This window comes from Cebidichthys violaceus, unplaced genomic scaffold (assembly GCF_023349555.1).
Source record: "Cebidichthys violaceus isolate CVI_PGR_0920_01 unplaced genomic scaffold, fCebVio1.0.p SCAF_1, whole genome shotgun sequence".
Lineage (NCBI taxonomy): Eukaryota > Metazoa > Chordata > Actinopteri > Perciformes > Stichaeidae > Cebidichthys > Cebidichthys violaceus.
In genome coordinates, this window is record NW_027176262.1 from 22,370,316 (window position 1) to 22,442,144 (window position 71,829).

The 71,829-nt window shown below is 42.7% G+C and overlaps 2 protein-coding genes across 9 annotated transcripts; both read right to left on the reverse strand.

Annotated features, from left to right (window-relative positions):
• Nucleotides 1-563: 563 nt before the first annotated feature.
• Nucleotides 564-33,076, reverse strand: synrg (synergin, gamma). 8 transcript variants are annotated; one of them, XM_068715494.1, is made up of 23 exons: nt 33,040-33,076; nt 29,150-29,190; nt 28,170-28,327; nt 27,887-28,014; nt 27,330-27,435; nt 27,128-27,239; nt 26,108-26,539; nt 25,009-25,287; nt 23,947-24,024; nt 23,572-23,768; nt 21,175-21,420; nt 20,948-21,087; nt 19,432-19,556; nt 19,008-19,070; nt 15,509-16,480; nt 9,608-10,171; nt 8,293-8,456; nt 8,094-8,147; nt 7,473-7,569; nt 6,979-7,127; nt 6,088-6,198; nt 5,923-5,961; nt 564-1,555 (listed from the first exon to the last, which is right to left on the reverse strand). In XM_068715494.1, exons 1-23 carry the CDS (start codon nt 33,072-33,074, stop codon nt 1,424-1,426), a joined length of 4,422 nt encoding a protein of 1,473 aa, XP_068571595.1. In that variant the 5' UTR covers nt 33,075-33,076; the 3' UTR covers nt 564-1,423. The 8 variants fall into 8 exon arrangements, with proteins under 8 accessions (XP_068571595.1, XP_068571586.1, XP_068571619.1 ...); XM_068715485.1 differs by having other exon boundaries at nt 23,947-24,027; XM_068715518.1 differs by lacking the exon at nt 25,009-25,287.
• A 7,156-nt stretch (nt 33,077-40,232) lies between these two features.
• On the reverse strand, nt 40,233-56,597 carry hnf1ba (HNF1 homeobox Ba). The gene is made up of 10 exons (XM_068715565.1): nt 55,952-56,597; nt 53,942-54,141; nt 53,348-53,615; nt 53,028-53,257; nt 47,520-47,674; nt 46,185-46,311; nt 45,915-46,097; nt 45,202-45,320; nt 44,773-44,817; nt 40,233-42,438 (listed from the first exon to the last, which is right to left on the reverse strand). The coding sequence occupies exons 1-10, from the start codon at nt 56,335-56,337 to the stop codon at nt 42,418-42,420; spliced, it is 1,734 nt and encodes a 577-aa protein (XP_068571666.1). The 5' UTR covers nt 56,338-56,597; the 3' UTR covers nt 40,233-42,417.
• Between the last annotated feature and the right edge of the window lie 15,232 nt (nt 56,598-71,829).

A 71,829-nucleotide genomic window follows, 5' to 3' on the forward strand; every position in this document is an offset into this window, starting at 1 on the left:
ATTCATAGTATAGCATGTCGAAAAAAGTCAGTGTGAAAATGTAATAGTATAAAAAATCATACATTATTCCATAAAAAGTCTTATTATAGTATGTCACAAAAATGTCATAGTATTGTACAAAATAATGTCACAAAACATATAAAGTCTAATTCTCGAAATATGGTTCTTCAAGACTTTTTAAAGGGTCTTAGTTGCCAGATTAAATAATCAACTTTTATTTTTATATACTTTTGAATAGCACTTGATTGGAGGATGAGTAATAATCAATGAATTTGGTCAAATAAACACCAGAAACTCATTCAGCCGTGCACGCTCACGTCAGAGCAGACAGTTTAATCCATTCCTTACACTTTTGCTCCAGTTCTAGAGACATATTATTATTATACACATAAAGAAAAACACCATCCCCCTCCTCTTAATATTCAGAGTATCGCTCTTATTAGTGGATTGAATCACTACTGTTAAAGTGATTAAAATCAAACGTAATGTTCATACGAGGGTACAGTTTAAAGAGCCTTTTAAAAAAAAATCTGAAAAAAAACAATAATCTATGACACTTTAAATCAACTGTATGCATATTTATTTACATCACATTCATATTACAGTTAGTCATAATTACACCAATGACGCTGTAATATACAAAAAGTGCCGCTGCAATTCCAGTTCAGAATCAGTCAACTTTTTCCAGACGTTCAGTTCTAGTTGCACACAACAAAAAGACACAAAAACAACACCGTTAACATGATTCCCCTATAAAATATACATCTTAAATACCCCGGAGGTGCTGAAATCTCCTCAAAAACATTCAAAGAGGTCAATTCAACACAATTCAGGAAAACATATATACACCTCCAGCCTCCGTTTAAACGTTAAAGACGTCCTAATAAAACCAGAAGAGCCACAGAGCTTCATCAGTCAGACCTGACCCACAAATGTAATTCAAGTACGATAACAGGCTTCTGCTTACACAGCTCCGAGTCAGCAGGAAGAAAGGAAGTCATGAATAAAACCCCTCTCAAACAGGAGCAACAAGTGACATTAAAAAAACTCCAGATTATGTATATTGCACACCTAATAATTTAAATAAACGAGTCGTCACTGACAAGTGATTATGAATGAATGGACTTTTTTTTTCCCCAGCAGTGAAAACCATATAATAAACACATTGTTCATAACCGATTTAAATATGACCTATACAGCTGACCTGTGTTCAGGTCATTTATGTGGAAGAATAAAAGGGTAACAACAACAACATAGATGGTAAATATTTATACAAAAAGCTTTTAACAAAACCACCAGATCTGAGTGACAGCCGAGTTGTGACAAAAGAGATAAAATACATAAATCCAGAGACTTTATTAAACGTCCTTCTCTCAGTCCGAGGTGGCCGTCTGACGTTGATCAGCTTGTGTCCCCGCGGCGCTCAGAGCAGGTCGGGCAGTATGAGGCCGGGGGGTTTGGGCTCCACGCAGTTAATCCAGAAATTGGCACAGCTGGCGTGGTACTGGTGGCCCCCGTACAGCAGCTTGAAGTTGTCCGTCTCCGAGTTGAACGCCTGTCGAGGTGAAAGGGCGGGTGTCACACTCCTGAATCACAGAGACAATTAAACCGATCTGCGCACACGGGAGGAATAGATGTGGAAGATGTAGACAAGGAGTGAGACAATTTATTACGCCGCTACGCTGCGCTTCTACGTTATCGCCACTCGTTGAGCCTGCTACTGAACCGAGAACCGAGAACCTGTAAGCAACGTTCCATTTGTCTCAAATGTCTGGAAATATTCCATGCATGGTCAACGTACATCTTCAACATGTCTAGGACGTTGGTAGGAGGTTTAAACCGCACCCATTGTTTCATTGAGGGTGAGGTTGCAGGTCTTTCCGTCCTGGTCCATGTTGTGCACCAGCAGATATGAAGTAATGCATTAAATTAGCGACACACAAATACACGTTTTCGGCCGAACCTGTTGCTTCATAATACGATTTGCTTTAGTGACTGAAAGCGTATTATTCAAACTGATCTAAATACACTGTAGCTGGCGGTCTGATCCCCAATTGAGTTCTGTGTCTGTGCAATCAGGAGAAGCTAATGTGTGTGTGTGTGTGTGCGTGTGCGTGATGTGCGATTTAACAGTTTGCATCCGTGGCGAAACACTGGGAGCTGAAGCCGGGGAGAGAGGGATGAGTCATGTGCAGTGAATCACAGCCTCCCACGCAGAAGGAAGAGTGGAAGACGCACGCAGAAAGCAACGACTGCATACGAATACGGCGCCACGGCTCGCCATCCAGTCAAACACATGCTAAATGAAAGGCTGACCCACCGCGATGCCACCTCCGTTCACCGCGGAGCCTTCCCCTCTCAAAGCTGCAGTTTTACACGCTCAGACTTCACCTGTACGGGAAGCGAGTGTGGGCCGATTTAGTATCCTTTAACCGGACAGAGGGGGACTATTAGGCCTTTAGACAGGCAGCCACTTGTAACTCTGCTCTGAACATAAACGAGAGTATTCGTGCTTTAAAGCTGGAGCTGGTCAGATAAAAACTACAACTCTTGTAGTTCAGCTGACCTTTGCATGTAAAGGTTAAGGATTCAGACTGAGCCACTACCAGGTTAGATATTATTTTAAAAAACAACCCTCAGTCTACAGTCAGGCTTTCTATAACTTCTACTCTACAATAGTAACAAAATAAATGAGGCATAATTACCCTTAACCTCCAGTCAGTGTCTTTAATCAATGCCTGTAAGCACAAGAGCAGTCAGCATGTTCATGCAAAGCCCAGAGCAAAGTGTGCACAGAGAGAGCAAACATTCAGATCAGCTGTATCACCAGAGAAGAGCTCCCGTTTCCCCGTTTGGTTGTGAGTGAAAACATGAAAGAATCAACGTTTTTATCCCTCAGGGCTCCTACACGTTTTCTCAAAATCTCAAAATTCAAGAGATTTGGCCTCGATTGATCTCTATTATTGATACATTAATCGGCTCACAGCAGCAGATCAGATCGGTCTATCTCAGACTGCACTGATTCACTTGTAGAGCCGCGTACGACACTGCTGTATGTGCAAGACTTCAGTCTGGTTTTCTGTTGAAAAGATGCTCATCAAATGACATTTTTCTGCTTCTGAGCTTCTTAACTATAAATCAATTTGACTTTTTCCATTAAATCCTTGTGTTTCGGGAACCGCTGCACATCTATTGCTTGCTTGGTTGCCGTTTCTCTATTTCCCCCGAACATAAATTCCACTTTTACAGCATCTTGTTTCCGTTTAGAAATGGTGCATTTCTTCAGATTACAACGAAAGAAATCACGTTTGGTAGTTCAAATCATAAACTAGCAAGTCATTCCAGCTGGGTTTAAATAGCTGACGTTACTGTCGGAGGTCAGGCTCGGTATTACCTAAGGAATTTATTTAACTGTGTAGGAACCTTGCTAACCCGAGGCGCAATTCAGCAAGCCGTGACAGAGATGGGCCACCCAACAACAAAAAAACAACAGATTTACGAATTCAAATTTTGAGGATGGGAACATTTGCAGAAAAAGCTGACAAAGCGTGGATCCAAACTTCTGTTAGTACTGCTGTCATACCTCCTCGAGTAAAAAGCTACGCCGAGTAATCAATCCAGATCCTCTGGGCACTTCACAAACCTGCGTTAATAGAAATAGCCAGATATGCTAAATTATTCAGCTTAAAATCCTTTCCAGTGCTGCGCCCTGTAATTGCTCAAATTAACATTTATCATTTAGGAGATGCGCTGGAGCATCATTAGCTGAAAAGATTCACTTATGATGAAACATAACTGCTGCAGCCTGTGAGTGACAAACTGAGATGGGATGAAGCTGCTGCCAGTTGCCCATCCCCGACACTCCAACAGCGCCAAGGTGAGACTGAAACCCTTACTGAATTAAAAAAAAAAAAAAAAAGATTTTTGGGTCAATTTGTATCAACAAATGGGATTCAAATTTCCCAGAAGCTTTTGAAAGATTCAAATCCACGTCAAGAATTAAGCGGGAGCAATCAAGCTCTTCTGCCGTCACATTACTTTGACGCAACATCAACATCTCCTCCCTTCAGCACCTTGGCTGAAAAACAAATCAGCAGCTCGTCACTAAAGGACAATGCAACAATCAGTGGCGTCTGCTGTAGCCAGAGCTGTGCTTCCACTTCATTAGACTCTAAGGGGATGCTATTCTTCACTCGGCTTTTATTCGTACTTACCAGCGTGGCTCTGCCAAAAAAAACAAAAATGCAATTAAAAGATGGGTTATTAATCTCATGCTAGTGGCACAGAGACAAAATAAAACCGCATCAATTTCAGCCTGCTAATATGCACATGAGAGTGAGAGGTGTGTGAGACAGAGTGTGTGTGTGTGTGTGTGTGTGTGCGCGCACGGTCTAATTGTCAGTTGTACTCTCTGCTTATGACTAATGTGTAAGCCACATCTGCTTGCATCCTAGATGCCTCTCCGTCAGCCATATCTGGCCCATCCATCTGTTTCAGCAGAGGGAACGCAAGAAACAATCTGCGGCGCCATCCTGCCCTCGAAAAAAACCTGCAGGGTCCAAGAACACCATCAACGGCCCGCGTCGATGAAAAGCAAAGCCACCGTAGGCAAGGCGGTAAGACGCACACGCGGACCTTTTTGCACACGGCGCCCCATTCAGAGATCCAACACTTATCAGAAACGCCGACGGTCGTTAGCTGCGGGTGGCGAGATGAGCGGTCGCCTCGTGTTCGGAGGCGACAGAGTAGAAAATGAAACCCGTCCCAAGACAAAGTGACCAGATTTGTGACCTCGAAGAGCCGATCCCAGAGTGCAAAGAGCCACCCCTGAGGTGTCAAAGTGACGACTCTCCTCTCTCACTTACTTGAAGAGCGTACATTGTCATCACATTATATTATTATTTTGAGTCATCCTTCAGTACAAAAGCTGGACCGCCCTTCTTCGAACGGCGATCGTCCAATCACAGCTTAGCGAGGAGACGCGTCCGGCCTGTCGAGCATTGGATTTCTGCACATGGGTCTCCAGGAAGAGACGCCCAGCAGTAAAATAATCTTTTTTTTTTTCAAAAACACAAGAGCAAAAGTGTAACGAAAGCAGTAAACAGTGCGTTCTTCTCCCTGCTTACAGTGAAGTTAGTAACCTAGAGTTCATTCAAAAGTCAAGGCTCTTATAAATAACGGACTGCATCATTGTGTGGGGTTACAGGTTACATTAAAACGACGCTTTCAGTGATGAGGCTAATGTTAGCTCTTGACTGCTATTTATTACACTCAAGCAACTCCAGTTATCTGAGATGGTGTCACAGATTCGTTCGTCTTCACGCTGAAAGCCTTTTCTCTTCTGTGACGTTAAAAGTACACAGTACAAACAAGCTAAGCTAAGAGTAGAACTAAATCTCTGCACTGGACATATATATATAAATATATATATATGTATATATGTATATATATATATATATATATATATATATATATATATATATATATGTATATGTATATATATATATATGTATATATATATATATATATATATGTATATATATATATATATATATATATGTATATATATATATATATATATATATATATATATATATATATATATATATGTATATATTTAAAAAAAAATGTTTTTACATGGATCATCAGCTGGAGACAACAGTGAGTCTACATTACAAACTGCATCATGTGAGAAACAGAAAGCTCGACAGGCAACTGATTTTGAAAAGGTTGATTTTGGCTGAGATCTAGTCTGTTACTAGACTGTTTGCTTGGAGGAGAGGAGCAGTGGAGAGAAGTGAATCCTGTCACTCTGGCCCCCCCCCCCCCCGTAAGAGGAGAATAGCCCCCCCCCCCCCCCCGCCAAGGCCCCCAGTGGGAAAGAGTGGAATGAGATTTAGTTGACAGTCGAATGTCTCCTACTCGTTTAAACAGACGTCCAATAGAGCGTTCTTCTTTGTTCTGTAAAACGTTTCAAAGTCAAACAAATGTCAGTTGTTGAGCACAACAATATTTTTGTAAAACAAGTATCCACTAATGGTTATTGTGTGTGTGTGTGTGTGTGTGTGTGTGTGTGTGCGCACAAACCTTGCTGCGTGAGTCGACGTTGAGCAGACACACCCCGCAGGCCAACTCCTTGGCATTCTTAATGCCGTGCCTCAAAATACAGGAGGAGAAATCGAGGGAGCTTTCATCAGGCTACACACACACACACACACACACACACACACACACACACACACAAAACAAAAAAAACCAAAACACACACAAACTAATTTTACTTCGTGCCGCAGGGCAAAATGTAGTCATTTCTATTCTTATAATAACAGCGAGAACAAGTCTGCTCACAGTAAACATCTCCGAGCATCATCGCCTTCCTCTAAAGACTCAAACAAAACCAGCATAAACCTCTTCTGTCATGAAATAACAGCAAAGCCCCCCCCCCACCCCCCCCACGGTTCAATTAAACATCCGTTCCATTTTGTTTTTCTCTCTCCCTCCTCGAGATACTACGTTTTATCTTCTGCAGTGTGAAAAACAATATTGCAACTCTGCTGGCTCTGTGATTGAGGACGGTCCTCCTCCTCCTCCTCCTCCTCCTCCTCCTCCTCCTCCTCCTCCTCCTCCTCCTCTGTGTTTCTGCTTTACAGACGGCAGCAGACAGCTGTCTGAATAAACACATTCATACCGTCCTCGTCATCTCGTTCGAACACCGGCCTGCCAAAAGGCTCAAGCTACGTTCATTGAATTAATTTCTTTTTTTTTTTTTTGCTAATGGAACAAAAATATTGGATACGTTACCATTTCATTAAGTGTTCCCAGTGCTCTATGATCACGTGTACCTGCACTTGAAGAGTTTAAATATGTCTGGCTGATAATTAAAAAGGCACTAAAAGCCTCTTCAGCATCTGTGCTTTGGGTGCGTTACTGTGGAACTGTCCTGCGCTCTGGAATATTTCTACGTTTCGCGCATCTTACAGCAAGCTTGGCCAGCGACATGAAGCCCATGAGGTTGTTCCACACGCGGCTGATGTCCTTCAGCAGCTGCTGCAGCTTCTCGGAGCACACGGCTGTCGCTTTGACGCCCAGCTCCACGCGCCTGGTGACGCGATACACTTCCACCACGCCTGTCGGAGAGAATACACAAGCGCACGTGTCACGAAAAACCTGTTTTGTTGCTCTTTTTTTTTTGTGTTGTTTTTCCGTTTTCGGGGAGGCACACTGTGTTCAGTCCCTCGCAACTCATTAAAAAAAAGCAGAGAAGCACAGTGAGGGAACAGGACGTCGTCGGAGATAAGCCATCACACCAGACCTCCTTTTAATCTCATCCTCTCCGTCCTTCAGAGGCTGCAAGGCCACACACAAGGTTCTTTAACAGCCTCTTGTTCACACTATACGTGTGTGTGTGTGTGTGTGTGTGTGTGTGTGTGTGTGTGTGTGTGTGTGTGTGTGTGTGACTTGCGAGTCCTCACCCAGCAGGTACTCCATGCCCTGAGCAGACTGGATGACCTCGGTGCAGACAGAGGAGCTGCTGATGCTGTTCAGGATGTTGTTGGCTTTGGTGATGACCTTAATGTGGGAGGACAGAAGCCAGCATTATCATACTGATTACATATATACATTTTAATCACTTTAATTATATGGCTTCAACACGTTTTGTAGCGACTAGTTTTGGACCGATAAACACCATCGCGATGAGGAGTTTATTGTTACAGATGGTAAAGCCCACTGAGGCAAATATGTAATTTGTGATGAATAAAATCAAATTTAAATTAATAAATATTCTCGCGTGCGGTAGTTTATTTTCTAAGTTGTGTTTCCCTCTGACACACAGTCGCATATTACGGTGTGCAGAGACATTTTACAAGGACTCATTAAAACTGGTTTGAATTCAAATCATAAAAGGTGTGTTTGTAGGGGGAGAGGAAATTATTTGTCCCAAAACTTAGGTGATAAGAAAAATGTCCTCAGGTTGAAAAACGTTTCAGCAACTCATGGTTATCTTAATTATTGCTCATATTTGTTTAGTCACTCTCACAATGAAAAAATGGCCACGGGACAAAGCCAGACGTAGGACGCAAACAAATACAAACCTCCAAAGCACTCTCCAGACACCTCTGCCACTCGTAGGCGTAACGCTCGCTCTCCTGCAGCAACGGAGCACAACATTATCTCAAGTGAACACAAAGGCAAAAAGAGAGGAACGTGTGTGTGTTCTGTAGCCTTTCACAGGCCAGAGTATTGTGCTGAAATCTGGTGGCTGGTAACGGTTAACGCCGGGGACCTCCTCACCTCCACCTCCCCAGTCAGGTCCTTGTACTTGTCCCTGATAACGGGCAGGGCGGGCTTCTCGCTCAGGGTGTTGGATCGGTCCCTGAAGGGCTGCTCCGGAGCCGGAGACGGGGGAGAACGCCCAATCTCCTTGTCGCCCAAACTGTGACTGCGTTTGTGGGAGCCTGAGACAAAGCGAGAACCGCAAACTTTGTTTTGTTGTTCTTTTTTTTTTTTTCTCCACACAGCACAGCAACCTATGGAGATGACTCATTTTGAGGTACGTTGCGTTTGCAATCGTTGTTGCAGCTAGTTCCTCCTGGACAAGGACAGCATGAGTAAATACTTAATTTACGACAAACAATAATTACGTACAAAACAGAGGCACAAATATGCAGCTATGAATTATTCATAGGGACTCACAGGCAAATCCTGGCAGCATACCACAACAAACATAGGCTATTCCAGTGGGGCTGGCGCGTGTGTGTGTGTGTGTGTGTGTGTGTGTGTGTGTGTGTGTGTGTGTGTGTCCAGACACAGGTAATCTATTCTCCTCCCTCCCCCCCTCCAACTTCTCCACCACCCACAGAGACATGCGTCATCCTCCCCACAACCCAGAAGCTCCCCCAAGATCAGATTCCCGTTCCACTGGGCGCAGAGAAAGGGTCTCTTTCTCACACAAATTAAATCCAGCACCGGGGAGATAAATCTATCGGGCAAATGGGCTTTTATCACGGTGCAGGAAAAGCTGATGAATTATTCCTGGAACATGACACCCGCAAACAGCGGCTAAAAAAAAGAAAAAAAAAGAAAAAGAAAAAGAAAAAAATGAACAGCCTCTCAGTGGATACGGTTAATTTGTGCTCATGGATTTGTTGGCCTCTGCTAATCCATCTCAGCAGTCACTGCCACGAGAGCAGAGCCGTCATCTCAACACTGCCATCTAATGTCGGACAGCCGTACTGCAGATGTGATGGGCTGAACGTGTGGTGCTGGGGCTGGGAGACGAGGGTTGAGAAGAGTGTCGTTGCGCCATTTTACGGGCTTAAGGGTTTGGAGTTGGCCAACAGAGACACAGTCGTAATTAAAAACATGTAGCGTTTGGTCAAAATGTAAAAGTGAACATCACTGTATAGAACTGAAACTAATTAACTATAACAGAACCACATAAACAATTGTTTTAAATGTGCGTCTTTCTGATTTAAGGCTGCAAGTGATGACTGTTTTCGTTAACTAACAATGAACAAATGTTCATTATGTACAGCGTAAATGAATGATGAAGGTACTTTCTACGTCTGTCACACACAGCAGGTTCAAAATGATGATGGTGACTTACCTTGAACAGACAAGTCAAATGTCGCCAGTTCGTTCTTGATCATCTCCTCGCTGGACTTGACGTTGGTCTGAGCGCTGGCTTTGAGGAAGTCAGACTTGCCAAACTTAGGCTTGTCCGCCTGGAATGCTCCAAACTCATCAGAGGCCTCACTTTGGTTGCCCTCGGAGCCGCCCTCCGCGGTGGCGGCCGGCGAGTCGGACTTCTCGGAGACGGTGCTCGCGAAGTCCCCGAAGTCGTCCTCGTCCTCGTCGCCGCCGCCGCCGCCGTCCCGGTCCCCGGGGCCAAACTCGGCGAAGGCTTCGAACTTGTCATCTGCGGATGAGCCGTCCTCGGTGGGAAAGGAGGTCGGGACCTTCGCTACGGAGCCGCTCGTGACGTTTTCTGCGCTGCCAAAGGTCAGCTCCTTTTTCTGTGCCGCCGCTAAAGACGGACGGGGAGCTCCCTCAAAGCCCTGCGGCTTTCTGACCTCACCGGGCAGACACTCCTCGCGGTCTGACCAGTCGTAGCTGGACAGGGTGCTGAGGGCCGATGTCCCGAAGGGGTCAAATTTCATGTCGTCTCCTTCTGCAATGACAACACAGACATACCGGTGGTTCCTAGGAATAGCATAGACGCTGTCATGATAGGAGGGAGATTAATGAGCCTGGATGAGGGACTGAGATTTCTGTTGGATTATCGCCGTCTCTTATGGAAGGTTCAAAGCGTTACGTTTCCTCACTTACCTCTAGTGGTGTCGAGCCCTAAGACCGTTTCTGTTGTATTTAGCCAGGTTGTGATACATCAGTCTGACATTTCTGCCTTCACCCCAATGACATGTTTTTTTTTGGTGGTGCTCACAAGATTGAAAATTACACTAAAAAAAAACCCAACATCATCGTGGGTTAAATCGGATAATCCACACCTCACTGTGTTTTCATTTGAGCAACTTTCAATCAAAGAAATAATCCCTATGAAAACAGTCCTCTGTGCATTATTCATAATAATTCATTTACTTCTGTTGAATCTTTGAAATGTCATTGTTCAATCCTGTAAGCAGCACTAATTCATGTCCATTCACCTCCACTGTTCTGGGACAATCTCAAAGATATCTCAAAACATGTGCAGATAAAAGCTAAACTGCACCACCACCACCACCACTACTACAGGTTGTCTTGTTATTTGGGAGAAGTGACCCTCTGACTCTACTGGCATGTTGTGTAGCATCACCTGTGACTGCATAGTCAACAGTGTCGAGAATGAGATGTGTTGTAAAAAGGGAACACTCCCCATATTCTGCCCTTAAAAGATGTGGGGGGGAAAAAAAACAACAAATTGTGCAATACACAGGCAATCACGTACGCCGTACCTCTGCATATTTACAATGCTTTTCATCGTGATGCTTGTGCCTGACTAGCTGTGGCTGTAACAGTAACACATCGTCTCGTCCACATTTTTTAAAATTCTGTTTCATAAATTACCTCGAACAAAATGTTTTGATGTTTGAGCTGAATTATGTTCAAAAGAATAAAGTTACTGCTGTCATTTTACTTAAAAACAATGAATACTAACACTGCCTCTTTTATATATATATATATATATATATATATATATATATATATATATATATATATATATATATATATATATATATATATATATATATATATATATATATATATATATATATATATATATATTATATATATGTATAAGGACAATTCTCCTTACACTGGCTACCACTGCCAGCTCTCCTGACATGAATCACAGCTGATCTCTTTACACTGCACTAAATGGAACCTGAAGGATTCGGTCTCAAGGCTCGAACGACATCAATAAAAGATCTTTCCTGTCACTACATCTGCTCTGTTTCATTGTGTTGTTCTTCAACAACAACGGACACACCGTGCACACATTTGTCACAACACTTGAGGATTCACGTCTCTCTCTCTCTCTCTCTGACACACACACACACACACACACACACACACACACACACACACACACACACACACACACACACATTGACCTTGTTGAACGCTTCCTGTTTTGCATGACAGAACCCCTCAGACACAAAAAAAGCAATTTGTGAAATTGACAAGGACCTAGTGCTGTAAGCCTCGTGTCATTAGATCACTTTGCGGCTTCTCGAGGAGTGAAAGGAGAAAATAAGACGGTACGCATTTCAGCAATACCAACAGTAATATTTATTACGACAACATGAGTAGAGAGAAAGAGAGAAAGAAAGAGAGAGAGAAAGAGAGAGAGGTCACAAAGTACTGTGAAAGCGGTCTATCATTACAAGAGGTTTGTCAAACTAACACTTGTAAAATATTAGATTTCAGTCATTTAGAATACAAGAGGCATGCAGAGTCAGGAGAGAAAAAAAAAAGGTAGAAAACAAACAGAGAAGGTAAAACAAAGAGAATCCGAGGATATTAGAAGCAGGAACCAGAGTGAGAAGGCACATTCACAGACTAGAATCAGTAATTCTGGGGGGGCAGGGGGGTGACAAACTGTGTTTTACCATTAGGGTGTAAAGCAACAGGTGTTTCGGAAAAGATACGAGTACAGAACACTTGCGAAGCCAAGTTGAAAAGATAATCCAAAGAACAAGCTCGAGGCAGGAAGCATTAACCCTTTGAGGACCTGAGGGGGGGGGGGGGGGGGGGGGGGGGGGGGGGGTTGTTTGGAAAGGCTGTGAACAAACTGCATTTTAAAAAAGGAGCAGTGAGGACTTAAAAGCCACAATTTAAGAGGCTGCCATTTATACATTTACAATTATGAAATAAGATTTTAGTCCTGGTGTTTATTCTAATGACTTCAGAGGAGGTCATCACAATGTCTGCATTGACCTCCTCATCTGCATGTAAAGTGATCTTGTTCAAGCACTCAAAGGGTTACAGAAAACAAAGAGGGTCATTCTTACACCTGACATCCCAGAGGGGGTTTCCATTACATCCAATCACAGATGCAGAGACAGATTTAAAGAGACAGTATCCTTTTTCTCTCGCTACAGTGATTGGTTGTTGAAGCAGGCTAATGTGCACGAACTCGTACGATCCCCCGAAGTAATAGCACATCAGTACTTGAGATAACAATGTTAAGTTTGGAATGTTGACCTAAAATATTTGAATCTTACTAAATACTGTAGGCTACATTTAATTTACATAGTTTGCAAATCACACCAAGATCAAGGAGTCTTTCATAATAAGAGCTCATAGTGCCGTAGTAAAAATACACTATTAAATCTGTATGTGTACATTTGTTTCCTTCGATTAAAAACAACTTGCAATACTGTTACGCATGAAATGATATCTTGTATTATGTTCTTGTCAATTTCACAAATTGAAAATACAGGCATACTGCAGCAAAAAGCAAGGCAGGAAGGGTAATACTAACGGCATCGTGTTCTCAGAGAGCCAGACCAGAGAGCCACACATGATAATTCATGCTGCAATATCACACGGTAACAAAACAAAACAAAACAAAGAAACAAATAAAATGAGATTCCTGAAAAAGGAACCCTCACAAGAGAAATACTGTCTCTTTAAGATCACGTACATGTCCAGAAGCCCAGCGCAAAGCACGGTGAGGCGCTCGCACCGCTCGGCCTGCTACACTTTAAACAACGGATTAGTCCCAAAGCTCGGATAAATAAGGATGAAAGCCTGGGAAAGTGTAAAAGCTTCGTAGGAATGTATCCACTATAAACTGGGCCCTGTTATCAGGAGGAGCCTCACTGTTCCTTGGACTCTTTGTCTGAAAGCATCGTCTAACTCTGTCAGTACGGAGCGGCCCGTTTCATTTCAACCACTGTACAGGAAGTCAAATAAGGCAATGGGGACGTTTGTAGTTATGGGTTCTTCTGATCGGGAAGATCGGAATCATCGATTCGTTGGGTGACATGATATGAGATACATGTTGTTTAAGTGATGATTAACTGATAAAAGTTTAGAATGCAAAAAGTTGAATGCGTGAGTAAAAAAAAAAAAAGACAAAAAGTGTCAATGTTGTTGGGTGAATACTTTGTCTACTCTCTCTCTCTCTCTCTCTCTCTCTCTCTCTCTCTCTCTCTCTCTCTCAACCCCCAGAAAAGGGTTCAATAAAAAGGTGAAAACATATAAAACCATGTTTACATGCCGTCCTGGGATTACATTAAAAATGTAATGTTTCTGTGAAACATGAGCCGTGGCATGGAAGGTGATCTGCTCGATGAATAAATGATGAGCATTGGAGAGGGAAGGAGAGGGAACGCTGACGTGAACCTTACCCGATTAGAACCGAAACTGGGTTGATTTCCTTTTAATCAAACTGCATGTACGTATGTCTGTCTGTCTGTCTGTCTGTCTGTCCGTCCGTGGTTCTCGGAGACGCTGCACTAGTTTTATGTAAACTTTGATCCCCTTTCACAGACGTGAGGTAAGGGGAGAAAAAGCAGAAGCGATATTCTTGAATCATCTCATAATTACGAGGGCAATTTCATCCAAAAATAATACTGCATGGTAGGTCTGAAATACTGCAGAGTAATACAATAGCTGATGTACTTCTAAAGACGCAAAAAACAACATGCACTCGCACTCAAATAACTGGCCCAAAAAAATTGTTTGCCATCCAGCGATGATGCACTTAACATCTCAGCTGCTTCTGTGGCACAGTGCTGTATATATATATATATATATATATATATATATATATATATATATATATATATATATATATATAAAAATATATAAATATCTTGTTTCCTGTTTCTTATTTAAAAGGAGCTGTATTTAACATTCTGAACATTAGCATAGCATCAAACAGCTGTTTGCTATGTAAAGACATAGTGGAGGAATGTCTACCCGAGCAGAGAATGAAGTCGCTCTCTCTCTCTGCATGCGTTGTTATCCGAGCTTCTCTGGGCTCTGTTGACACACCGGGACGGCTGGACGTGCTTTCAATGCATGTTAGTGCGCGTGAGCGTGTCCCACTGGTTAACTCGTGGCCACTGCTCTGCACGGCGTTCACAGCCGATTGCGCCGTCCCGACCAACTGCAGCGTCACCCACCCTCCGGTTCCCCCTCAGGTAAACACCGTCAGCTCGGTCAGCACTTTTGCCGTAGTTTGCACTGTTAGTGCGGTTAGTACTGTAAGCTATGGAGCCACGGACCCGCTGCGTACAGGTGGAGAGCCGTTGGAAGGCCACCGAAATGCTCCCAATCTCGGATCTTGCACATTTAAAGGAAACATTCTATGGATTTTAAGGAATCTATGTTCAATAAACAAGACGACTGTCACCGTAACAATCTCCTGTACTCGTCTGTATTCAAGTCACCCACTGCGTTAGCGTTGCACGACACACGACACACGTCAACAGCGCACTCGTAAAGTTCGTCCTGCGGAGACTAAAGGTACACTGAAGGGAAGCTGCAGCGTGGACACAACGCATCGGGAGATTATCCGCGTCACACAGACAAGCAGCCGGGGACCTCGTCTCTGAACTATGACTGCAAACACATCAGAACCAGGCATCCACCTTTTGTAAATAAATAAGAAATGTGGGCCAGGAACTTTCTGTCACTACAACAATAATATATGCATGGAGGGACTGGAGGGAGGAGAAAGGAATATGGAAATAAAAAGAAAGGGGGAACTAAGGATTCAAGTACATAAATAAATAAATAATAAATAAATAAATAAGATGAATGATGAAATGTAGAATGAAAGATACGATGCGTCTAATCTGATATGTTACTCATGTAGTGTTACGTCTGTCTTCAGTATTTGAGCATATTCAATTAGGACGTCGTTACTTGCCCTTTGACCCCTGTTTGGCGCTCACACGTGGGCACTGAGGAGAAGAGGCCACTGCTGGCCTTGGAATTAAAACTGTGTGTGACTGGATGGGGCCTCACCAGAGCAATCGCACTAGTTCCTCACCTGTAGCGGGGGGCTGGTGGGCCGAGAGGCCGGGCAAATCCAGAGAGCTGTCCGACATCACATGTTTCAGGTCTCCGCCCATGTCCGAGAGCTTCATGTCCAGCTGCACTGAGAGTGCGTCTTCGGAGTCGTCCTTTCCGACGCTGCTCCCCCCGATGGACGGGAGGTCGAGGGACTTGACGGAGGCGGAGTCCTCTTTGGCCTGTTTGAAAGCGGCCACCTTGTCCACCAGCGTCTTTTCCGAAGCCCCAAGCGCTGTGCAGAACTTTGAGGACTGAAAGTCGGCGAAGTCGTCGGTGTCGCTCTTGAGCGAAGAGAAGGAGCCGCCGCCGCTCTCCTTGGCGTCGTCGTAGGCCAGGCCTCCCTCCAGAGACAGCTGTTTGAATACGTCGTACTTGTCTGAGCCCTGCTGGGGTCGCTGCTGAGTGGAGGTCTCCCCTTGGACACCCACGCTGCTGCTCTCGCCTTTAGGCTCCCCGCCTGAGCTGCCAAACGCCATGAAATCTGCAAAGTCGTCCTGAGGCGCTGCCACAGCTCCCCCCGCTGCGGAAGCCTGAGCAGCGTCAGAGGATGAGCCAAAGAGGGTGAAATCCCCAAAATCATCTGCACCTCCCCCTGGAGGTTTGGCTCCACCTGGTAAGAGCACTAGAGGGGGGGGCACAGACACCGAGGGGAACGTGCTGGGTTTTGTCTCAGTGGGGGCAGGAGCAGAGGGAGCTATAGAAGAGAAAAGGTCCAGGTCGGCCATGTTGAGAGGATTTTTGGGCTGAGAAAGAGACACTGCCGGCTGTTGCTGCTGCTGCTGCTGTGGTAGATGCTGAAGAGACTGAGAGGTTGGGAAAGCAGAGGGGAATGAAGGTTGAAAGATCTTGGCCTGGTCTGAAGGGTCTAATGGAGAGACGCTGTCTGCGGTTTTAAAGTCTGTGAAGCCATCATCAGCGCTGACGGACTTGAAATCTGCAAATCCTTCCCCTGCGAATTAAAAGACAACAATTTAAGATCATTAAAAAAAATATTTATCGTGGCAGAGAGACAAAATGGAACGCTTACAGCCGCGGCCGCCGCGATTCTGTTGTATTATAATCCTACAAGAAAAAGGAAGCGGGAAGTTATTAGTTACGGCTCCGAGGCTTTGTGAACGTTGGCGGCAAACGGCACACATCACTGCACACGAAAGCTACGTCATCCAGACACATCCGCACTACCATGCAATGGAGCTGTTCACCCTGCAGAAGTAACGTCCATCTTAACAAGTAATATCGTCTCCTTACGTCTGATAATCCCTCAAGTGCAAATGAAAAGTAGGGACGCACCGAAAGAACCTTTTCAGTCCCGATACCGACATCGTTATCTGGGCTTTGGGCGTCGGCCGATACCAGTGTTTTATTCAGTGTGGGACGACGTCCGACGAGGTGTTCATCATCAGGAATTAATGGACTACCAGAGGAGGCCAGAAACGTCCGACGCACCGTGAAAAGTCCATTCATTCCTGACAATGGACACCTTGAATGGGATAATCTTGTTTACGCAACGGGTCAAAAGGCCATGAGTTTGTATTTTCATACGTTTTTGCAACCATTGCAAATTCAAGACTTTTTTTTCCACAAAGACATTCACTTCATTTCCCCGGTAACCCCGAGGGATGGCCAATACCCGGAACAATCATGACCATCCCATAAGGTTCTGATGCAATGGAAACGTTGTTCACAGCTCCAGTGAATAGAGCAGACGGGAGATGTTTCTAGTCCGCTCAGCTCATAGAGCCCTTTGGATCAACGAGACATGAGAGAGGCCGTGTGTTCTGCCGGCCGCGGCCTGAAGAAGCGAGTTGAATAGCGAATGGGATGCAGAGTGAAGCTCACTTACACGTGGCAGTAAATTTAAAGGGGCAGCGTAACCATCTTCTAGCAGCTTGTCCGTTACAGTCGCCACGGATTTTGGTTGGGAAAACGCACGACTGTATAAATGAATGGTGCTAATAATTTTTCTCTTCGCCAAATGACCATAGCATAAGCAGTAAAATTCCCGTCACGGTGTCCATAATCAGGAATTAATGGACTTCGCAGAGACGACTGCCGCCTGCGCAGGCTTTACCTCTTACTGAACAGATACCCTGCAGTCTATCACAATCCAGTAATCACTCAAACCGCGGTACAATAAGCCGTATGCTTCTTTAGAAGTGATCATTTCACGGCCACTTCATGTTCTTTCCTGTTTGAGGCAATAACAGGCTTGACTTAAACATGGCTTTCCTAACGTCTTCATAATTAACAGGAACTACAATGTGAGTGTAAATCTCTTACGGCAACAAATCAAAAGTTACACAGGAATTCAAATTGCAGTATATAATGTGTATAGTATATAAACATAGATTGTCACCGAGATACAATCCAGCTATGTGAGTCAGTACCGGCCCGATATCGGTGCGTCCCTAATTAAAGTTGCACTTTGGCTAGTTTTGGGTATTCTAGCAAGTTCTGTAACTTTTGAGACGGAGATGTCAAAATGGTTTGGAGAAGATAGATTTGACTTTAAAATCTAGGAAACCACCATTAGTACTGGTTTGGTAGATGAATATCCTGGGCGGCAAATACAACAACAACATGTATTAATTACATATTGTTTTGTTTTTATACTTTATAATAAAGTGAACAGAATGCTTGATGAGATATGTGAGCAAGTGTTCAATACAAATAAAGATATTCTACTTGCTCATGTTGAATAAGAACATTTTATTCCTATTAGATTTTAGGCAGTTGCAACTGCCTTAAGTAGGTTGTTTTACTATTTGGTTGACAAAACATAAAAAATGTAATTGAAACTAAAAACTGCTTGTTAAGATGGGCATTGTCTGCAATGACAAAGCTCCATATATGCTATAAAAAGAGCAGCAGCAGAAACAGAACAGAACCTTTTTGTCTCAAATCTTTTGAAACAAGCCGCTGGTATAAAAAAAAACCTCAAAGAGGAAAAAGTCAGAATGCATTCTTGAGTTTCAGGGCTTGTTAATCCACTGCTGTATAATATATGCGTGGATGGAAACAGAGAATCTGTTCACACCGCTGGTGTGCGGTGGAAGAGACATAACTAATGGGCTCATTAAGGAGATGGAGCCTGACAATGTCAAGGAAAGGTCACCGCAAAAGCATGACTTACTGGAGTTGTAAGAGCTGTCCCCATCGGAAACTGTTCTAATGAAACGGGGATGGGGAAACACTGGAATCAACACTAAAGACTTGCAAAACGAGACATAGTGTAAAGAATGGCATTAAAATACGGCATTGTAGCGCCCCAACAACTGTACCCAAGTCATGATACAATGTTTAATTAGGAAGGGTTTCACGCTAGGGACCATATCTGAGCCCAACAGGTCCTCAAAAAAAAAAAGGATTTATTGTCAGGAGTACCAGGAAATGTATTTTTGAAATAACAGATGGATTTGCTAATGTGTGTGTTTTAGAAACAGACGGAGGCTTGAATGTGTGTCTGAGTTTCTTACCGACTGGTTTCTTGTCAGCAGGTTGCTCAAGCTGTCTGAATACACTGTATTTGTCCCCGATATCTGGATCAGAACAAATAAAGAAGAACGGGTAAAGTATGAACAGAAAAAAATACCACACATTTAACAGGTAGGCAGGTGTTGACTTAATGCAGTTTAATCTGGCAGCCGGTACTCTGAAGTGTGTTTAAGGACTTCTTAAGATTCTAAGAAGTTCAAACGATTTCCAGGAAACTGAAGGTGCCCTGATTGGAAATAATCAGGGCTCATCTTCAACCCATGTGAGAGACGAGACATTCTCTGTGTTGAAGATCATATTTCTTTCCCTCCCTAATCTACTCCATCTCAGATTCCCCCGACTGGAGCGTTTCACGGAGAGAGCAGCCGGCGACTGGTAACACACCGTGTGAACTAGAGAAGGTACCTGAGGCGGCGGGCGTAGGCTCCGCCGGCTGCTCCACGGACAGCTGCTTGAAAACGGCGTACTTATCGGAGGCCGTGACGGAGGCGGACGAAGAACCCGACACTGGAGTCAGCATGGCAGACGCACTGCAGGGACACGATGGTTACAGTCAGACATCGGGATGAGCGAGGGTCGACAGAGCAGTTTAATCCCCATAAGCTGATTAAACATTTACCGTCGGCTGTAAAGTGTGGTGAGAGAGTGTGTGTTTTTTTTTTTTTTAAAAAGTGTTCTTATTCTATGTGGAACTAACCATTATGGTGGTGATGATGATGAACACTGAGGGCAGTTTTATCTGTAACTGAGGTTTATCCATGCAAACACTGACTCATGCAAAAAGACTAAATCACACATAACAAGAGCGCTACCTTCACTACTGGGAGTGTCTGCTAGTTTTAATTGGAGTCTGTCTAATTACCACTGCAGTCTGTCAGTGTTTGCCATTATGCTGTTTGGATTTTAAGAAATATATGTTTGACTAATTAAACATCTGTGGGTTTTTTATTTTTTTTTAACTTGGGCACAGCTTACTGGGCCTCTCTGCAGTTCTGTTGCTGCCAGCTGACATGCATGCACAATTGCATGATGGACCCAAGCGCTCATGTTAATTAACGTGCATTCCATAATGAAATTAAACATTAACGTATTTGTCTGCATGATGACTATTTGTGTTATGTTCTGATGCCTCTGTGACATACAGGAAAAAAAACAACAACGCTGTACATGTATTAAAAACCTTGCTTTGCATCGAGAGTGTAGCTGATTGGATGACATCACTGGACATCATTAAGCTCACTTTCCAGCAGATATTTAGTTTCCTCAAAGCCCTTTTTCTCGGCAACACATGTGACAGCAAGCTATGCCTGCCAGTTGAGACCGGCAAACCAACACGAGCTTCTCAGCTTCTCATTAATTAGACAACAATATCAGGCTGTGGGGAATTCTTCTTACGTTGCAGAAACAGTCAGAAGTGTATGTTTTTAGGGGAGGAATTATAAAAACGCCTATGCTACTGAGATGTGAGATACTTAAAGCTCTGCTATCTCTTTGTCTTTTAACGGATAATTGCTTTTCAGCTTCCTCTCGCCGTGAAAAGACGGTCTCTCAAAATGAGCTCGGAAAGTAATATAAAGAAATGAGCCGATCTGCTGTGTCCATTGAAATTAATTCATTAAGAGATGACCCAAACTCATTGCTATTCTAGGGAGGTTATTACAAGATAATAAAGACACAGTGCCTGACTGTATGGTTTCCAGGATAAACGATTGAAGACACAAATATTATGCAGAACAGCTCAGCTATAAATAACCAACGAGGGCTGAATATTAGACCCTCATCACTACAGACACTGAAGTAGTGAGATGTAAGAAATGACGAGGAACACTGAAGAAATAGATTCATTGTAATGTAAACTCAGCATTAGGATCATACAACTTTGACCAAGACATTGCTAATTAAGTGAGCTAGAAGGAAATACCTTTTTTGGTGCTGCGATGCGAGGGTTGGGGGGAAACCCCCACCTGAATCCCCCTGGAACTCAGAGAAGGACTGGTCTCCGGCTCCCGCCTTTGGAGCCTCCTGGAAATCCTGGAAGTCATCGTCGTCGGCTTTGGGCCCCTGAGCCGACAACGCGTCAGTGAGTATGACGTGAATTATGATCGACTGATGGATAATGCAGAACTTAAAAAGGCACGGTCTTGTTACCTGTGCCGGAGGGAAACTGGCGATGAAGTTAGCGTTGGTGGGTGCTTGAGCCTGCGTTGCGGTAGTCATGCCCATCACCGGTGGTGCTGATGTGGCCATGGCCATGGAAACCGGGGGCTTGGTCATCATGGGCTGCTGGTGCTGGGGCATGACGGAGGCCATGGCCATAGCCAGGGCCGGCAGGTTGGGCACGGGTGGAGAAGGGAACTGGCTGAGAATTTCCACATTCATTGCTGGGAGGCCACTCTGAAAACAAAGGACACGGATCTTCAAGGAACTGACTAGGGAAGCTACTGCGAAAACAAATGGATGTTCTGACAAAAAAACACAATGTAAGCACATTTAAGAAGCCCTACTGGAGATATAAAGCATGCACCACAATCGCATTTTCTCAGGCATACCGGAAAACACCACATCTGATGACCCAGAGGCCTTAATGCTCCCTCAGATACTGGAAACAAAACAATACAGACTCAGTAACCGCTTCAAGTCAAGCTCCGGACTAATCTAACTGGAATACTATGAACATAAAGAACTGTACTTTGTGTTCGCTCACACACATAAAGAGTAAAAGTCATGGATCGCCTCATCAAATTGGAGGCGGGCTTAAGCCTTTTACAGGACACTGACCTACACAACAATAAACAAAAGACGCGTGTCCATTCTCCAAACTCTTACTCAAATGCCAAACTGTAAAGCAGAAGGACCAGCTGGATTCTCTACCGAATTCCTTAAATGGCAGAACCTGAACCCGCTTTTCCTGATTATTGTCTCAGGAATAAAAAGGTCAATTCCACCCTCAGAGGAACACACTGCAATAAAGGTTTTATCAGAACCTGAGAAGGACCGACTCTTACCTCTAGTTACAGCCCCACATCATTGTTCAATACCGACAGAAAAAGTGGTTTTCAAGGCATTCCAGTTAGAAACAATAGTTCCTTCTTTAATCTACAGCGAAGAAACCGTCTTAATCGAGTTAACAACTTAACCGTCTGAACCCCGAAACCCGCCGGTGGGATGGAAAAGCTCGTTTTCTTTAAACAATCGCCAAAAACTACACCGTTTATCACAGCCAGGAGCTGCAGAAACTGTCATAGTCGTCAGATTTTCAGCTTTCCAACGGACCTCGAAAGCAACAAATAATCCGTTTACTAAACCGTTCATTCGGCTGAGACAAACAGTCACGAGAAGAAGTCTGAGAAACTTGGACTGAACTGCAGGCTGCTGAACACAGAGCATTGAGGAGAGGACAGGAGAGGCTGTCAAACATTTGAATAGCCTCCATTTTCTTATATTTAGATTCCAATTTGCCAATTTTTGACTTCATTGAGGCAGCAGAGAGAGAAATGTGACAGAAGCGAAACATTGCTTGAGGTTCAGAAGAAATTGAAACGTCTCACAATGTAACTAAACAAAGAATTACATTTTCTACAGCTATCTAGCTTTGGGGAGTTGTGGATTCAATGGATAAAAACACCCATGGCCACTGTATCGCTAAGCTTGTGCCATTTGACAAAACCATAAAAGAAAAGAAAATGAACTCTAGAAACCACAAAATCAACCTCATAAACAACTTCTTACAACTTTCAGACTCCACCATGAAGTGGACCAAGTCAACCATACTTCCTGTCTACCAAAAACCTCTGAACACAGAGACAAACCGGAAAACCCTCAAACAATAATCAACAATTGGTCAAATCTGTGGCAGTGGAAGAAATAACTTTCAATTTCGCCCGTTATCGAATGGCACTAAGCAAGCAACACCTCCACGCTCGCACCTGCTCATACATACACATAACTTATACGTTGATCAATTAAAATCATGAGAGGAATTACGCCACAGTGGCTAGTGTGACCTTATTTCATTTGATGCCATAATGTATTCAGTGAAAAAAAAAAACCCAGATGTTTGCACTTAAATTATTCAAGAAAGTAAAGTTCCTTTTGAACAGATGTCACAACTCAAACTCTTTCCCCTCACAGCAGAATGCACCTTATTGTGCTCGTGTTTTTAAAGCTCCTGATGATTTACATCACCAATGTTGTCATTGCTTGCATGGAAGCGGTGGCATCGTGAGCTCCCCGCAGAGTGGCGGTGACAGGCCCGGGCTAAGGATGATGACAAGCCGCCGGCTGACGGGGACTGACGGCCACACACACACACACACACACACACACACACACACACACACACACACACACACACACACACACACACACACACACACACACACATATACAGCTTCAAATGCCCCACAAGCCCTGGGCTGATTCACGGCGCTGCCTCCGTCTACCCATTTCCAGCTCAGCCCGTCTGATAACAGTGTGGACTTGACGGCGAGCCTCTACGGGAGCCATGGTCTGAGAGGATCGCTTGTCGTGGACTCCATTGTTTACCTGCGCCACGCCAATTAGTGCAAGTACAGTGTAGAGCTCCTCCTTGGTCAGCATGCCAGGTGTTGTGCGGTTGGCCGACGCCCAGATTTGCCCCAGTGCTTCCCTGGGAAGTCCTGATGACATCAGTATTGGGTAGAGATTGGCTGTGTCGATCCCTGCCGGAGTCATGGTGAATTCAAGAACCTTCTTGAACATTTCTAAAAGGAGAGACAAACAGAAAGGACAACATTCACGCATGCTAGAAATGGAGTTAAATTCTCTCAAATCTCAATCATAATGGAGATTTATAGAGTTTAATTTCTTTGTACAAAATACAGCATCAAAGATGAATGTCTAAAAACATTATACCGGACATACTCATGTGTAAATGTTTACCTGGGATGAGGCTGTCATTGTAAAGCCAGGCTGGCAGCATGGGCTGAATGTGCTCTTGTTGTGGGTACACGCCTACACCTGCTGTCACACAACACACACACAACACACACACACACACACACACACACACACACACACAGTTAATTGTTGTGTACATGTGATGTCTGGAAGACTCAGCATTTCGTCACGCTCTCCTGCACTGAGTCTCGCCCCGTCAGACATGAGCCAGTTGTGGCTTCAAGACGAGCGGACAGAGGAGCTAAAAATCTAATTTAACTGCTGCCAGTTAATTTTCAGTCCCTTACACGACATCTTATTGATGAGTCTACAAGGCGTCTGTTTACTCAGGCAGCCGCTTTGCACATAATACTCCCATCAGCGAGCAATGAAATGAATCTCATTACAAATCTCACAGGTCTCCGAGATTAGCAAGATTTCCCTGGATGACACGGAAGACACGGACACAGACGAACCAATAACAAAACAAAAAAAAGGAGCACAAAAGTAGCATGCACAATCAGCCTCGGATTATGTTTGGACATCCCTGTTAACCCACAGCAGTCAGCATGCGCCAGAGGTGGTTCTCTGAGAAGGTGTTACGTAGCGAAGGGGAACAAACAGCAGCTTTATTGGGTCACCTCAGGGCCCACGACAGACACGGTCCATTTCCACAACGTGTGCAGAGAGCGGCGACGTGAGAAGCCCCTCTCAACAGGATTTGGTCGGAGGTGACCGAGGTATGAAGCGGGCAGATATAAGAGCAGAGACGTGGCGTAGGAGAAGTTGTAAAGACAGCGGGGAGGACGCCTCAAAGACTCCATTTGATCAAAGAGGCGAAGGAAATCAACAGCAGAATTGTATGTCAGAGTACAGAGGCTACACTACTATGACGACCAGCCCAGAATCTGGTGTAAACCAGTTATGACCCCCAAAAAGGTACAGAATTGTTTGTTAGAAAGAGTAGAAATATTTTCCCAGGAAAGAAAGAGAAGTGCTGCCTTGATTGTGTGCAGCAAAGCAAGGGAGAGAAGAGGAAGACGAGTAAACAGGCACGTCTCTCACCGCTGTCACTACCGGTTTGAGGAGGCGAGTCAGCGGCTGATGGGGGGCCGCTGGGCGCCGACCCCGGGACCTCAGGTAGCTTTTCTGCGACGAAGACCGAACTCAAGTCCTCAGGGGCCGCGGCCCAATTCCTCGCTTTAGTGCTAGAGTGAAACTGGGTTGAAACTTTAGTTCCGGGACCCATTTTAGCCAAACTCTGCTTGGATTTAAAGCTAACCTGTGCCGTCCTACCAGCAGAAAAATCACATGAGGAGAATAGCTTCTCTTCCAGGGACGGGCCTAGAGGGGTGAATGAGGAACAGAGTTCTTGATAACACACACACACACACACACACACACTGACTATACAAAGCAGCTGAAGTTGTATTCAACTAATTACTTAAGTAATATACAGTGAATCAATGCTGTGCATTTCGTTTTTAACCATGTCAAATATATTATCCAACCTGCAATTGATTCTACATCATCGGAAAAAGAAATAAAATCCTAAAATATATTGAAAAAGGCCTGAGGACATTGAAACTGTTTATTCCAGATGCTAAACAACTAGGTCACAACTGTCTGAGGACTGGTGTTGCATCTCTCCGTCCTGTCATTCATAGTCTGGAGACAGAGAGCTGTCACGCAGCAGCTGCTCATCCGAGAGATTAGACGGCGGATGACACACGAGTGTGACAGTCCTCTATCAAACCACAAACAGATTGGGTATCAATGGATGGATTCTGCTACTATATGGTTAAAACCTACTGAGAAAAACTCTCACTTTCTAAAAGGATGAAGCGAGGTGAGTTTCTTATTGATGCTGCGTCCCTGTTTGCCTGTAGTTTGCCTATAGTTTGCCGTGTCTGGTAGCTTTTCGGAGGTTTAGGTAATGAGGTCAGGGCTAGCTGCTGGGCCATCTGCATGCTCTCACACTGTAACACAGGCCGAGGCCAACGGAAAAAAATACGTGCCAGTAAAAATATTCAGCATCTGCAATAAAAGCAGCACTACAATTAAAAAAAATAAAAAATCATCCAGGTTCATTCAAAATGTATATGGCTGAGTATCTACTATGAGGATGGGCAGGGAGGTGTCAACAAAGCAAAAAGACAGTTACCTTGAAATGTAGATTGGGAGCTGTTGTTGACAGCAGAGTGTTGGGTGACAGTGGAAATGGACACAGAGGCAGGAAGGGACTGAGGGAGGGAAGAGGAAGAGGAGGACAGTCCTGCCTTCAAGGAAGGGGAGGAAGGTTGGACTTGGGCCTGAGAGGAGAGGTGGAAGTCGGAGGGAGGGAGCACATTTAGAGGACCCTGGACAAAGTCACTAAACTCGTCATCGTCCGGGGGGGAGCCTGTCACGGGGGCAGTGGACGGAGGCTGGACGAGGGCCCGAGAGGAGAGGCCGGATGCGGAGGAAGTGGAGGAGGACGGAGGGAAGGAGGCGGGGGCGTCTACGGGCCCGTGAAAGTCACTAAACTCATCATTGTCTTCGGACAAAGCTGGGGGGAGGGAGCGAGTGGGGACAGAAGGATGTGGTGGCGATGAGTCTGCAAAAATGAAGAAATAATGATGATGGCACCACACATGACACACACACACACACACACACACACACACACACACACACACACACTGCAATGGAGAATGAAGTGAGATAAAGACTGTATTGTGCACGACCAGAAATTGTAGTAATGCGAATTCAACCAAAATCTTGACGTACAGCATTTAATTAATATTCAGATTGAATAAAATGCTTTTTGGATTGGGAACGTCGGCTGTAATATTGCTTCAGGCTATGTTTGATGCATAACTACAATTTCCTGAAATGCACAGGAATAAGTTATAGTGAGGGAAATCTATAGTCAAAAAAAATGTTTTAATAGACTGACAGCTGTGCAGATGTGAGAGACTAGAACAAATAATGTGATAAAAGAAATGTGATCAACAATCTGCTTTTCTGGCAAAAAGGTTGACTCGTCTGCCTCCAGCTGAGCAGTCGTCATGCTGACCTGCCTCTAATCCAGCTTTCATTCTCAGACGCAGGTATTTCAACTCAGAGCAGATCTGCTGACGGAGAGGAACAACGGGAACAGAATTATCAGAGCGTACAGATGACATCACCGGGGTGAAGGTACCTGGCTTCTTGGTCTGCGATGACGGATTCGGGTACATCTTGGCGTCTCTGCTGAAGCCATCCAGGTTGCCTTTGATCGCCTCCAAGGCATCGTCGCGGCTCTTCTCAGCCGTCTGAGTGCGCAGCAATAGAGGATCAAGAGCTCAGGAGGTTACAAAGATCAGCAGTCGACATGCCATAAGAATGGCGAAATGAACGCTCACCTTGGGCTTGACGCTGCTGAGCAGCCTCAGCTTCTGTTTCTGCTCCTCAAACTGTCTTCTTTTCCGGTCCTCTTCCAGCATCTTCTGCTGCTGCTCCAGGCGTTTTCTAAAAGCCACGAAGAGGAGACATTATATGGAGAGCCAAAGAAATAACGATTAAAAAAAACAAAAAACAGAAGACCTATGGTGTCCGCCTGTATGTGGACAGGGAGCGCTTGTCTGCATCATCGACATATTTAAAAAGTCGATTGAATTACTGCCTCTTGGTTGTATGCTTTTGCCAATCAGTCAAGTCGCATTTTACACCCATGTCTGTCCAAAAGGTCATATCTTTATAATTTGATCCTATTTAACTTTTGTGCCAAATTGCCATAATTAGCCTCTGAATTCTTGAGTCTATCATTTAAAATATGCCAGTTAGGCCTTAGGTGTGTGGGAACAAAACCGTGATGGCGGCCTCTCACACTCCATCTATTTAAACAATGTAGTGCGTTAGTTACTCAGCTGTCTATGCAGATGTGAACAAACACAATGATGCTATTGTAAAGGCGTCTTACTGGTGCTCCTCGGCCATTTGTTTCTGCATGTCCGCGGTGTACTGGGGTCCAGCAGGTCTCATGCTCATAAACTGTGGCTGACCCAAGAACTGCATCCCAGGGGTCTGCATACCGATAGACATCCCACCCTGTGAGATGCAAAAAAATAAAATAAATAAATAACACAGACAGCAGCTGAGACATGCCATAATCAGTTAAATCTACACAGCAGGGTTTCAGTATGTATTCGTAAATGGAAGCAAACAAACACAATAGACAAACGCAGACTCAAGAGCAAGCTCACCTGCATAGGCATCGCCCCTGCGGGCATCTGTCCCCCAAAGTTCATTCCCATCATGCCCTGCATGTTCGGTTGCATGACCGGAACCATAGGGAAGCCCTGCTGTTGCTGCTGCTGCTGCTGCTGCTGCTGCTGTTGCTGCTGCTGCATGGGTACCATGCCTGCAGAAACACACACAAACACTGTTATAATACACTGTAGACACGGCTAAGAACAATGTGTTTAATTACTATTTGAAGCATGAGTACGCCCAATTTAAAAGTACACTGAAGACAACTTAATACAATCCAAAAAAAGAAACCTCTAGAGACTGGACATGATTCGGTATTGCGAATCAATTTCCTAGACAGCTGGGAAAAGACACAGGCTCAGCAACAAACAAATCTATTTTTCTGGTGACTACAGTGACAGCTCGGAGAAAAGTGTCTGTGTTTGTTTTTCGCGGATGCTGTGTGAGCTGACAGCCGGCTCCTACCCCAGCCTCCAGATGATTCACTATTCTACGGCTCCACCGGTCTGAATAAGTGGCTTGCTTAGGTGGCTACACACAATGCACTTAGTCTAAAATGACATTGCTAATGGGAGCATGTAACGGCCCCTGAGAGTGGTGCGTGGATGGTTTATCGGGAGTGTTACTGCAAAGTCAAGAGCCTAAATATGACAATGCACGCGCAGCTAAATGATCGTACATATGAGGCCCACAATGCACTGCTCGGGGCACAGGGAACAAAAAAGGTATGAGCTCCGACGGGCTGAATCCTTGCCGCTGCTTAATTCTGCCGAAGCACTTATGGTGATCTTAAGTGGCAAAGACCAATTGTTAATAGGACAGACTAATAAGAAGTATAATGACTAATGAAATCCATCACAATACAAACAAAGAGCCTTCAGCTTTTGGTGATGAAACTGGTCATTCATATTCATATTTTCAAAAAGTCAGCCTGAAAGAACAGGCTGGTGGTACTGACTGCAGAATGACTCACCTTGTGGCGGTCCCAGGCCCCCTCCAACAGGATACATGAAACTAAAGTGAGAAAATAAAGAGAATTGCAGGTAATGAGATTCAAACTGACGCACGAGTAAAGAAGCAGACAACACCTTTAGGTGAGCTCCAAACACTCATCATGTCGACAATGCAAAGTAGGAATCAAAAATCACAGACCTTCTATCCTGTGATTGTAATCTGTGCTGTAGAACAATACATTCAAAGCTAGGATAAAGGCTGCCATACACATATATCATATCATATCATAGGTATGATGCAATACGTATAACACAGTAGTAGGAGGTAAAAGACTAAAGCCAAAGAAACTGTATTTGACTAAATATGGTGATTGCTTTGAGTCAACATAATTCAAATGATTTAATTGGATGTGGTTCCATTGGGCAAATGTCTGGGATCGTAGTACATCTGATTGATTTGCTGTTGGCATTCATTGATCAGCAATGAGCATTTATTCACATAGACCAGGGTGAATTTTCAGACACTGATCCTTTTAAAAATGTAACATTAATGCCTAAAAAAAAAAAGGCTGAATAATTGATGCAGTTTCATTTCCACAGGCGACTTGGACTCACTGCGTCTGTGCTGAGAATCAGGCCTTTAAGAAAACAAGCAATCGTTCCTACAAGTCGGCCAAGTCTCTACTCACCAGAGCCAACACACACACACACACACACACACACACACACACACACACACACACACACACACACACACACACACACACACACACACACACACACACACACACACACAGGCCGTCGGCTATTTGTCAAATAACGTATTACAACCCAGTGCTTCAGGCCGGAGCTGATGATGCAGAGACAAACAGAAGAAAGAGCCGGCCGGGCCTCTGTGTCCCGGACTGACTCTAAGCTGAATTTGATCATCACTAATCCGACTGGTTGACATTATCATACGGATAACTTTAGTACCAACACAACTGTGCGAACAAAAGAGAGGCAGGGAACTCATCATCAGGCAGTGCAAGCATTCACCAAAGCAATTACCAAGTCCCTGTGGCAAATGAGGAACAACTTAGAACCAGAGTTCTAAAATGTACTTTTGTAAGCTATGAAAGTGAAGTGTTGAAGTCTGTACACTGGGGCTATAACTAACGATTACATTCGTTATCAATTATCCTTTTTGATTATTTTTTTTAACTAATCAATTTAGTCTACAAACTGCCACAAAAAGGTGAAAAATGGTGCTGTAATGCGTCTGCATTACTTGTTTTTTTTCTGACCAACAATACAAAAATCCATAGATAATAAATGTGCAGTTATATTAAACAGAGAAGAGCAACAAATTTGGGCATTTTTGCAACTAAATCACGAACAAAAAGATGAAAGAAAAGTGAATTTTGGACTTACATTCATCAGGTGGATACAAACACTATTCAAAAGTGAGGCTTCATGTCTCTTGCATGTGTAAACAGGCCACTGCATGCTAAGAAGTCAACTTTATAACGTGATAATATGGCAACGGGGATCGTGCTTACAGCTCGTTACTGCTGCCCCCATGTGGCCCAAAAAAAACAACAATGTAGGTTTAAATAAAAGGGGCGACTAGAGCAATGCCTTCACAGAATGAGCCTTTGATATGATTTGATGTTATAAATCAACAGGCCTGATGGTGCTCGACTTGGGAGGTTTCAGAGTCGCATCTGCTGCCTGTAAGATTTGCAGCTTAAAAGCATTTACAGGAGCGCCGCAGCACTGCTGCCCACACCATCCTGCAGCAAACGGCAGGTCACGGCCGGGCAGATTAGCACAGAAGGAGATAAGCAGCGATAGCAGCTGTGGAACGCCAGCGCCTTGTAAAAGGCCCGTAATCATCCGACAGCTATCGTCAGACGGTTTTTTTGAAAGCTGGGAAACAGAAGGCAGGGTGAGGAGATTCAGTCAATGTCATCATTACTGAGGAAGCTCAAAGGAAAAAATGATTCAAGCTTCTTCTGCAGCTTCTCTCATAGAGGAATATAGAGTAGGTTTGACGAGAACTCGCTGAAAATGGAAATACAGACTTAGAGCGTCATGTAGCCAGTTCTCCAAAACTGACGATTGGGCAGAGAAGATTTCTCGTTTGACATTTAAGAGGTCCAAACGTGTGACAATCACACGGCCTGTTGAGGAAATACGCATGGAACCAAATATCAGCTGTCACAATAGAAGCTGATATCAAGCATTTCTGTCACTGTCTCCTTACAGACACCTCTACTGCATCTTTGACTTAAATTTACTCCAAACACCTTCAACGCTGAGCTGCCAAGCCTCCGTTTTCAAGCTGCACCACTGCTCCACCTCCTGGCTTTTCCACTCTGGCACTTTAATTTATTATTGCTGTATTATCATGTCTGTCTGACACACACACACACACACACACACACACACACACACACACACACACACACACACACACACACACACACACACGATCCACAACTTAAAAATCCATAAAATCCACTTTCTCTGGTACAGTATACATCCTTTACGTTTATGAATGTAAATATGATACGGTGACTTTTCTGAGACAAATAAGTTGACAAACTTTGTTCATGGACCACAAAGCCTGACAGGAATGTCTGTTTCTTTAGTAATCCAGCAAATGAACTAAGACACAAGTCCAGGTCCTTCATCAAATAATATAAAACTCCTTTAAACATGAAATACTGCAATAAGAACAGTCCTGCTCATTGATTTGCAACACTGCCCACAATGGCCTAACACACACACACACACACACACACACACACACACAAACACGCCAACATGACAGTAGACGGTATAATTAAATTATAACACTTTTGTGTGTCACTATTACCGGCACATTCCTGTCTGACTAAATACTTGAAGTCACTACCTCCTGCTCTATACTGCTGTTGTTCAGGTCAGTAACTGTCCACCAGACATCAGCAGAGTGATCAACACATAAGAAGAGAACTACAATTACCTCCAGGTCTTCACATTACACCTGCTTTTTTTTTTTTTTTTTTTTTTGAGGGCTCTGGTTTCACCTGTCAGATCAGTATCACCTGTTCATTTATTATTCAAACTGCTGGAGCTCAGCTTTGAAAGAATCATGAGGCAGGTGTATCGCCATCATACTGCTCTAATAACACACCTGTACATCTCCTACAACTACATATTGACCGGATAGAGATGAGAGACATGCGTGACAGGCTTTACTTTGCAATTTAGTAAATAATTATGAATAAAAAAAAAAAGACAAGTACAGCAGTGTGGCTGCGGAAGAGAAGTTGTAGCTTATGTGTTAGAAGAGAACTCTTGTAAGTTAAGGTTAGCTGCTCTTTGCTGGGTCTTCCCTTCCCTCCTGCTCCATGTTTTAAATACACAACCACGTAACAACACGATACTAAACAGCCTACCTACATGGCCGAGCACGCAGTACTAACAAAGTTGACGAGGCCAGATTGTAACAGTATCGGTCGCGCACAGGCCTGTCTGTACAGGTGCTAGCTATTTTCCTGACAATGCTACGGTTACAAGAGAGTAATACGGATTTATTTTTCGATAAATATCCGGGTGTAACACTGGACACCGTGAGCTGCGTGCACACTAACGGTCACACGAGACGTAACACGTGGCATGCGTTAATATAGGAACATGGTGGCATTGTTTTGGTCCACTCTCGAGCACTGGACAGGCAGCAGAAACCAGCTAGCTAACGTTAGCTGACACCTGACAACCAGCCATCTCATCATCTCCTACAAACAAAAAAAACCCAGCATTTAATCGCCGTCTTTGAGGCCCGTCTGTTAGAATAGCGTGTCGCTAAGAGGCACTCAGAGGTGGATATTTCACAAAGTTGTTCACGTTCTAGCGAGAGAGTTGGTTTTAAATTGAATACCTGCCGCCTCCCCCTGATCCTGGCCGCAGCGCCATCTTGATAACAGCAGTCACTGGGAGGAGATGACGTCAGCAGTGATGGTGGCTGAAGTGAGGGCTGTGCTGCCCTGAGTTCCGTCTCTCGGGCACAGCTCACTTCCTGCTCCATGCTGATCCTCATGCTCTACCTACCATACCTGTGGAATTATTCAGGAGCATAGCTTGTTTTTTTGGAGGGGGGGGGGGGGGGGGGGGGGGTACTTCATTTCCTTTCTCATTCTTGTGATTTTTATTAAGCATCAATTTTGAATATTCAAATAGTACTAATCTCCTGTAGTACAAAAGTACTTTTGTCATTTACAATATCATCCCTGCAATATCGTCCCTGCAGAATCAACATACACATTGCACATTGGATCAGGGTAGAATAAGCCCAGATCTGGGTAGAATGACGGGCTGATCTTTTATCTGGAATACAACCTGCTCCGGAGCAAAGTGGGAAAAAAAGCAGCAAAGGAGGCAAACTGAATGTCATAGACCTCGAGCCATAGTGGAGTTTGAGTATAAAGTAAAGATGATACTCGTTTAGACTTCCTGCGAGGCAGAACACAGGACCCGAGATTCCCACACATTTTATGATTTTGCTGCAATACAAGCTATTTTCCAGCAGATGTCAGTGTTAAGCTGGTTTTCAGCTTTGTTTCATGTAAAGTCACACACAAACAGGATCTGGGCTCTTTATGATACAACCTGTACGCAGCGTGTACAGTCTGACACTGGATGGGTAGAGTATATCTAGAAAGACTTAGCATTTGTTATTCTGGACAAGAAGCATGATTATGGATAATTGGGTTCTGCATGTCGCAGCAGATGGAGTTAGAAAACTATTAAAGCGCCCCTGATTTTCCTGCAGCACACCCGCCCTTTAATTAAACCCACAAATTTCCCCTTTAAAAAGAAGTAGCTTCAAAGTGACAAACACATTTTCCACATCACTAAGATGTGCTTAATGATGCTTATGTTAAGTGCAATATCCCAAAATGCAGTTCACCCAGTACTTTTATGAAGCAATGACGTCTGCTTCGATTAAGGTTTAGTGTGATTTTTTCCCCACTTCACCACGAGTTTAGCTACACACGGTACAGCCACTCATTGGGAACAGCCAACATTTCTGATCTGGACTTTTTACAGTTTGTGTTGTAGTATTTTTAATATATTTTTGTATACTTATGAGCCAAAGTTATGCTAAATTGATGATGAATGGCAAAGACAACAGCAGTTCCATTCTTAAACATTTCACATTTAAATGACATTCTTTTTAAGTGGTAAACAACATTCAATCTGTCTTCTTAAACAGCCATAAATCATCACCTGTTTTTCTGCAAGTGTATATATTACTCTCTTAGGCAATTTATTTGAAATGTGTCATAAGTATATTACGAATATTGATATTTTTTATTGCGTTCTGTATTGCACACCTATTGTGTCTGTCCCCTGATGTCTTGTCCAACATTTTTACCGGCTGCTTGAAGCATTGAGGCCATTGTGCATCCTGACAGAGTGATTCACTCGGCAATTTCATTGTTACACCAATGACAAGGTGGAGCAACAAGGAAAAGCCTCTCTGGCATTGTCTTATAGCGGGTGTTGTTGTGAAAGATTTACAGCTTGATGAGAGCAGTGTATGGCAGCCGATGACAAGCCTGGCTGCTATCCATCACCTGGTCTGCCCTCACGCTTTCCAATACCTCTGCGTTATTCAACAGCAACGATTCAGAGTCCATATGCATGACAGAGGGACTAATGTGGCCATTTAGGCTGCATAGCGACACATAGAAAAACAGCAGTTTTAGTTTCACATATGAAGATGACGGTCTTGGAGAGAAAAATGTTGTTTTTACAGTACTTTACGCACATGATGAAGACCGTGTGGAGAGTGTTTTTCTTGTGGATTTAATTTATTTTTCATCTTTTCATCTTTCATCTTTCTCTTTCACAGTCAGTCTAACGGGACAGAGCTGCAGCTATAATTGAGGACACTGAGGTTGTGTCCTTGGTAATTGTTTTGTGAATTTTTGCGGGTATATTTTACAGTTTAAAAAGGTTGTCATGGCAGGTGTTTTACAGACTGATTCCACTATGTTCAGACTCAAAGGTATCATTTCAAAGTCACATTTCACTATTTTGAGTCCAACATGAGCAATTTGATAAAGAGCTATGTCTGGTGTTGAAACCTGGTGCCTATATGGACCAAACTACATATGTTCTCGGTATCGTCTCTAGGAAATTGTTTAGTTTTTTTTAAATGGCCTGATTTTATACTCTAATCTTACACATGTTGGGATTTGGAGGCTAATTCTGGACTTTAGCATCATTAACTTTGAAAGGTTTAAATATATTCCATTCTGCTTCGAAACAGCACTAAGACCAAAACGGTCATCGAGAAAGAAAATATAATTGATCAGTCGTATCAAAAAAAATGAATGATTTTTTTAAAGTAATAATCTCAAAGATTTTCATTTGAATAAATGTCTGTTAAGTCACTATCTATCGCTGAATGAGGTAATACAATTCTGATTGAGCCTCTGGCCCACTGATGAAAGCCTTTGCATTTGCAGTATTACAAACAGTTTGTGACGTGTTTTCCATCAGCCAGCTGTGGTTGGTCCACCAGAGAGTGTAGGCAGAGAGAAACTGTCCCTCTCCAGCAGATACATGTGAAAACAGCCTTCTAGTGTCAAACTACATTCATCATCCTGCACAACGACGCTCAAACATTCACGTTCTGAGGAGAGGGCGACTTTAACTATCACCTGTGTGCTTTGGTTTGTTTATGGGAGCTCATCACAACTGCTTGGATTATTTTCTGCTGCTTTTTATTGCTTCTATTTAAACTCGTTAAAAAGACGATTAGGCCTCGTCAGTCTCCTGTCCCCTCCGCTTCTCTGAGAGCAGATCGTGGTGTCCCTCCCTGCTGTGTGTGCCGGGTTTAGCTGGAGGCCGGCCGACTCAGTCAGTCAGTCAGTCAGTCAGTCAGTCAGTCAGTCACGTCCCCCTCCAGTGTTGGATGTGGACTGGCTGTGGGCAGCCCCCCAGAGAGAAGGTCTGGCGAGAAAGGTGAACATTAACCCGGGTCCCATTCTGGGCATCACACTATTCCCCATAAATCATTAACCTGTCCAGCATCAAGCCTGTGACAGCATCAGCATGACAACATCAATCCGTCAGGATTCCTCTAAACTGCAAATTTTTAGCCTCTGATGCAAATAGAGTAAATTTAAACTCACTCTGGTGAATACAGACTTGCACTTCAGCCCTGCAGAGTCTCATCTGAAACACCTCATGTGGTCCTAATATTTAGTTTAATGCTGGTTTATTATCGATGATTTCTTTCAGGTAAAATCCCACACAGAGAACCATAAACAAGCCTCATTTCTCTAGCGCTTGGATAGTGACAAAGTGAATTGTGTCTAAACATTTGAATATTTTACAAGATCATTAAAGAGTTAATACATCTGGCATCAAGCACATGGCAAGGCTCTAAAGGTCTATGTAAGATCCATCACAGTCTGAGGTGGTGCTTCTGACAGCTGTCTCGAGTTGTAGATGAAATATGAGAGCAGGCTGAATCTGTACTATTAGGAATGAATTGTTATAAATTAATTGAGAAACCCCCTTTTGTTTTTTTTTACATGCTGAATATACATTCCAATAATGTTTATTGTTTTTATTTTCGGACAATATTAAGGACATATATGGATACTGAACAAAAGCAGGGCCTTTCCTTTTTTGACTAAAACACAATGAACACTAAATGAAACAAGCTCAAAATCATTAAAGTATAGACTGAAGATTAAGGTAAACCAAAAATACTTCTCACACACATCTTTCATATTAATGCTTTGAAAAAGTGAATGCTAATGAGCTGAATGGAACTTAATAAAAAAAAAAAAAAACTTGAGATCAATAGCCATCGATCTTTTCACGCGTCCAGCCTAGCTGTCACTGTAGGTGGTGCTGGTGGCGATGTACGGTGAAGGGTACTGATTGTTACTACAGAGGCCTGACTGATCTCCATGACTGTGCAGAGCACAACAGAGGCCTCCTTGATGAGGGCTTTTGATGGAAGACCTCTGTCAGAGCAGCTCCATACATGTGTATGTATTTCTCCATTTAAAGTTTGGCGTTCACTCTGGTCGCAGTGACCAATTAGCCCTGGCAGAGAGTGGCCTCCTGACCCTTGACCCCTGCTGGGTAGTCTTATCCATTAACCCCTTGGACCCCAGCTGGAGTTGATGTAGCATCCTTTCTTCTGGCTCTGCTAAACACACGGCCACATTCACCCTGCAGCTTCCACTTTCTGTCTCTTTGCCCCTCTCCTCTGTTACCCGGGTGTCATCTCGCTCCTCGCGTTGACCTCTCGAGTCCTCGACTGCACAGATCTGTTGGTCCACCTCCATTATCGTCAGGGATTACGTCTTTTTGTGGGCCAACCCGGAAGTTAGCATCACACTGGTTCCCTCGACAAAAAGCCAATGCTATTTTTCCATTCGATTTTTGATTACTGCAGAAAATGAGCTCTGTGGCAAACAAACATTAATGATACCTTATGTTCAGCATGATACTCTTCACAAATGAACACAACTTTTATTTATTTTTAAGCGTGAATGCAATCAGCAGACGTAAAAAACTAACGTTTGGCTCGGATGTTTTGCTGTCTAATTTAGCAAATTGATAGCAACCCCCTTTTTAAAGACACCTAAAAGCTTTTTTTCCCGTAGAACGAGACGTTAAAATCTCTTAAGCTTACGGTAACCTCAGACCTTATTTCAGGCATCTAAGGGAACCACAAGTGCAAAAATGCTGAGTCCTAAAACCTGGAAAGGTCTACTCATTCCTGGAGCACTCAATAGGACATCTCAGATCTAGGCCGATTGTTTTTTAGGTCACCTTTGCGTATAGGAATCACCTGAGCTACTTTCCATATCCCAAAGTATTACAACTTGCATGATAACAGCAATAGAATCAATTTTAGTGTCATTTTATACTTGCTATCGCTGATAGCTGCAGCAGTATTTATTATTTTATTGCAGTAGGTTTTACAGTATGTTTCTTGTAGTGTTAATGCTGATTAATAAGAAATTTGAACTTGTCCCAAGTGCAAATGCGTGCAGAGCAGGTTCAGAGGTAATAACGTAATATTGCATTCAAATTTGATTAACTAGTTTGAATTACAGGTGAAGGGATAAACTTCTCTTGACGTCGTGCTCCGACTGACAACATTTGCTGAGATGAACTTTGTCTGGCTAAAGTTGAGGAGGCATCAGTCACGACCTTCCCTGTTTTACGCTCCGCTGCCTGGGAGTCATGCCAGTCGGCTTACAAGAGGTGAAGGGAGAGTCAATGATCCTATGTTCCCTGGAAGTCTTGTGCTTTGATCAGACAGATGCAGCGCTGAATTGGACAGCTATGGAGGAGTTGACGATTATCTTGTAAAAACTGAATGTCCTGAAGCCTGTCTGAAAGCTTCCTGGAGGATGACAGCAGCCCTGCATATGGACAAATTAATTATGATATTTTGGAGTTTAATCACTTTTGTTTTGCTCCTCACGCATGCTGATCAAAAATGAAGTAATTTGTATAAAATGTTTTAAGGTAATATTTACTTAGGCCTGTTAACTGGGACAGTCAATTCCCAAACTTACCAAAAATATAATGATTATTAAACAATTGTAATAATGATACAATACTTCTATTATCAATATGTAATGTGTTTATTATTTCCTCTTGTTAAGCCACGTTATTGCTGTTGGCTGGTATTCCTAAATGATTGTAGATATCACACTGAAGACATTATTTTAATTAATTGTCAAATTGGTTGATACAAAATAGCACGTGGCAGCTAGTTATAGCTTTAACCGTGTGCTGTAATTACTTTAACATTCAGCGTGTGTAACAAATGAAAAAAAAAAACTGAATAAAATTGATCTGTATTGAGATGGACATCAAAAATTAAAACAAGTAGGTGTCCATCTTTAAGTTGAGCATGCGCATGTATAATCAGAACATTGGATGGCTCAGATGATCGTTGATTGTATTTCATAGAAAGTTAGCTGCATTAGCTACATTGTTTCTTGATCAATAAGCATAAGCTCATCCCTCAAATAACAAGAATTACAGTGAAGCACACGGGAAATAAATCAACACAACAAGCTAATCACTGCTAATATAAACTGTGTTTAAAGCCACGACAGTCTGGAGCACATTGCTAACAGTCGTCCAAGAATGTGTCAGTGAATCGAGCTTGTGTTCACACTCTAATTCACGGCTGAATTAAATGGCACGTTTAGAGAGGTCAGTGTTGTATTTCAAGCTCTAACAGATGCTAATGAGGCTTTCAGTATTTCGGTTTCTTTTAGAGAAAAGAGAAAAAAGAGACATGGTCAGATCTTCAGAGGCCTCCTGGGTCTGAAAATCAAAGGCCTCATTGAAAACCAAATAGAGCAACATCAGTGGATTACAAGGCTCCACACAGCAGGGCTCCACGATGGAGGCTGCAGGTCAACGCGGGCAGAGAAACGCAGAGTTAAGGGATTCCCAAGTGATTCAAGTCATTCGTTTTAAAGTGGTAACTTCTTTTAACATGATGCAAACTTTAATTTGAATTTAAAATGGCTATAATAGATTTTTTTTTTTTGTACACCGAACAGGCTTAATAGTCTTAAAAATGACTGGTTTATGTCACACTTCATAATGCAGATATTACAGAAAATGAAGGTGTGTTTCTTGTCATTACGAGAACTATAATGACAGCAATTCTATTTTTTACAGTGGGCTCTGTCAGAACCAGATAAAGGCTCAAATGAATTGTGCTATCAACATGTCAGGTTCACTGAACTTGTTGCTTGAAATGTAATGTGCACTTTAGATCTATGAACTTCAAAGAGGCTGTTTGTCTTATCGCGCAGCAACACCACAGCATCTTTGTGGAGGTTGTAAACACTTTGCCGATGTGGAAAGTAACTCAAGCATTGCATTTAAGTACACATTTGAGGTACTTCCATTTTATGTTACTTTAAACTTCTACTCCACTACATTTCAGGGGGAAAATGTTATACGTTGTGCTCCACTACATGTATCTTAGAGCTAGTAGCTATAGGCTACAAGTTACTTTGCAGATCAAGATTTTACATAAGTTGGAAATGTATTGTAAGATAAAATTCCAAATATGTTTAATATCATAAAAAAAATATGGTAAATTCTTGTAAATGTATTCTAAAACATACCAACAGTATATCAAATAGCTAGACTGAGCATAACAATAGTAATATTACAGCAAGAGCATTTTTTGTTAAACTTGCACACAAAATAGCCAAAACCATGTATTCTTTTTGAAAAAAAAAACTTTTACTTGAAATATCAACATTTTCTCAGAAAGTATAAATAATGATTTATGATTGATTTAAATTTTTATACAAAAATAATACATTAGGAGGAGAAAAAAAAAATCATATCCTGTCACACAAGTGTGAGCGCCCTCTGATCAGATGGCAGTATATAACACATAAACCAACCGACCAAAATAATAATAACAAATGTAATGACCTAATATTGAACCGGAGACTGGATGTGACACACTTATGATACGCAGTAATAGTGATTCTTGATGCCAAATTTGGTCCCAATCTCTACCTTTCTCATCATTGTCCAGCTAAGTTGTCATTATGTATGATGATGTCAGAGGAGTTTCTGTGGTTGAGTTCAGTCGGAAGCTGAGCTGATCACCAGCGGACACACTACAGACACGTCTTTAGCTAGCTACCCTAACAGCCTGGACACACACACTCTGGACACACACTCTGGACACACACACTCTGGACACACACAGCCTGGACACTTACCTACCAACGTTACCTGCGCTGTTTGCGGGCGAACAAACCCAAATGGCCCGTTCGCGGCGAAGTAAGTTCGCATCCGCCCAAACACACTTTGGCACAGTTAGCGTGGGCGTCTGTACCCACAGCAGCTGCTCCTCTTCCCAACATTTCCCACTCTCTGTGGATTCCTGTATGATTAGAGCAGCCGCTGTCACAACACTGCCCCTCTGTCACGTCTCTCTGCTTCACAGAATACCAGACTAATTTGACTGTTTTGTTTCAGAATACTTGTCAATATTTCCATTCTAACCCTGGGGAGGTCCTGGTGTATGATGAGGAGTTATTAACAATACTTGTCCAATTTGGTATCTCTTCACATTGAGGCAGGAAGTGGGAGGAGGAATGAGTCCCATTCCTGAAATTCACCTGAACCTGTGTGTGCAAACAACACGGAGGGGAAGGGCCCCGGCTAGAGTGTGTGAGTCAGTCCTCCCACCGCAGACTTTGCTGGCTGACTCTTATTCTTTGGCATATTTGTCACACATTCATCCATCTGCTTCTCTGTTACGTTACAGGCAGCTTTATCAACAGCAACTCCAGCATACAGGGCTAATTGTTGGTGACTTCACTGATAGTGCATATTCATTTCCAGTCTCAAGTGTGTGGAGTTCTGTGCCGACTCCGTTATACAAAGAATTGCGAAAACACCTTTTCTCACGCGTTGCATAGTCCTTTTTTTTAAGATTGTCAAAGTCTTTTCAATCACAGTATACACATTGAACAACTCCTGAAAGGATGAATCCCTCGCATTAATCACCTGCGCTAAGGCTAGCACAGCAAAGCTGAGTGTGAAAGAATAATATGGAAGACTTCTTTAAGGCCCAGTGAGAATGCCAAATGCACGCGCAAGATCAATACGTGGTTATTGTGATTGTCGCACAGTTCTGCTCACGTGCAAGACAATTTGTTTTTCGGCATCCAGGAACTTGTCGTGAGTCTTTCGGCCTTCACAGAGGCTAATCACTGTCTCTGTTAAGTTTCAGGGTGTCTTCATATTCCCACCTTAAATCACAGAGTAATATAAGTTGTCCCAGAGCCTTCATTCAAGTCTGTACCGCCACAGCTTGTGAGCCATATTTGGGTGCTTGGTTTTTGTTCCATTGTAATGTCAGGAAAGAGGATGACGGGTGGCATAAAAAAACAAACTGAATACTGTTTTCAAAGATTGTGTTAAAATCATCTTTGTTGATCGTGTGTGTGTGTGTGTGTGTGTGTGTGCGTGACAGAGAGGGGATCCAGTCTCCTCACTTTCAGGTGCAGCGAGTTTTTGTCCCCCCCCTCTGTCCCCATTTCTCATTTTCACCGCTTGGCCCGCCGTCGTCGCCACTCCTCTAGTTTTTTGTTGACCGACTCGTCATCCAGCGCGGCGTTGCCGGTTATTAAGAGTCGTCGTGGTTACCGCGGCGAGAGGGTGGAAAAATGCGCTCCCGTTGCTGGGCACCGAGGAAGTCAGGTGGACGCTCTCACCAAGCTTGAAGAGGACACTGAAAGGAAGAAGGAGAGAAGTGTGAGACAAAGTAGACCTGCGTTACATAAAACAATAAAGACAATCTGTCCAGTAACACAGGCAGCCTATGTTTAAAGTGCACCAAGGCTTCCTGAAAGTGAGGAATTAAACCCACGTTAATACCAGTGGTGGAAAGTAACTCAGTACAGCTTTGAGGTACTTATACTTGAGTTTTTCCATTTCATGCTACTTTATACTTCCACGCCACAACATTCTCAGAGGGAAGCATTGCACTGTTTAATCCACTACATTTATTTTACAGCTATTGTTGCTTTTCAGACAAAGATTGTACAAAACACATCATCATTTTATAAAATATGATGCATTATTGTAGGTTAAACTATTCTGCAGTTTTTAGAATTACCTCCACCTTGACCAACAATGTTAAAGTGCCTTTCAAATGATTCAATACTATTACACGGACAGGATATATATTTCTTTTTCATACTTTAGGTACAGTCATTACAATGCGTTGCTTCAGTAAAATTAGGAATGCAGGACTTTTACTTACAATGGAGTATTTTTATAGCGTGGTACTTTTACTTAAGTAAACGATTCAAATACTTCTTCCACCACTGGTAAACACATCACCCCTGCACCTTCATGTGCCACACCTGACCAAATACATTCCTCATCCCTCTTTCTCCCGACTCTCAAAAGCCTTGTTTCCATTGAAATGCTCTGTTTTTTTGGATTGTTTGTGGAATTTATTTTTCCACCTGCCTCTCCAGGGGTGGAGGCAGGCGACCCTGGTGTGACCCTGCGGCCAGCAAACAGCTTCACCTGATAAAGGTGACCCCGCAGGGTGAGACTTGAGTCATTAGACGGCGGGCTCTGAGCCGAGGTGAGGCTGAAACAGACGCGGGTATAATGGAGGGTTCTCGGTAAACAGTGATCGTTATACAGCCTGAGCATTGCTAGTCGTTGTCACGAGAAGAAGGCTGCCCCGTCCAAATAAAGTCCTGATAAGAAAATACCTGGGAGGGCCTACTAGCTAATTGCTCTCTAAATAAATGTGTTTGTGAAATGCCACAGTGTGATGCTGCCAGTGGTGGAAAGTAACCACCAGTACGTCTACTCAAGAACTGCACTTCAGTACAACGTTGAGGTACTTGAGCTTTACAAATGTGCTGAAAATGTGTTTCTTGGTAGCAGTTTAGAGTAAATGTAATAGTTTTGGGTTTTGGACCACAAGCATTTACACTGTTTTCCTAATGATTTTAACACTTTAATTGAAATAGTCAAATCCAAAATAATTGTTGATTGTTAAACCAGTGGTTCTTAACTTTTTTTTGCCTTCTGACTCGTTAATTAACACAAATCAGATTTGTTTCATTAAATCATCAAATATCTAAACACTCCATCTGTGTAATTCTACAATATTCAAAGTATTTAAGTATTCCTCGGGGATGTTATCACAACTGAGGTCTCTCATCAAACGTATGAAGCGATTTAGAATGAATAAATCCTAATAGGTGAATATTCAGTCTGGAGAATTCATACCTTGTGTGGTTTTTTTTTTTACACAGGTAAAGGATTTAAAAATACTTCTTCCACCACAGCTTTTATCACAACATACACCTTCATTGTTTCGCAAAAGGGTATCAATAAATATCTGATTGACCCCGTAGAAAGAGCAACACCCTGACCAAGATGCAGCCATATTTCAAAGCCTCAGAGAGAGTCTTGTTTTACGTCCTTCCTCCACTGAGGATGCACCGCGCCCCCGGCTCTCAGCTATCGTCCCATCATCCCATCTGTCGGTCAGTAGCGCGGCGGTACCGGTGCTCTGCCTCAGCGTGGGAAATTGAGCGTGTGAAAGCACCATGGACAACATTTCAGGCTAGAGCGATCACTGAGAGCAGGGAGAAGTAGGAAAGAGGAAGAGGTGTAATTACCCCCACCACCCCCATCTCATCTCCAGCCTCACTGTAGCATGGAGGAAAGTAGCAGCACACCAGGCTTGAGAACTTTGATTAACAGCGGGGCTCATTTCCTGATCGCAGAGGTAACTCTCAGCAGGGAGATGAAAGTGAAAGGAGGCAGCGTTAATCAGGAGGCGTTCAGGCTGACGGAGCAGGTGATTGATTAGACGTCTGTTTGAGAGGAAATAGGAATTCTGAGGAGTATACTTTCCATATATCTACCTCGTCTATTAGTTTGGAGGCAAATGAAAGCATCTGAACATCAGCAGCAGCCCCAGCAGTAGAACAAGCAGTGTGCAGGGCTACTTGAAGTATTTGATCTGCTTGCTATTTTGGTCATTTTACTCATTTAAAATGTGTGACTGAAAAGATAAAATTGTATTTACCCAGGAGAGACCCCCGAGTTGCACCATCTTGTTTACAGTAGCGTCCTAATGTGACAGGAATCAAACAGGTCAGCACACAATCATAACACACACACACACACTTCTTCCCGTCGTGATTTAGTTCCTGCTGCTATGTGTGTGTGCTTTTCGATTGTGTAGTTTCTCCCTATCAGTTCAGGGTGAGGGTGATTTCTGTGTATCAATAGGTGATGCGTGAGCTAATCGAGTGTTGCAGATTTGATGAAAGGATAATTCTATAAAATGTAAAAAAAAAAAATTACAACAAAAACTGCGAAAACATCTCAGATTTACTGCTGATTGTCATGCAGATTACCCGACACCGATCACAGACTTTTCATGTTTTTAAATCTGAAAACCCACAGTAGCAGCAAGGCAGAGGTGAGAACGTGCATCTGGGATGTGACTGACCGTCTTGTTTGAGGACATGGAGCTGAGGGTGCTGAGGCTGTTGGCGTCTGTGACGACCATGGCCGAGGGGAAACGTGACGGGTGGGAATATTGCGGTGGCTCTTGCTTGTGAGGATACACTGCAAAGGAAAGTCAGACACATACGAGATAGATGAGATTCACACACTAGTACGTGGATTTTGTTTTTAAAAAGTGTTGATATCAGGTTTAAAGCATCTGCAGACACCAGAGGAACAAGAGAAGTAGGATTTAATCACAAATCACAAAACCTGTATTTGTATCTGGTGAGTGGAGCTTTCACTTTCTTTTTCTGGTTTTAGAATTGAGAGTTTGGAAATTATGTGTCAATGTGTGACACCAAAATTGGGTGAGAACATTAATAATTATTAATGACGTAATGATAGGGTGTTTTGTTATGCTTTATTTTACACACTGGTTCCCAATATGGGAATCGTACCCCGGCTTAAAGGGTCCCCAAGATAACTACCAGGATAGGAGAGAATCAAAAACATATTTCCTCCACACCTCCACGCTTTTAGGCCTCTAGAGTTACTGAAATGAAACACATTTAAAACGTTTGTAACTGCTCACAGATAGAGTAGACTGTAGCTTTTAAAGCCACACTAGCCCAAAAGCTATGATATAACTGATATGCAAAGCACACAAGAGGCTTGCATCGAAAGACGATGAGAGTACAAATGAGCGTTACTGACTGTGCGAGTGTGTGACGGTAGCCATGAACGGCTGCTGACTCATGTGGCTGGGGGACTGCTGCATCAGGCTCTGGTGGTGGGGGCTGTGGAGCTGCTGGGAAAACTGCACCGGCTGCAGCGCCGCTAGGCTGCCCGCCACGCTGTTGATCACCGGCACCGACTGAGATTGCGACGAGTTTAAACCTAAGTGAGACACAAACGAAACCTCAGTCAAAAACATGGCGTGGTGGAATAAATTCAAGGAGTTCCGCTTCTTGATTTAGGGCTCACTCTGTGCTATGGCCATGACTCCAGATAGAGGCATGATGAGGTTCTGTGTCTGCTGATGGCTGTGATGGGAACTGTGGATGTTGGTCAGTGTGCTGACCGGGGGAAGACCTCCACCTGAACCTGAAATCTGGGGAAAGATGAAGGAAATCGACACAATTAGAGTTCCGCTTTATTGCTGTATTGTTTTTATAACAAACTAGCCCACTTAAAGTTATGAGTGTCTGCTATGTAAATTCACATAAATGTGTTTTCAAAGTGAAACAGATGTTGGCTGCTAAACAAACAACAGACATAAATGTTGACTTAGTTCAGATTCTTTTGTATAACACTGTACTTGTGTAACTCCACTCACACACAGCACACAGGCAAATACTGATAAGAAACAAAAAGGTCAAGAAGAAATAGAATCATACTAAAAATGTCAGCAGAAGTCTACGCTATGAGTTTTTGTAGGACAGCGACAGCGTCTGTATACCTGCGCGTTGGTTCATGTGAATGATTACGTGAATATTTGCAAAAAAACAACACCTACGCATATACAGTAATAGCTATCTGGATCCTCCCACTCCATGGGGCAGCGACTATTTGACTACCGCCAGCTGCCCAAAAAAAACGACAGACCGGCCAAACACACATCTGCAAATAAAAAACTGTCGGCTCTGACCTGCTGTAAAATACACAGCCTGTGGTCGTTTCACTCAATGTCGCCGCAAAAGACAGAAGTGTTTTGATCTGACAGGGAAGTTATTGAACTTCAGTTACCTGACAATATATTTTATGTGACCCAGAACAAGATAAGTAGAACTTAGGTTTTGTACGGCAAAATAAAAATATTATACTTTGACGATAAATCACACATCTCAAAAGATTTGTTGCACCACGACTCAAACGCTATGGACCGGTGCACGGGTTTCCTTGTCACTGATCAAATATTGGACTAGGGCAGAAGGGAGAAACTCTGAAGTAGACACAAACAAAAAGAGCACATTGGGTATAATCAAATGTTGGCGTCATTTCTCTGGCAGAACAAGCAGGGCTCCACCTGTGGCTCCTCTTTGCGAGGCATTTAATCAATAAGAAAAGAATGTTTCTTTGTCCGGTTTATTGGCTGATGCCTGCACACTCTGTTCTGGTGAAGGCTGTGTGCTAGTCCAGCCATGGCCTGCCACCCCGGCTCCACCTTTCAAACAGAGCAGCACAATGTGCTAATTGTTGACTCTTGCCCGTGGGTCCATGGGAGAAGCGGTTCAGGAACCTGCTTTGTACGTTTATGCTAAACGCAGGCCGGTGCCTTATCTAATCTGAGGCCATGAGGGCCCAGGTGTGTTCACTCACCATCTTGGCGTCAGGTGACAGCAGACTGTGGCTGTGGTCCAATCCTCCCGGAGACACCTGCTGGAGCACCGACTGGCTGGTCGCCATCGCGTTGCTACTGTGGTGGCTGATGGTCGTGGAGGAGGTGACCTCACCGGGGCCTTGGCTGTAACGCACTGAGAGAGACGGAAAGTTAGTTTTCACTTGTTTCGCGTCCTACGACTATAACAGCTGCTGTGCCCTACAACTATAACCGTTATGTAGAGTGGAGAGGTAGCGGTGCAGGCCTCAATTCTGTGCTGAGAAACACCGCTGTCACTCCAATCTACCTGCTCTTTGACGCAGACGGGGGAGGCCAGAACAAACAAACACGGTGACCCGTCTGCTGCTATCTGCTTAGCCCAGCCAAGGCCATTCACCCACCGCGTTCACTCGCTCACAACAGAACTACCATCAGACTCTCCGATCAGCACACAAACGCTACTAATGGTGGTCTTAATTCCGTCAGTGTGAAGTTTCACCAGAAGTACTCAGAAGTACCAATTTGATAATGTAAGTCCTGCAAACAATTCAATAAATAAGGTATTTTCAGTGTGAAAGTAGTTCTTATTCTGCAGAAAAATGTGTGTTATCTTATTATACGTTACATTGTCGGATCGGTCATACTGATGCATCAATGTGTAAGCAGCATTTTACCGTTGTAGCTGCTCGAGGTGGAGCTAGTTTGAACTACTTTCTATACAGTTTGTTAGTTTAGTTCAGTGATTTCCAACCTAGGGGTCGCGCTCCCTCCAAAAGGCCACAAGATAAATGTGAGAGGGACATGAAGGCGAAAAAAAGCTCTGCAACTTAAATTTCTCTAATCTTTGATTTGTTTGTGAAATATTGGATAATTGTACCTTTTTCAGCCCAAAAATGATCTCAGATGTGTATTTTGTAAGCTTATCATAAAAATACTAGAAAATATTAGAAAAAAAAGTAGTACTAGAGTAGAAGGATAAAGTGGAAGATTAAAAAGATTCTACGTTCAGTGCTCAAGTAAATGTACGTTTTGTGTTATTTTTACATCTCCAGTGAGGTTTCAATGAAAATGAAATTCTTCTTTTCATGCCATCACTTAATCCAGTGTCTAGACTTCTTGTTGTCTCTCACTGGAGGCCTAAAGGAATGCTTCGCTCCACCACAACCGACAATCCAATGCCTGTTTGCCGATGCAGGCCCCCTCTGATACCAACAGAGTAAACATTACACAATTACAAGCGATGTCAAACACATTCTTATCCTGTGGTCTCAGCCTCACGCAGACACAGAGAGTGTCCCTCCCTCAGTGACAGCGTAGAGACAGACTGTGTTTGCCCTCAGATCTCCCTTCTTCCCCGAAGCCCTTCGTCCCTGACCCAGGTGTGACAGCCTGAACGCCCCGTCGAAGTCGGTCAGACATGTAAGGATGCATTGATATACAGCCATTTCGAGATAAAAGGGAAAGGAGAGGCACTGGCACTAAGTGTGACCAATAAGGGGGACATCGTGTTCTTGTTGCCGCGGGATGTGTTTGCAGATCTGACAGTTTGCTTCAGGTGCCAGGGAACACAAATCGTTTTCTTATCCTGAAACCCTACTGTCGGAACTCGTACAGATTCATGCATACCAACGCGTAATATGTCACAGCAGTTATCGTAATAATCTCGCATAAGATTCCGCACATTTAAAGCAATACTTTGACATTTTCGGACATACATGCCGAGCGTTAGCTCTCGGCAAGGTGGCAAACAAGCGTATTTACCAAACTGTTGAACTGTTCCTTTGACTACAGACACTAAAAATACAGATACCGTGATGTCTGAAGCCACAGCGCTATATTTCATCCTCTAAAGTACCTATCCTCCATTTTGTTCAGACCACAGACTTCATATTGTCTTCTGCAACCTACTAGCAACCCCACAACACTCCGCCATGCCTTGTAAACACTGCCGCAGAACAATAAAGCACTCCATTGGACTCATGACCCCCATTGCCACACAATAGAGGAGGACTCATAAAAAGGCAGTTATCTCGGAGCTGGACGACCTCTTAAAGTGTCAGACACAGAAAAGGATGCTATTCAGGCCAGTTGGGTTTCTTTGGGTTCGGCAGTAATCCAGCTGCACGGAGCCTCGGAATAAGTCAAAAACGACGACTTCCACAATCTGAACTAAGAAACTCTGCATTAGAAAGCAAGTTTTTTTTTAGAGACGCACTGTAGTTTTCTGTAAAACTAAAGATTTGCTTTGACAAGATGGGATGACAATCCATGAAAAAGTGAGGCGTCTTTTTTTCCAGAGCAGGGGGGAGGGCGAGAACTTCAGAGGGGGAGTGGTAGCAAGGGTCTTCAGCAGGTTTTAAAGGCTCTAGCTCCCTGTGTGACCCATGTTATATCAAAGCCTGCCTCCCCAACCCCAGGCAGTGCTCATTGTAGTGCCGCTGCATGTGACAGACCTCCTGGGTCTCTGCAGGACGTATCCAGTCTCTTCTTTGTGGCCCTCTAGGAGTCACAGAGCAGTGGAAAGTGCAGAGCTAGGCCATTATTTTCTGTGTGTGTGTGTGTCTTGTTTCAAGGTAGCCTGAGGTGACGGAAAGCGACACAACCCACGGATAACCCCCCCCCCCCCGCTACTGTGTCTGATCAGGAACTTCTGAGTCTGCTAGTTTTGTAGCGTGCCGAATGATGCAGCTCAGCAATGATTCTATTTTATGGTGACTTCAGCTGCAAAATTATCAGTGCTGCAAGAAGTACTAATCTAAAAATACTCCATCACAAGTTAAACTCTTGCATTCAGAATCCTATGCAAGTAAAAGTACATAAGTACATGGCAAAATGTACTTTAAAGTATCAAAAGTAACAGTACTTGTCAAGCAGAAAAGCGGCCCTTGTGACAGAAGTATGATTATATTTTAAATTATGAGACAGTGTCAGCTGGGATGGGCTCCGGGGCAATCGGAGGGCGGGCACTACACTTCTGTAACGCCTGTCGGCACGCCGTTATCAGCTGTAACCACCAAATGAGAGCAGGGCAGAGCGGCGGCCATGAGCTAGCCGGGGGATATCTCTTTAGTGGAGCAGCTCACAACTCGACATCAGACAAAATGTGACAGGGGGCCCAACGAGTTAAGCAACATTTTGGAAAGAAACGTTTAATCCTTAACAATTAACGGCATTTTGTAAGATTATTCTGTGTTTTTTTTTAGGTTCAATCTCAGCTATTAAACACAAAATTACGTTTAAATAACAATATTTACCTTTGAAGTGTAGAGGAGTAAAGGTAGAGGTTAAAATACAATGGGAATACTCAAATATGTACTAGTGTAAATGTACTTACTCACTACCCACTACTGCAAACAACCATTTCTTTAGATTATTTTATTATTGTAATTATTAAATTCCTGAGAAAATCTATCCTTGTGCAGTTATATTATATTGTGATTTAGTCTGCATATTTATGACATTAACTAACTAGAGGAGGTTCATGCTTCAAAGTAAAATGCCGTAAATAAGACAAATTACTTGAGCTCAGTAAGCGCTATTAGCGGATGAACAGAAGGTAAACATTACATGGGAAAACACAGGTGCGTGCACACATACGCCTTCTGATAAACCATGTAATCTGCCTGAGTTCAATTTCATTTCTGAAAGTAAAAAAGGTCACCACCAAAACTGCACGTCACACTGTTTGACTGTCTGTCCGGTTGTGACCGACTGACCAACCAACTGAAACAGAATCAATAAAAACTCCCAAAGTAAGAGGAGTTTCTTTGATCCGACCCAGCGGTGACCTCTCTCGTATGACTGAAGGTGTGGCGACAGTTTAGAGGGGGGGGGTTCTCGGTTTCTCTCTAGGCGAAGAAAGGGTCATCAGTCCTGTCTGGCCAGAAAAGGGCCTATACCCCAGTGGACAGCTCATGCTGCTCCAAGTCTGCACCCAGCCTCAGCAACTATGCCAATGCCCATAAAGATGAGGGGGGAGGCTTTAAAATCAGTCCTCCTCAAGGCCCAGCAGAGATAAATGAACCTAGGTTACAGTCACTGCAGTCTTCTAATACACCACAGACAATGGGACCTCCTGCTGAGGCAGAGTATAGAGAGTAGAAGTCAGAGGAGCCCCTTATCAAAGGCCTAGGAGATGTAGTAGCAAAGGATTTTAATTGTCCATTAAGCATGCATAATACAGGCCGTGCCCTAGCAACGCAATGAGACGCCCTGCTGGGATATTATTGTCAGGCCAGAGTCTGACACTGAAAAACAGCTGATGCTGTCGGCAGGATGCCAGCAGGACACCTTGTAAGCAGCCAGCTGAGGGGCTTTTTTTTTTTTTTTGTGGGGAGAGCAAACTGTTTTCCACCGTGCAACCGACCCTTCCCTTCTGCAACCTCATCGCTGACCCTCTGGCTTGGCAACCTGAGGTCAATGCCTGGTCAGGTGTTCTGAGCAACAACAAAATAAAAAAAAAAAAATAAAAAAAAAAAAAACCTCAAGCAAACAGACAATCACCAAAGGTAAAAGAGCAAGGCAAGGCAAACAGTTTGTTTTTCCCTTCAAAGCTCGCTCGTGTTCGAACACGAGAGGACAACAATGGGCTCTGAGCGAGACTCTCAAATCACAGTTTTATGGAGGGTGAGTGATGGCACGGAGGATAATGCTCTGCGAGGCCTATCAGCTTTGTTTTTATGTCGTATACGCCAGGTAGACTCAGTCAATACCAATTACTGCAAATGCAAACATCAGGTCAGGGTGAAATGGTCAGCGCAATAACGCGCAGCTCTTTCCTTGTTTTGGAGACTCTCTCAGGGCGAAGTCATTAGCAACCTGCATGGGAGGAGGAAATGCGGAAATGACGGCGTTATGGCGAGGTAACCTGGATGTGTCTGCGTCCCCGCCCCCCCCCCCCGCCCCCGCCCCCGTCCTGACCCTGGTCTGACCCTGGCCTGTCACAGGATTGCTGCCCTTTGTGTCATGCTTCTCCATGCTGACTTTGGAGTGGAGATTGCAGGTACAATGTGGATTGTTCTCAGTGTGTTGTCAAAGATCAGAATAACAATGGCATTTGCTCAGCTCACTCACTCACGCTCATTGATCACTTGTCCCCTCTTTCTCTGCCTCTCTGATCACATCAACCGAAGAAACCCAAATCATAGGCCGCTTTGCGCTATTAGCGAAAATGTAGGCGTAAACGCCCCCGAGAAAATTTTGAACGCGGTGTGCGGCCACGTGAACTTTTTGCGCACATAACATTTAAAGCGTACCTCCGCCAATTTTACACATCAAAGTCTGATGTAGGCGCCAGGTTTTAATAAAGACAAAGAACGTGTGGAATAAAAAAAGGCAATATCTCGCATTGCTGTGTGAACTTTGAGATTATTCTGTCCGACGGTGTTATAGGAGTCCAACCGTAAATGGGTGGAGTGCTCTTTAAAAGAAAAATCTGTCATGGTTGACACATGTTTGCTCTCTGTGATGCTGAACTGCATGCAAAGCAATGCCACTTGGCATCTTACTGGGAGGTGAAAGGCTGGTCTGGGGATGATGTGGCGAGCTGTGGGACAGCAGAGGGTTCATGCTGTGGGGGTGTGGCGGTACGGTGATGGCGTCCATGGCCAACTTCTGCCTGAAGGCTTCCTCCTTACGCCGGTTGGCAAACCAGTTGTACACTCGCACTTCGGTGACCAGATTAGAGCCGAGGCCCTGAGCTTTGGAGGGGGAGACGCCTCTCTGAAGACACTCGGCTCTGCGGGAAACAGATGAACGGGGTGAAAACATTTGGGGGTTGGTTTTTGCTTGGGTGACATTTTTCAAACACGGTGTCATGTTTATGTACCTGTTGCACTCTTCTACCAAAGCTTCCCTCTCCTCCTTGCTGGGGTTCTTCTGCCGTTCATAGGCCTGGTACAGGATTTGCTGGGACGCGGGCCCCCATTTGAAACGGTTACGTCTCATTTTCTTGCAGGAGGGTTCGCTGCCGACCTCTTCACCTGGCTGACCCATGCCCTGACCGGACGGGTTGAACTCTGGGAAAAAAAACACCGGATCCTGATTGGCTTTGTCTGTCATGTTGCCCATAGAGCCTTGCACTGCCTGGTTGAACTCTGCAAAACAAGAAGAGGAAGATGTACATTTAATAAAACTCTAATAAAGCTTTCTTTTTAAAACCACAAAAAGCAAAATACACATTTGTAAAAAGGGAGAAGTTAGTTATGTACATAATAGTGGTGTTTTCTGTCCATAAATAATATTTCTTCCCTTTGGATGCATTATGACAAACGTATGGAGGCGTCACCCAGCATGATGAGGAAACGTCCAACCCAAAATTGACATCCCTACATGTTTTTAAGCCCAAAGAAAGTGCAGTGCTTTTGCCAAGTACACATTATAGGCCGGGGCCAAGCTGTGAGAAACTCAAATATTAACTTACGTCGGAGAATTTCCCGCTGTTTCCTGACATACCAGGTGTAGAGGGCCGCTCGCTTCTGTGTTTTCATGGGCGTGCCTTTGTTGAGGTGCTGGGAGAGGTGAGACTGGTTCAGCCCTGTGACGTCCACCACCTCCCGTTGGGGGATGTTGTGCTGCTGCATGTAACCTTTGATCATGCGGGCAGCGCGCCACGGATCCTCTCTGGGTTCAGATAAAACACAGGAGCAGAAAACACATCATTTCACCACTGAACTAATCGCAGCTTTCAGAGGGAAGTCGTAACGAGCAGAAACACCTTTACTCACGGCTGAAACTACGTTTTTGGTGTATTCCATGCTATTAAATGAATGTAAACACATGACGGAATTATTCATGCAGGTGGAAAGATTTGGTTAGATTTGTTGATATTAAAATGAGTTCATTTATATGTATATGAAATATACAAATATGGAAATGAAACACACATGAACTTGTTCCTTTCCTTTAGCTTGACTGGTTTTTAGAGCCTCAAGTTTAAAGGGGAAGTCCCTTCAAAGACTAGCCGTTTGTCACTGCGGCCTATTCAACAGGCTCAAGTGGTTTCAGCCAGGTTGAGACATTTGGACCTCGTATTTGTTGCCTAAACGCACGATTTCAGCCTGGAAACAGTTGGATTAGGTTTGTGTACATTTAAAGTAAACATGAACAATAGAAGTGTAAATTAAAAAGAATTTTTAATTTTATTTGTCAGATAATTTAATAGTATTTGGAAAAAATGATAATACTTGGCATCAGTCTACATAATATATATAGTATAATGTATATATGTACTGTATTTAAATATTTAAATATTTAAAAAAATGCATTTGTTAAAATGAAGATCAGATATTCTTTAAATAATAATCAATATGTAATATTAAGGATATTAATCTCAAAGAAAGGCAAAGTTCAGCAAAGAATATATATTTTTCGTTTCAAATAAAGTACATTTTATTATATTAACATGACCGTTGCGTGCATATATGTATCATTAAAACATGCTCTTACCTGTATAATTAGCCGTTCAAATTATTCATTCATAATTCTAATGTCTGCAGCAGTATGACAGCGTACAGCAGGAATATACTCGGGTGTAAAACGGATCCGAGATTAGCAGGCCTGACACACTGACATCGGTAATTATAGCAAATCTACACACATCTGTTTGTTTTGGAGAATGTGGAGGCCCACATCTAAGTCTGCGGGTTAAGTGGGATATGTTAGTTTATAACTTTTGACAATGAATAACCAGATCTCCATTCACTCTAATCACACGCCACTGTGTATCTTTCAGTTGATGATTTATAGAATAAAATTAATAATAACTTAACTACACGTGGGTTAGTTTTGATATTCTTCCGGTCCGTGTTAGGACCTCAAATATTAGTTTTACAGTGAATCAAGTGGTTTGAGTGGATTAAAGGGATTAGAAGCATGAGGTCCAATTAGGATGTTTACTGACACGTGAATTCATGTAAATAATACAACTGTTACATTGTAAGTAATATCGATACACGTAAATTGATTTTCTATGTATTATTAAGAATGTATTATCGTGTTTAATAATATCTAAATTCTCAGCCAGAAGTTTTTTTTTTGTTTTTTCGATTCACTTTCTCTTCGTGTCGGCCAGTCGGAGCAGGCCGATAGTGAATAATAAATATATCTAAGTTCAGCTGATATTTTCCAAAGGTAAAGAAAGCATAACCCATGTGGATAATTAGTAACCAGATAGTGAAAACAGAACCGCGGCGGGTTATTTAAAAAAAAAAAGGGGGAATTACTTGTATATATAAAGGTCGAGTGATATAATTTCTTCATTTTCTAACCTTTAAAACGCAAAAAAAAATAATAGAGCGTTTGATGTGCGTTACAGCAAACAGAGTAGTGCTTGTTTTCACTTTATCATTCCGCCCACCCCATACTGCGATTGAAATAGATTTAAACTAGTTGTTCACACTTTTGAAAAAGGTCAGATGACATGGGAACTTACGCCAACATGCGATCCACCTCCGCCCTCTGCTCGGCGGCCTCCTCCGTGTTGAGCGACTGGAGCTCCTTCAGTATCGGCGGGGTGTCGTAGTCGTCCCCGTCCCCGTCCTCGGAGCCCTCGTCCCCGGACATCTTGCCCTTGTTGTGGCCGTTGGTGAGCGTGTGGAAGACGGGCTTCGAATCGACGTCCACCCCGTTCATTTTGCCGTTCTGAGGAGGAGCGGGGGACACGGGCAGGCTCTCCAGTTTTACTCCAAAGCCAGGCGGACTGGGGTCCATATCATCCAGAGCCTGGATCAGAACATCTTTGGTAACTCCTGAGTCCAGCAGGGCGCTGAGGAGCTCCTGCTGCAGAGATGTCAGCTTGGATACCATTTTTGAGAACATTAAAAACTCAACATAGGCCTGCTGTTTGCGCGCTGCAGCAGAGGGGGTGGGGGGGGAGGGGGGGGGAGGGAGGAAACAGAGGGATATGATAATAAAAAAGTACAAAATAAAGTTCCTGTCTTCCTCTCTGCTCCAGTGGTGTGGGGAGATTGCGGCTGCTGACACCTGCTCCGACAAGCTGCTTCACTTCCCTGTTGAAGGGGAGGATGGAGCTAGTTTGTCATGATGCTGTCGGAGCGCAGGGGGCTATAAAACGTCGTAATGAGTGGGCCGGCTGATGGGAGCCTTATGTAAATCCAGTGAATAAGGCCCTCTCTGGGCCGAGGTAGACATGTGTTTACACTGCTGCACTGCTCTGCTTTTATTGGCTCCCCTTATCAGCAAAACTTTCATGGACTTTGGACCACGTTGTATATGCCATAAAGACTTTTAAGAAAGGCGAGCTGCACATATTCACACTGCTGGATCTTTTATTCGAGGTCTTGACGTAGAAGCAACATGTTACTCTTGCGTATTTATTTGACTAATTATTAAGGTGTTCAAGCGCTCTCATTATTACTTAATGGGATACTCGTATAGGTGTTAATAGCGGTCGTTGTCGTCATTAATTCAGCTTGTTTCCTTAACTGAAGGCAAATAAACGCATTAGTTTTAGGCAAATAGTCTCACATCACGGGGCCATAGAAATGCGTATTACATTTTAATACAGTGAGAAGAAATAGTTTAACTTTTTCAACTTTCTCTGAAAAACAATTATTCATAATCTCTACCTCTATCAATCGGACTCCGTCTTCAGAATTACAGTAATAATAGCTAAAATACTTTTTTTTCCCGGGTTGTTTTTACTTTAAATATATGATGTAACTACAGTATGTTAATGATCCATACACGTGTGCTTAGAAAACGTGTGACAGAAATCCCTTTTAGAAGTTGTAAATTGCCTCAATTGTCTCTTATCTGCACTCAACGTCACGACACGATATAAACTATTTGGGTTCCTTAAATGGCGAAATGAAACGCCTCAGTTACATTTAGAAAAAGACCCATAAACCTTCACTCCACTCAGGGGATCAACACCCTTTTAACCATTAATGTAAGAACAGAGGGAAGCTATTAGGAACCTTTTCACCTTTGTTTCCTCGTGGAACTGTTCTGTAAATAAAACAATAATAAAGCTGTTCAGCTTATCCTCGTTCAGTTAAAGCCTTTAACAAAGACAGGGAGGTCAACAAACAGGTGCAGCGCGATGTCGAAGCTGTCCAATCCGACTTTTAAAGTTCAAGCAAACCCATTCAAATGCATTTTGTAAACTTTATTAAACAAATCTTCTTGCGAACATTAAATAGGATGTACATGTAGTTTGATAGTCGATGGGGGATATTCATAAAGCAGATCAAATCCTGAGAAGTAGGATACAATACGTGGATAACTGTGGATACGTTACATGAGTCTGGTTTTTGTTGTTGTTGTTATTCGAAGGTGCTTTAACACATTGCCCTTAAACTTAAATCTGTAAAACTAGACTGCATCTTTCACGGAGAGCTGAAGAAGATTTAATATTGGCTGCATGAGTTCTACTGGAAATTGAAAAAAGTTGAACTCAAATTAGACTCGTCAAATATTGCACAATTATCAATTATCTGCGATGTTCACCGATACAATAGATATATTAAACACACACTATATGAAGAATGAAAACAAAATAGATTGTGTGGAAGTTTATGGTGCTCCGAATGTAACTCATATCATATGAATATAACAACATACGATACAGGAAGAGATCAAAACATGAAGCTCAATGTGGTCATTAACTAATACACTGCTGAGTCCTGGAGAGACAATTCTCTGTAGGAATGTTGCTCTTATTACAGTGCAGCCTTAGTAAAAGTACTTTTATTCTCATGGGACACATCATCACAGAGTCTTTTTGCTGTTATTACACAGATTACACTCTTTGCTCCGCCTACTATTCTGGTAACAAAGTGTCCCTGTTTCGTGCACCTTAGCTGCCCTTCAAGCCAGTGTGTGAAGCACCATAGACACTTATGTGGGTGGAGTAAATAACCCAGAGGAAATAATTGAATTACAGTCTGTCTGCTGCCCAGTCATCTCCGGGTAGACAAGTGTTTTTAGGGCCCAAACAAACTGACCGATATTCTTAATAACAGAATAAATTGGGTCATTTGCTGTCTGACACTAAACCGTCTCACACACTCGAAGGGGAACGTAGTGTTGAAAGTAAAAGTAAGATATGATTAAAGAAAGATGATCTGAAAAATAGTCACATTAATTGAGTTTTTCTGCCACATTCATAAATTAAACCAATTTCAACGAAGAAAGGGATGACACACCTTTGTATAAATCTAATCTAAAATCTGTAAATCTAAGGCCAACATGATGTAAGAACATCTTTTATCTCAGAGATAATAACTAAACAAGCAACAGTAGCATTAACAGACATACGCACGCTAACTTACAAAAACATACATCCGTGTTTGCCGTACATATTAAACACACACTATATGAAGAATGAAAACAAAATAGATTGAAAAACACACATCTATGAATGAATGCAAGGATGCAGCTGCAGACCTTATTGTAAATCATGGCTTCTCCATCACTGTGAATCTGTAGCCTGACCTGAGGTGGAACAGATTAATCAAACAACACTATATTGCATTAATACATGCATTACAGTTTTTAACTATAGGGAGAGATGTTTCCATCGACACGCTGCAGTTACTTTATGGATGAACGTATTATTGACTTTCAATCTCCGTTGAATGCCTGTATGTCATCTGAAATAAGACTCAGTGGTGAAAATGCTATTTTCACAATGACAAAAACATCTTTAGTATCCTTTCTATTGTATAACATTGTAAATCAATTGCATTAACTATTGAAATTCATAAACACTGCAAAAAAACAGGTCTATTCTCTATTCAATATCAAACTAGTTGACTTGATTTGACATTAGTTGCGATTACATTGTTTTTCACGCTACTATGACTGGACTCTGAAATTGTATTGAAGCAATTACAAATAATCATATATTCTGATTTACTGTGTATCCAAAATATTACAAGATTAATGATATGCAGCCCAGTGTTGACAGTTGAAAAGCTGACCTGGGACCAGGATTTAAGATCAGCTTCCTGTATAGCAGGTTGGTTTTACAGCATTAGCTGTCTTGGAAACATGTATAATCAACAAACGGGCTTTTGGAACATAAACTCCAGGATTTTGTCAGAATTCTGAGTGAAATACTGAACAGGTGTAATCATAGATAGAACATTGCGTGAGCAAACCGTGTAGTTTCTTACAAAACTATAAACCAACGAAAGTGAAAATAATCTTTCTGCAACTTTGCTGTAAACAAAAACAACATCAACACAGAAGCCACGGACCTCTTCAGTGAATATGCATGATGGTTTACAAGATACTTAGCAAATTATTGGTTAGACATGTAATCTTTCAGTGTAGTATCAATGGGGTTGATCATTAGTAATACAGGATTGCCCCTATTAGCACCAGAGCCAATATGATGCAGAAACTCTTTCTTAAACACAACATGTGCTGTTAGTGGAAGTTTATGGTGATCCGAACGTAACTCATATCATATGAATATAACAACATACGATACAGGAAGAGATAAAAAAACATGAAGCTCAATGTGGTCATTAACTAATACACTGCTGAGTCCTGGAGAGACAATTCTCTGTAGGAATGTTGCTCTTATTACAGTGCAGCATTAGTAAAAGTACTTTTATTCTCATGGGACACATCATCACAGAGTCTTTTTGCTGTTATTACACAGATTACACTCTTTGCTCCGGCTACTATTCTGGTAACAAAGTGTCCCTGTTTCGTGCACCTTAGCTGCCCTTCAAGCCAGTGTGTGAAGCACCATAGACACTTATGTGGGTGGAGTAAATAACCCAGAGGAAATAATTGAATTACAGTCTGTCTGCTGCCCAGTCATCTCCGGGTAGACAAGTGTTTTTAGGGCCCAAACAAACTGACCGATATTCTTAATAACAGAATAAATTGGGTCATTTGCTGTCTGACACTAAACCGTCTCACACACTCGAAGGGGAACGTAGTGTTGAAAGTAAAAGTAAGATATGATTAAAGAAAGATGATCTGAAAAATAGTCACATTAATTGAGTTTTTCTGCCACATTCATAAATTAAACCAATTTCAACAAAGAAAGGGATGACACACCTTTGTATAAATCTAATCTAAAATCTGTAAATCTAAGGCCAACATGATGTAAGAACATCTTTTATCTCAGAGATAATAACTAAACAAGCAACAGTAGCATTAACAGACATACGCACGCTAACTTACAAAAACATAAATCCGTGTTTGCCGTACATTTTTCTGGCACTTTCACATGTCTCCATTTCAAATTCGTCACCCATTAACGACAAATAATAACAAGAAGCAAAAATCAGTTTATCCAGTACACAGACCGTCACGTCTGTTGTGAAATCGGCCTGAGCGCCGGAGCGTGATGTGGAACATGCACTGCCCATTAACACTTTCACACAGATCGGTGACACGTGGGTTGAGTAACCGGAGGGACAGGGACCGTCCAGGGCCGGGACAGTCCACCTGTTTCCTGTTTTAACTATAACCTGTCCGTCCACCTGAGCATAGACCAACAATCCCAACACCAAAACCACTTATTAGTTTACTGTTATATTTATCGTTGTCATTTAAAATGCGTATTAATCCGCAGCAAATGCACTACTTGACTCCTGTTGAAGAAACCTTTGCTAAAAACTACAGTGCCCAGCTGTTTTAGTAAATTATTTAGCTATTTCAAATAATAACTAAAACTTAAAACTAAGTAGAGCTACGTCGGAAGTTTATTTTGTTCGTGACACATCCAAAACGGACTCGAGGGGTACCTAGAGCGTCGCAGCTTGAGGCCGAGGGCCACTGACCAAGTTGCAGTATTTTGAAGAGTTGGGAGTGAGAACCATAGACTGTTCAAAATACGTAGTCTCTGTGATGTCACTCATAGGTTTCTGAAGAGCCGCTGTGACGACACAGCCTAACTTCCAGGCTGGTCCAAAATGGGCAAAGAGGTGCATCGTCGGTGGAGATGGGACGAGCGAGGGTGAGAGAGAGAGCCGCCAATCTGGTACGGCACCCACCTGTCACTCAAAGCCACCACACCCTCAATTATGCGTACAGCCTCAACGTCATGTAAACGGGTCAGTTATATAAAAATGAACCCCCTGTACAGTTGTCAATAACAGAAAAATGTGTTATTTGGGCCATATAAAACTGACGTGACTTCATACTAAAGACCATCTAACATAATCATATATAAATCTTAACACTAAAAGAATAAAATGAGGGAGAAAGAAAGTAATCGATCCCTGAATTTTGTATCTACAATACATTGAATAAACGTGCTTCTTTCATTGGCCCGGATATGATCACACTCTAAATCTGGATCCAGCCAGAGTTGACTTCCCCCTGTCAATTTAGTACTTTAGCTGCAGGGACACACTGTCAGTTACTGATGTTGGGTTAAGGAGTGCTTGGCTGCTTTGCGTGTGTGTCTCTGACCTCTCTCGACCTCTCGCTCCTCACCCCACGGCCTGGTCAGTGCACTGGACTGGAACATTTGGAAAGTGACTGAAATAAAAAGGGTAAAGTCTACATGTTGTGTACGTGAGAATCAGGAACCAGTGACCACTTACCGTTCCACAGACTGAGCTGGACCTTACCCTCACCGTGAACTCCCTGGCTACTCATCCTCTCCTCAGGGACTGGAGATGATGTTTGCCGTCAATCCTGCTGTTAGCTGTACCTGCATGAAGAGACGAACATGTTGAAGTCCTTTTTGAATTATGGACACACACAACAATTTTGACTTGAAGGAACGGTTCCACATTTTTGGAAATAAGTCATTTACTTTCTTGCCAGGAATTAGATGGGAAGATTGACCCCACTCTCATGTCTGTATGCTAAATATGAAGGTACAGCCATGAGTAGCCGGTTAGCTTAGTTTAGCACAAAGATTGGAAACAGGGGGAATTAGCTAGAATGGATTAGTCAAACAGTAACCCGCCTTCCAGCACCTCTAAAGCTCACTAGCAGTTTGGTCAGCGCTCCTAAGCTTCAAAATATGACGCTCTACTTACCCCTCGTCAGTTTTGGACGTGTCAGGCATGGCGTGTCAGTTTAGACTTCTCACATAGAGTCTTTTCAAAATAAACTTCCATCGTCACAGGAAGTTGGGTTTAGGCAACGCAACTTAGTTAGGTTTAGGAAAAGATGGTGGTTGAAGTTGACTGACTAACAACTCTTGTGGCAAAATGTCAACGATTGAAAGTGCTGTGTTTGTTTAACCTCCATCCATCTCCCTTCCCACCCACCATACTGTGTCGGTTGCTCTGAGCGTGTAATAAGGACGCAGGTGTGTTGCATTGGAGTTAACTGCAAGCCTGGTGCGTCGCATGCCCACGCTAAACAGAGTTTAGGTCAAAGGTCAACTTAACCCAGGGGCAGGATACAGCAGTCTGGTGCCCAACAGGTGGCGCCATGCAAAACTAAGAAAAACAAAGTGAAAAAACAACACTACAGTAAATATAACGACAGTGATGACAAAACTTAAGAGGGTTACAGCGATTTTACACTTCACTTTTTGCACAAAAATGACATTATAGATAGATACAGATATAACGTGTCAATAGGTAAGCTGTAGAGGTGCTGACTGGCTGATTTCTTTTTATTTGGACAGATCCAGGCCAGCTGTTTCCCACCGTTTCTTTATGCTAAGCTAAGCTAACCAGCTGCTGGCTGTAGCTTCATATAGCATACTCTCAATAAAAAAGCAAATAAGGGCATTTTCCAAAATAACAAACTACTTTAAATGCTGCAGAAAAAGAGAAAAACAGCATATTGGCCAAAATGACAGACTCTTTCTCCTCAAGGAGAGGCAGTGCTGGCTTTCAAAACAATCTAAGAAAGGAACAATAGATTAATTCAGTATGTCTTGCTAGTTTTTTGCCAAATTAGGATTAGTTAGGAAGTATCAGCAAGAAAAAAACAATCCTCTAAGCAGAACCTAGATTATAAAAATAAAAGATAAGAGTCTAAAGATCCCAATTTTCATCTGTTCTTTTCAACTCCCTCTCACAAAACCTCATTAATCATGCAAATCCTCTGGCTCTTTTAATGATACTCAGCGGTTGTTCAGGTTTATCTGTTGTAAATCCATCAGTGATCAGACTTTTCCACCGGCGCTTTGATTTCGTCACAGTTTCTCCTCATCGGATGGAGCAGCGGCTTTGATCTCTATCAGCGCAATAAGATGTCGTCATGAACGCCCATGAATCACAGGGAGATGGCTGCACGCACACAGAGGACAGTTTTGTTTGCAGTCTGACTGATACAAGTGAGGATGAGGACGAGGAAAGTGATGGAAAGCGCTGACATCCGTCCACTCCTCCCGATTCATAAACATGACCCGTGGATGATCCTGCACTGGGAGAACTGGGGAGCCCCGCCAGCCTGTAGCGCTGGCGATGTGTTAAAGTCAACTCTGTCGACACACTCTGCAGCAGGGTGTGTGTGTGTGCGTGTGACAGATTGTTTTTAGTGGGTTTGAATCAAACCCAAGACTTGAAAGTCTTTGGACTGTGTTTGCTCTTCATGCGAAAGGTGTGTGTGCAGTCAGGGATTGAGCTTTTCCTCCTCTTTTCTTTTGTTAAATCATGTCAGATCAGAGCAGCTTTGAGGTTCTGGCTGTTAGTCACTGCACGGCAAATTGGTTTCTGTCTCAGTGTTGTTTGATTACCTCTTAACTTTTCGCTTGTGTAGTATTATTTCTTTTTTCTTGCAATGACAGATAAGCTGATAAGAAACACCAAACAGACCCAACAGATTTGGGATTTTCCTTCCTGTGAAGCCCTGTGATGCAGTGTTTTGTTCGTCAGGGCAGCACGACCCCTGGCATCATACAGCACCCTTGATACTCCCACACTTGTAGTGTAACTGAGCCAAGCTGATGTATTTATTGGAATAAAAAGAAATTTAAAAAAAAGTATGTTTTTTTGTGCATTTTTGCGATAAATGTCCAGCAACATGAACGATCAGTGCGCCTGCACAAGCCCCTGCGGTGTTTCGGAACAAAACTACCCGGTTAGGTTTAGGAAAAGATTGTGGTTTGGGTTAAAATAACTACGAAAGCGGTGTTACTTAATTATGGAAGCTATGTGACAAATAAATAATATTGACTGTGGTCTCCTGGGTGACAGTCCAGTGTATTCGTTTGTTGTTGTTTTTACTATACGTCACCTGTTCTGGGTCACGATTACATGGATTACATGTGGGTTATAGACTTATTTTAGTGCATTACTTTTCTTAGGTAACTCTGAACAGTGTGTGAGAACAGTCTGAATATAACTTTTGGTTGGTGGAAAATGCCCAAATGGTACAAAAAGTTACCCAAATTCTCACAACTATTCTCACATTTAAGATTTCTTAAGCTTATCTGAAGCTTAATTAGATAAAGAGTAGAGCAATTGGATGGAGAACCGCTCAATACACTGGCAGCCACTTCTCAGCATTCACATGCAGCTGGGACTGATTACACTGGCTGATCACATTCAGACAAGTTTCTCTCTCCAATCCCAACATCCAGTAATACAGGTCATCATTGTCCCCATACATTACTTAACTTTACTTTACTTTCACATGTTCAGGACCAAGTGCTGCTTATTATAATAGATGGATGAGGCCATTTAATCCTGTGTCTTGTACCTATTTATTTACATTATCTATTTACTTTTAAAATATGTTTAGTTCTGTGCACTTGGCTATAAAAAGGCCATTTACTTATTTTTATAAAAAGAATGTCTCAAATTCGCACAGCTTGCACAAATCAATCTCAAACTCAAAACTAAAGGACAATGACTTTACCTATTCCTGTCAACTATCTGGATAAATGTATAGTATTTCTCCTGTAATATGTAGTTAAAGTGTACAAATATAATATGAAACACAAATGCTGTTACATATGAAACAATATATGAAAATGTGTCTCAGCCTCAGGATACCACAAGAGAGGATTAAAAGTCAATAATCACATCATGTTGTGTGTGTGTGTTTTTGTGGTTTCATAAGCGCATGTGTGTGTGTGTGTGTGTGTGTGTGTGTGTGTAGCTGATGATGATCTCCTGGCTGTCCTCCTCCCAGCTGCTGCTGCTGCTGCCTCTGCTTCTCTCTCCTGCAGGCTGGTGGTCAATATTGACTCAGGGATCGAAGCAACAGCCACTTTGTCAGGGTGCACAGGGGGGCAGACCTGCTATCTCTATGGCACCAGGTGAAAACAGAGAGAAGACTGCTTATAATATGATGCAGAATTAAAGAAAACGTTGATTAAAGCCAACACAACGCGCACAATTACAGCAACATTTTAAAATATAGTGAGTGTCTTAGAAAAGTAAAGCAAACTAGGTAAAGAGAAGTCTTGGGCCCTTTTTGGTCAGCAGACAATTTGACTTGTCACAGTAGGAAAAATCAAGGTTTAACTAATAACATTAACTGTGTTGTATTCAAGTTTCCCAGTAAGTCATGATAGTGAGTGTGATAGTGAGTCGGCATGCACAAAAACAAGGACCGTGAAATTTAAGCAGCTAAAAACAGAAAATAAAAGTATTAAATGTTTCGCAGAATTATCAACGCTGAGACGGCTCTATCCAATATTGACACATTTGTAGATACAACCCCGTAATATATCTCTGTGCTTGATTGTTAAACGTCACTTTTGCAACGCTTTTGATTTTGTATTTATCATTATTATATTAAATTGAGTAAATGAGCCAAAGAAAAAGCATACACGGGCGCACGGAAGCATGAGGAGAAAACTGCGGTACGACGACGGGACGACCACACTGTTGTTGTTTTTTTAGGTTAAACTAGATGAAGTGTCAGCAATGTTAATAATCAATGTATCACGATGTGTTAGATACATAAAAGATTAGCTCCTCCATGAGTTGATTTCACACATTTGTTGGGGGCGAACACCCACTCAAAACGTGTGGAGCAAAGCTGCTAAAAGGCTAACTGTCTCAGCAGGAGTCAACACACACAAGGTGTCCGTTGTTCATCTCTGAAATAATGCTTTTATTTTTTTTTGGGGTGAGTCTGGAGATGGAATCATCTAATCCTTCCTGAAAACACAACTATACCCAAATGTTCCCAACAGTGTACAAAAGATGTGCCATCATCGACATGTGTTCCCTGGTTATCTATTAGTGACTGTTGAACTGCTCAACTATGTATAGATTTGCATGACTCTGACACTGGCTCATGAGCTTCAGTTCCATACCAGCGGTTCATTTTGCATAGTCCTGTGGTGGAGGCATAGACTCCTTTTGTAAAGGCCAGCAGCAGAATGTGAAGCTCCAGGGAACCTCTTGAACTCACTGCTGTCACCTAGTGAACAACAGGACATCGTGCAGGTAAGGCCGACCCGCTGTCACGCACGCACCTGCAACAACTCTTCATAATGTTTTGGTCACCTTCTGCAACATTTCATGCAATCCCTCTATTCAAATTCTGCATATTTTAGGAGTTTTACTGCACTGTGGGCACAAAGTGTGCGCCCGTATGACGATAACGTTCAAACACAGACGCGTATCAACCCTGACCTTTTATTTTGAGCAGAAAAAAAAAAACTGTGCCAGGTCGGTGTAAGGTGTGTCACTGTGCAATAAATCTCCTGAGAAAAGAACATGAGTGAATCAGATCCAAGCCATTAGCTGTTGTAGTCAGCGGGAAGTCAAACACATGCCTACAAGGAAGAGTTTGCGGCGAATTATGGAGCACGATAAGAAGCCTCTTTATATAGCAGTGCATTTGGAAACGAGGCCGGAATGCAGTTATCAGATGTTTGCTCTGTGCTCGTCAACATACAAATGCTGTGTGAACTCTTTGTTGTGCTTCGCAAGAAAGACAAGAGAGACAATCTTTTGCAAATTGGACTCATTTAAGACAACAACAGAGTAAATCAGTGGTTCACAAGCTTTGTTGTAGGCTGTGTATATATATATATATATATATATATATATATATATATATATATATATATGTGTGTATATGAGCTGTGAGAGGCTCTACCAAAGATCAGTGATGGAGGAAGTGTTCAGCTCCTTCACTGGTGTGTCTTTTTTTTTTCTTATATTTTAGGTAGGTCGGACTTCATAGCTGAGCTTGTGCTGAAAAAAAAAAGGATGGTACGCATGTGGGGTCAGGACAAGGGGGCTAAACAAAGACAAAAGAGGAATGCATAGAAGGTCAGCCAAAAATAACCCAAATCAACCTGAACTCAAGCGTTTGTGTTGCAGGTCAAGCCTAATAAAGTGTACTTTCCATTTGATCTGTGAATAGGAACAAGGCATGAAGATCAAGCTTGAATAGCTTTAGTCTCCCATGGTTCTCACACTATTGATAAGTCAGTGATCAGAGTGTTTCGGAGTGCTTTTTTTTAAAAGAGCTCCGTCTGTCACACAGGGACGACCCAGGAGTCAGTAGAAGGATGCATAGGATTTTGTGCGGCTGCCTCCCCGTCCCGGTGTTTTTCTTTCTCCTTGTCTGCGCAATTAGAGATTCAAAAGTAATTACCTGCTCGGCTTCCTCTGCGATTAAACGGCAGGTTCACAGCACCCTGATTAATGCAGAGGCATGTACAGCGGCCGTTATTGGCCATGAGAGGTGGAACGTTCCTGACTGAAGCCCTGCAGAGCAAACAGACGGCTGTCGAAGCCTTCACAAGGCAAAGACACAAACGTTATAAAAATGCACATAAACGGCCACATACTCTGACTGGACTCATTTTTCATCAATCTGTTTCACTCCACATGTCGTATGAAGCGAGATGAAGTACAGATGAGTATGTATCATTATATAGTGGTATTACATCCTGATTTTCAGATGTTTTCAAAGTACATTTACCGCTCCATCTTAATTTTGAGGTACTCCAGTTTCCGTTTTCTGCTTCTTTAGACTTTACTCCTCTAAATTTCAGAGGAAAAGTATTCTCCTTCTTACTCAGATACAGCACAATACACAATGCTGAGTTAAAATGACCAGCTAACATCAAAACGCTGGATATCATTTTTTACTTTAGTAAGTAAGTAAAGGTAGAGTAATCAGAGAAGTGACAACTTTTGGGTTGTCAGGCTCTTTAACAGCTTAAAAGCTATACTTAACATTATCTTATCAGCTTGATACTCCATGACTCTTCTTAATTATGTTATTATTTTTATTATTTTATAGACTGTGGGACCCTAAACAATGAAGAAGTAAAGCCAATTTCAAGGCTACTATTTATCAGAGCCTGGAAATATTGACAACTTGACAGTTTTTATAATAAAAGTCCATTTGGCTGTTTATCCTCTTGCCAAATCAATACTTTTGATACTTTTAAGTATATTTACTTGATAATGTTTATGTACTTCTACTTAAGTAATATGACTTGAACTCTGTGTGTGGAGTATGTTTACACTGTGGTATTGCTACTTGTGCTTTAGTAAAAGATTAGAGTGCATATGCATACATAAAAATGAATTATAGTGAGTATAAATAGAACCTCTTAAAACGAACCACATGACTCAAACGTGGGCTTGTGAAGCTATCCTAATTCATCTCTTCCTCTTCAAAAAGATATTTTAAAGACACTTAAATTCACGGGTGAAATCTCCTCTCTCTCTCTCTCTCTCTATCCTCCCACTCTCCGACACTCATAGATCTTTATTTTGACCATAAACGCACCAATAACACAAAACTGTGACGGTAGCAACAATGACCTTTAGTGTCAAGATCATTTTTTCTGTCAGCAATTTATTTGCCTGGTCTGACAAATGCAGGAGGAGGTTATCTGTCAGAGTCTATGAGCTCTTTTTATTTCTTTTCTTTTTTTTGTTAACAGTTAATGTGTAACCGAGTGTGCGAGGAATCAGCACATTGCCTTTTACCTCATGCAGCGATCGATGTTGGTGCGGCTTCGCTGCGAGAGCGCTAAATGGGATCATTGTCAAGAAAGCTACAGTAACTTATCACATCCTATCTGGAAGTTTGACGTGACAGAAATGAAGTCACACTGTGTGTTTTAAACAGTGAACTGGGGAGACGGAGAGCTACAAATAATAAAAGGATGAACATTATCAAACCAACCAGTGACACACCTAAACTTCATATATGCTTTTTCATCATGACTTCCAGTCTTTCTGTAAGTGCATAATCTGTTTTTACTGTAAACATGAACTTTGATAGGAAAGGTCTCACGGCAGCTTTTGAACAATTAAGATTCTGGCCCCGTGCCACCTAATGTGGAACCCAGTTATCTATTATTTCACGAGTAAAGAGAAAATCTTCACACTCAGTTAACCATGGCGTCTGTCTTGTCCCCCGTGATTGCCTAAAGCACCTACAATTAACGTCTTTGTTTAGTCATCGGACGTGACTCTCTATTCCAGTGAACCTCAGGAACGCTGCTTCATACCCTATCCATGTTGCTTTTTTTGTCATTTGTGATCAGATCCTGATGATTATTCTGCAGGAGGTTCAGTGGTGGTTCACCTCTTCAGGCCTTGAAAATGGCTTCACATAAAAGAAAAAAAGATCAACGGTGGCGCTGGAGTGAAACTCAGGGGATCACTTAAGTCAGTAGGGTTCATCCTCTGGGGACCATGAATGTCCGTACAAGATTTCATGCCAATACATCTGAACAGTTTCACACCGTCGATCTACTCCATAGGCTGGAAATTGAATTTCTTACTTCTGCACTCTGACCCCCCCCCCCCCCCCCCCCCCCTTGAGCTCCACCACCAGTGGACTCTGGACCGCTGTCTCCACGCTCCTCTGCTCATCCCTAAAATTAATTCATCCGCACATCTCTGTCCCTCTAAGACCACATTAACCCCGACCACAGGAGGCATCCTGTCGGAAAAAAAAAAAAGTTCCTCTCTGGCTTCACGGTGAAATATCAGCTTGACCTTTTCACCTCGGACCCTCTCTCTGCTCTTTTCCCACCCTCACTTGCTTCATCTAGATTTCAACATGCTCACGCTGCTGAATGATCTCGAGGACTGAACAGAAACCAGACGGGCGTTATGAGTGGGCAAACGAGATTTAAAGCTTAATCTGGGATATGAAAAACAACATCAAGCCTCCTTGGTCTCTACACATGTCTGTGGTTACCACGCTTTTGTGAGGAAGACTCATTTCAGAGTGTCACGCCACACTAGCTGCTTTCTGGAGGACAGAGAAACTGTAATTGGGGGCCATTAGCTGTTGCCCAAGACCAGTCATGCAGGGTCAGTTTGTAGATTGAGACATGGTGACTGCACAGTCCCACCGCCTGCATCCGTGTCCCCTACCTGTGTGACTTCCCCACCCCCCGACCCCCCCGACCTCCCTGACCAAACCCCCTGCACGACCCCCCACACACACACACACACACACACACACACACACACACACACACACCTCCCCATGTCCTTTATTTTGCATTGTCTTCAAACAAACCTTGAATGGAGTCAGGGCCAGCAAGACCCAACAGCAATCAAATAAAATGTCACTTTTATAACGTCCCCGTTTTATAACCCCATCAGTTACCTGTCTGACAGCACCTGCACTGCTTTGTTGTGAGGATCCGCTCTCATTCAACACTGATTCAAGGTTTTCATGAAAAATGATTAACATTTTCTACTACAAAACAGGAGGAACATCCCTATGAAAATGAGAATGTACGTTTATTAACAGTAAGTAATTCCTTTAAAATACTTAATTCATGAGCAGCAAATAAACAACTCAGCTCACTTAAACTAAACTAACTTAAACTAAACTATACTAAATAAGGCTAAACTATAAACTAATCCAAACTCACCCAAGCCAGAACTGCAACTGAACTAAGATAAGCGGGGGTTAAATGCTGGGTCAAATTTCACGTATGTACCTGTATGTATATGATAAATGTAATTAACCATGATAAAGCCAAGATAAACCGAGTTAAGCTCAGCATAACTACACCAAGCTTAACTAAAATCGAATCTAAACAAACAACAAAACATAACTAAACTAACCTATACTGTACTAAACTCAGCTAATGAATCAGCGAAACTACATCAAGCTAAACTAAACTAAGATAAAACAGGCTAAACTAAACTAACACTCACATGATTTAAGATTTGCAAAACAAATACACATAAAATAAAATAGAAATACTTTCCAAATACTTCTCATCTACTCATAATTGTAAAAAATCTGCATAATACATAATAAAAAAACCTGCAACAGGACAGAATCAGAACTTCAGGCCTATTAAAAATATTAATAATATTAATAAGCACTGCTACAAAATTAGAAACATTTGAGCTTTGAAGTATTGATTTCTCTCATATCATTTGCAAATTCCCCCCAAATAATATCCATGAGTTATGTGCTAGTTATCAAACTCAGTGT

Bases quoted from the DNA above. Each gene is read 5' to 3' on its own strand.
- hnf1ba (XM_068715565.1), bottom strand. From the start codon at position 56,337: ATGTTCTCAAAAATGGTATCCAAGCTGACATCTCTGCAGCAGGAGCTC. The intron at 53,258-53,347 runs GTACATAAACAT...TGTTTCCCGCAG, and splicing joins TTGGTAGAAGAGTGCAACAG to AGCCGAGTGTCTTCAGAGAG. The intron at 44,818-45,201 runs GTCAGTCACATC...CTGTCACATTAG, and splicing joins CCATGTCCTCAAACAAGACG to GACGCTACTGTAAACAAGAT.
- synrg (XM_068715485.1), bottom strand. From the start codon at position 33,074: ATGGCGCTGCGGCCAGGATCAGGGGGAGGCGGCAG. The intron at 10,172-15,508 runs GTGAGGAACTAG...TTGTCATTGCAG, and splicing joins CCACCAGCCCCCCGCTACAG to AAGGAGACGACATGAAATTT. The intron at 1,556-5,922 runs GTAGGAGACATT...TCACCTCGACAG, and splicing joins TTGGACGTCTGTTTAAACGA to GCGTTCAACTCGGAGACGGA.